This window comes from Xiphophorus maculatus, chromosome 4 (genome assembly GCF_002775205.1).
Source record: "Xiphophorus maculatus strain JP 163 A chromosome 4, X_maculatus-5.0-male, whole genome shotgun sequence".
Lineage (NCBI taxonomy): Eukaryota > Metazoa > Chordata > Actinopteri > Cyprinodontiformes > Poeciliidae > Xiphophorus > Xiphophorus maculatus.
In genome coordinates this window covers 5,881,866-5,950,918 of record NC_036446.1, presented here as the reverse complement: position 1 = coordinate 5,950,918, position 69,053 = coordinate 5,881,866, and the positions used below count along the sequence as shown (strand labels likewise).

The window sequence follows — 69,053 nt, the reverse complement described above, 5'->3', positions numbered from 1 at the left end:
TATTCAAAATGTTTCATGTGGTACAAAGCTAACAACACACACGGAACACTGAAAACTAACAAGCACGGTACAATAAACATATTGGTGGCAGCATCATAGTGCAGGAATGCTTTGTTCAACAGACAGGAACGCCAGACAGAATGGGAGGATGAATGGAACTAAATACAGAGCAAAACTGAAACAAAATCTGTTAGAGGCTGCACAGCACTCGATATAATGGATGAAGTTTCACCTTACAGCAGGAGAATGTCTCTAAACATACAAACAGAGCTGCAATTGAATGATCAAATTACAACAATGTGTTACAATGACTAAGCTCTTGTCAACAATGCTTAAATCCAGTCAAGAATCTTTTTGATGTTTATTTGTGTTCTTCGTCTAATCAGGCTGCGAATGAATTATTTTGCAAAGAATACTGGAAACAAGGTTAAGATGTATAAAGTTGGTAGAGACATAACCCAAAATATTTTTAGCTGTAAATGGAGGAAAAGCAATTCTACAAGGTAATAACTCAGAGCTAAATAGGAGGCACTTTAAACTTCGTAGGTCTTAATTACTTAAGATTTTTAGACCATGTATCTTTTTCCTCCCTCTTTAGAATTCAGCACCATTTTGTGTTGTGTCAGTCACACAAGATCCCAACATCACGCACTGACATTTGTGGCACTCTGTGCATTTCATTAGTCTCATAACTCTTATGACTTACTGAACGCATAATTCTATTTCACTGTAAAAAAAAAAAAAAAAAAGGATGCAGCTGGTGCTGACGATTTGTTTTCCTAGCAGACAGTTTAGCCTGATTAGGCCGATGTTTTTCAGTCCTCCACCTGCAGAATGTGCTCTAATAAATTTCACTCACTTTGAAGTGAGAAGAGTTTCATTTTTTGCCTCACATGTGACAAGCCTCGTCTTCATTTCAGTCTGGAACTTGGTATGGATCACTAGGAAACACCGAGATGGTGATTGCATTTGGCACTTGGCCCTCTGTCTAACTCTACATATGCAGCAGTCGCACTAATTATGCCTTAGGTTGTATTAATTACTGTCAAATGCCAGAATAAATGTACTGTGATATTGCACCCTGTCAGATTTTCCCTTTTGGAAACAAATGTGAAGGCATTTAAGGTAGGCTGCCTTATCTCATTGGAAGAAATGCCAAAATAAGATATTAAAAAATATATTGTTTGATGTTAAACACGTGCAAAGACTAATGAAAATGAAACAAGTTTAAAATAATTTGCACTATTCTTAGCTGTCATCTGATGTTTACACCCATTTACAAAAATATGGGCAGTAAACAGCCTCATTCTGCTTGAGTGTACTTTTTGTTGCACAGTGAGGAACAGACAGCAAAGTGTGTGAAGACTTGAGTGAAAAATCTCCTGGATTACATCAAAGATGTAAAACAATTGAACCATTTCAAGCACAGATTTGAAACACTTCCATCTTCCAGAAAATGTGAGAGGAACAATAGTTTTTTTTTTCTTTTCTTTTTTTTTAGCTGAATTAATTCCTTGAGAATTCTTCCTGTGATGTCTGGCTGCTTTTTTTTTGGCATTCTTCTTTCATCTGCCTCACTGTCTTTGTGAGTCTGAATCACAGGACAGCAGATGTTTAAGCACATGACTGGGTACTGATGTCATCTCTGGCACAAATGTCTCATCTCGTGTATTTGCTCCATGCACAAGGTTACATATTCAGGATACATATTCAGTTCATGTAAATCTCAGCTGTGAACCAATACATTTCACTTATCTTTACTGGGAAATGAAAGAAATGCCAAAAAATGCATCTGTATGCTGTTTGAAAAACTGTTCAAAGCAATAAATGTTGATCTTATAAGGCCTTATTTCTGGAGAGCTGGTGTATTTTATTCAGAAAGGCAAAGAAAGTCATCCCCAAGTGTTAGGGATTTTGACTGAATAAAAGAAACATATCATATAAGGTCATCATGCTTCAAGCCTCCAATCCCACCTTACGTCAGATGTGTTTTATATGACTGGGATCTGGCGCTTTGCAGGCTGCTGGAGAATGCTTTACAAACTATATTTTTTATGAAGTCATTTAGAGAATTTTGGCTTGGACTTGTGAACAAAAATGAGGTAATTCAGCTGCTGCACAGAAAAATTGGTGCTGCTGGCTTCGTGATTTCTGTTTAAAAGCAAATTAAATCTACACATCTGAAATTTAATAAGAGTTTTGTTCTGTACTGTGAGACTATATCACCAAGCTTCCATTATGAAAGAGCTGATGATAGTGCTTATTTTGTAAAAGCAAATTTCCAACATATCAGATTATTTTGTGCATGGTTGTCCCACTCCATTACTGTTTATTCTTTTTCTGCATTAGTCTCCTTGGACATGCAATTTTACATACTTTATAAATTATGGCACAACCTTGCAACAGCTTTCAAGTGACAGAAAATATCCAGGTATAATTTGTTATTTGTTCAAGTTTGTGTTTTTCAGAGGATATTGGACTTTTTTTATGTTTGTTGTCATACTGCATTCTTAAAGATTTTTTAAAAGGATTCTTTTCAGCTCTAGTGGCATTTCTCTGGTAATGATGTGACAGGAAAATGGGTTTTGAGAGAGGGGGAGAACCTGCAGCAAAGGTTAACGGGCTGGAACTCAAACCCTTGATGCCTGAGGACTGAGACCCTCAAATATGGGTCGCACGCTTTACCCCTGTGCCACCGCCGCGCCCCTTCACATTGCATTCTTTATTTTATCTGTGTAGTGTTGTGATTGGCTGCTCCAAATTTGCAGCAACATGTTTTTAAGCTGTTAGAGGAAGCTGAAGTACCTGCAGAGTTTGTATTAAAAGAAGAGTAGTGTTGCCATAAAATAGCATTACTCAGAAGTAAAATGTACAGGAAATAGCAGGATTATGACTCTTAAAAGTAGATTTCTTTCAGAGTTACTGAAGTAAAGGTAAGGAGACTAACCACCCCCTGGCTGAAGCTACTTCAGATTTATATGGTAACTACAGACAACTGAATGAGCATTTTCAGTTATTCTCTCACAAACATAATGTCAGTGTGTAAGAGATGCACCCATAACTTAAAGTTCATAATCAAGTTCGTCATCATCATCATAATCACCATCATTATATACTACTATTGTCTGTAATCACAGGTGAGGGTGCTGGCTGATGCTGACATCTAGTGGTCAGTGGTGCATCAGCTCGTCACATCTTTGCTTCAGGGGAAACCAATTATAGGAATAAATGGGTAGAGACTTCAAACTCCTATGTAGGTATTATATTCACAGTCAGCTGTGGTTTCCATTACTGAGTGGCCGTTTTATTTTAATAACGGTTCCTTCCGGTCATCCTGAAGTAAAATTCAAACGTGTCTGTTGAGTTAAATTGCTTTTATAATGATGTGTTGATGTATTAGATCAATATTAAAAACAAAACTCAGCAGAAACCCAAAGTTCTTCAGTGTTTTGTGTTATTGTTAGGTCAATGTTTGTTTGTTTTTTTTGTCAGTATGATAGACTCCCTTTAAATCACACAGAACATATGAGGATGCAGTTGGCACACAGTTTGGCAAAACTGAATGTAACACAGAGGAAACTCTTTCTTTAGATCATATATTGATTTGTTTCAAACAACAAACTGAAGCATCTGAAAACTACATTTTCAAGTTGTCACTAGTTCAGTATCTAGAATCAGTTTGCCCCAGTTGATGTTACTCAAAATGTTTTAGGTCTTTGTCGCTTTATTTCTATTCACTCATGAAATAAATGAATAGACTTGGATCATTCATTCTAAAAGTAAGTAGCTTATTTTGAGACCCTGAATAGTATATCATTCAAACAGTTCTACTTGTTTCTGACATGGACTGATTAGAAATATTGCACTTTTAGTCTTGGTGAGTAATTTTGAACATGTGTTTACAATCAAAATAAAAATAAAAAACAGAATGAAAGCAGTTTTCCGATTGAGGAGAATCACTTGATTTATTGCTTAGTCCCATAAAAAGCTGTTCTTGATGCATTGGTGATCATAATGATTCTCTGTCATAAATTTTTCTTTCACTGTCCCAAAGGATATAACGTATAACCAATTACTACTGGGTTCTACAGATGGTTTTCAAAAATAGCTGCTGTCACTAAGAGCTTTAAATGATTTATGATTCACAAAGAATATGACAATATGAAGAGCCTTTGTCTTTGTGTGTGTAGTTTTCTTTCCTGCATAACGAATTTCCATCAGTGTCAAAGATCACTTGTTAGGCTGAAAAATATTCATCTTTTCAAACTGGATTTTCTTGCTTTGTCAAATAGAGGTCAGGGTTATTTCCTCAATTAAACACAAACTCTAAACAGAAACTACAGACGTGATCTCAGTTTTTTATTTTTTTGCTTTTATTTTTATTGAAACAAATTAGGAATAACTGCACATTTTGACATGTAATAACGGAATTACATGTCAAAAAGTGTCTTTGAACTTTGCAGCTCTAAGGCATCTTTTAGACACAGTATCTTTATTTTACAGCAGATGTTCCTGCTCTGCTAAACAACTGCGTCTCAGCTCCAGCAGCTACTTAGTTATAAAACTAGGACATCTAGTCCATATTCTAACATGCAACAAAGAGCAAAAACAAGCTTGCAACATGTCCCAATGTAGTACAGTAGCACAAAATACAAAATAAAAGGGGACAATAAACAAAACATAATAGATAATAGAGTTCTAAAAACCCAGAAAAACCTTTAACCTGACAGAAAGTACATCTAACATGCATGGAAGACAAAACAATGACGTGGATGGTTTGAAGAAAGCAACTCGAGCTTTGACCCACTTTCATCGGCTCTTTAAAGAACAAGATATCAGTCAATTGATGATGCCATCCAAGCAGACACAAGCGGCTGCACCTGTCACCCCTTTTTCCCATGCAGTGCTGACGAGAGAAAGCAATTAATATTGACCACAACAGACCAACCATCAATAATTAATCAACTGTTCAGAGTGAACTGCCTACATGATCTGTACTGTTGTGTTTTTACTGAATTATTAATGAGTATGTATATCTCTTCTGGCTTCTTACAGATAAAGTTGTTTTTAAAATACCAACAGCTTCACTTAGATACTGAACTAAAAAGTTAAATGTGGATTTGGAACTACTCTATGCTTTTTATTTATTTATTGGTGCCTTATCTAATACTGTGGTCCAGTCAAGAAGTTGGGATTTCTACTTTTACAAATGGTCCAATGGTCAGGACACATGTACCAAATAAGGAATTACATTTTTTCACCAGTAGGTTTATTGTATCAACTTCTTCTTAACAACCAAAGTACCTATAATTGTCTGTACAAAATTCTGGTCGACAAGAAATAAAATGCAACACATTTCCAAAAATTTTAAACTAATATGTTTACAATATATCTTATTGTAACTGTATGTTTTATTTTGGAAATGTAGAAAAATATCTCAACCTTTGAAACACTGAGAATATTTGAGCCTTCAAAAGATTGTTTTCTAGCAACTTTCTTCAGGGACTACTTGGCGGAGCTTAGGGATGAACTCTGCCAACAAGTAATTGTCTGAGTAATTGTCAGTTCCTTTCAGTAAATTTTATAATGAAAATTTTAATTGTAGTTATTTAAGTCAAAAAATTTAATTAACATACATTTGTTACTAGTGCTTAGATTCTGGATTAACAACTAATACAAATCAAAATTTTAACCTCAGTAGATAATTTAAATATTTCATAAGACTAATAGTTTTTTTTTCAATACAAAAATGTAGCTGGCTGCAGGATTAGGTGTAGAAGAGTGCTGATCTGACAAATGTCCACCTGTCCCTGATATACTTGGTATTTAGGGTAAGCCACAAAAGATTGTTGCTGAAGAAGCTGGCTGTTCACAGAATGCTGCATCCAAACACAATTATGAAAAGGTTAAGTGAAAGGACAAGGTGTAGAAGAGAAAGGTACACCAGGAACAGAGACAAACACATTCTTGGGGAGATTGTGAATTAGAACCAGTCCAACAATTCACTATAAATTCAAAAAGCTGAATTACCTCCTGTGCCTGTCCATTTTGCTGTTTGGCTTGGTCATCAAAGCATTCATTTCATCAAAGTTTGTTGGAGCAGAGACGCATGCAGAATTTACAGAACATGTGGCACTGAAGGACTGGAGTTGCTGATCTCTGCATTAAACATTGCTCTCCCATCTCAGTTTTCTTTTTTGAGAATTTGTGTTGCTAGTGGTCTGGTTTGACAGTAACCAGACAGGAAATGGGGAGGGAAGGGAAGCAAATGACATGCAGCAAAGGTGTCAAGGTCGCGATTCAAACTGCGTTGAGGGCTATTAGCCTTCATTTATGGGGCCGCCACACCGCCTGCCAGCCTGCTATATTAGTTCTTTTCTATTTTTTACCCTTTCAGTTTACATTTCTCTTCCTCTTTTTCTACTTTTTTTTTCCTGAAAGATTTTCCCTTTTTACATATTTTTGCAATAACATTTGTTTTCAAATGTCTGCAAAGAACTTATATTTAATCAACAATATTTTACTTGTTAATTTACAATATGTTTTGAAAAAACAGAGTTTAGGACAAAATGACAAGATAGAGAAAATGCGAATTCAGGGAAGAGAAAGTGCAACAAACTACAAAGGTTGAATGATTCAGTGAGGTATACAGTGAGGAAACTGAGAAAAGTAGCAGCTGGTGATCATAATGGAACTGAATTTGGGATGGTGGATGCTTCTGGTTTCAGGAGAGAGAAAAAAGGAAAAGGGTGGGAATACAAGTTATTATCCACAAAATCCAAGCCACAATATGCTATGTGGCTTGTAGAGGAAACTTGTTTCCTCTACTATATGCTCTATGTCTTTTCTGTTGCACTTAAATGTTTCAGATCATTCATCAAACATTAACTGGGAAACAAAATTTCAGTAATTGCCAAAAGCAGTTTTAAATGAATTTTGTCATTGAGGGAACAAACATGATGCAAACTATTTGAATTTTGAAAAAATAATCACTCCCTCCCCTTTTTTGACAATAAATAACTATATTGGTTTAATTTCCCTTGCCACACTCAGACCTGTAGTATTAATAAATCACCTTAAAAAGAAAATGTCTGAAAATATGAAGTGGGCTAATACATCTGAAAAAGAAACACATCATGCACCAATCTAAAGAAATGAGGAAACAGCTGAGAAACTAAGTCATTGACATCTGCCAGTCTGGAAATAGACTGGCCCCAAATAGAGAAAACATGGAACAGTAGAGAATCATTCCAGGTTTGGCAAGACAACCAAAATTGTTCTGAGTGAATTGAGAAGTCATCTAGGTGGTCACAAAAGAACTTAGATCAACATTAAAAGCATTACAGTCTTCACATGCATTAGTTAAGTTCAATTTTCATAATTCTGATTTGGCAAAAGTGAGTCAAAAGCTAATTTTTTTTTAAAAAGACATAGAAGTGATTTTTTTGGAAGGCTGCATCCCACTACATCTTCAAATTACTCTGACAACATTTCTGTAAAAGATCATACTCTGTCAAACATGGTGGAGGTAGTGTGATGGTCAGGGGGAAGCATATTGCCTAAGGGCCTGGGTAACGAGCCAAGTCCGTTTCCATCCATAAACTCTTAAAATCTAAATGTGATTTCTTCCAAATGCATATTTCACATGACTTCCCCATTAAACAAAGTTTCCTCTGAATATGAATATCAAGAATGTTGCTTGCAAGTATGAAATCCAGAGCATAATCCAGCCCAGTGGGCACCTCCAGTTCCCTTTTTTTAGTGTATTGCATATTGTTGTTTTCCCTGCTTTTCCTGTGCCTGCCACAAAAAGCAACAGACAGTAGAGGTGTTTACTTCCAAAGGCACTGAAAAACTGCGCCCCTGACAGAAAATGTGCAATGCTTCTGTGCACAGCATTACCCAAATAAATCTACCTCATGCAACATTACTCTTTACAATAACAATGATTTGGGACTTCTAACATTTCACATTAACAAGTTAACATTAACATGGCAGCTCATGCAGCAGTAAGTGTCAAGGACCTGTTTTTAGCTGCAAGTCTGGAGATAGTGATGAGACATCCACCATCTGGTCTAGGAGGAGTGTATGAAATGCCAGTGATGCTGAGATTTGTTATTGCTTTTTGGGATTTTTGCCTATTGTACATGGCTCCAGGAAGGAGAATGTACAACAGTGTGTTTCCTTAAGGCACAAAGGAAGCAGTTTGTCCTTCCAAAGAATGGTAAATTAGTAAAAATAAATGGCCTTCTCAACTATTCCTATGAAGCTTTTGTTCCAGAAAAACTCTGTTCACTGCCCCTATTATTTATTGATTCATCATAATTTCTCCATGCAATACTTTTAGAAATGTTGTAATACAGGAGTAAAAAGGCCAATATTAAGAAAATGTCTCATTTTGGGTGCTATGCATGTTGTAGGGGAGGTGTTTGGAGGGTTTTCTCATTTTATTGTGGTATTTCTATTTACGTATTTTCAAGATACAAACTGCCTGTTTGAACAAATCACATAAGGTTTCACTATATTATCAGATATTTCACTATATTGTTTTGATGAAACACTTAGGTATAACTTAAAAGCAAAAACAGAAGTTGCAAAATACCGTAAATACTAATGTATCTGCATGTTGCACTTTATACAAATATTATGCCAGTCACTCTATTTGTATAGACAAAGAATGTATATACTGTATATAATGTTAAAATATTAATGGTATTTGTTTGTCCTTTAGTGTCAAAAAACGTGAATATAAATGAAGCCTCACACACTGAAGTGTTCAAGATGAGAAACAGATTTGTATTTTTGGCTTGGATACAGTGAAGTTCCACTTCTGTGCAGGGAATAACCTTGCTATGGGCCAAATTCAAGTTAAACGATTTACTTATACCTTTAACACTCTGAAAACAGAATCTCTCAACGTTAATAAATCAGGTTATTGTGGTACTCCCTGTGGTGTTCACCTGCCTGCAAGACTGCATTTCACCACCCCCAAAAAGAATAAATATCTCCTCTGAAAAGGGAATCACATCCTAGGCAATTGATTGGGGTTTTTACATTTATTTTTTAGATTCCTATTTTAGAAATATTGAGCTGTCCTTCTTCAGACTTTCAGAATATTACTATGCATTTTTTATTGAGGTCTTGACAATTGAACATAGCAGACCTGTGTTTTTTGATGTTAAAAATAGTAGAGAAATAAAAAGTTATAGGAAACCCTCAAATGGATTCACGATGCTTTCACTGGCTATTCACAATAAAAAGTTAATAAGCTGCCAGTGCAGTTGAGCCTGTGTTTCTCATAAAGGCCACGAAACTGACATGTGTTGGGCTCCAAATAAGAAGGAAGGAAAGCATTCGAGACACTATGAGGTTTAAAAGTAAGGGTTAAACTTTAGAGATATCGCTGCACAGTCAGTCAGCTTTCTCTCCTGCCTTCTGGGGTCTCTGTGGTTTCTGTCAGACATAAACCTGAAGAAGATAATTCAACTCTGACAGTGAAGCATCCTCCCCAGAGCCACAGAAAAGCATCCACTCTCCTACATGCACATACACACATGACTCCAATGCTCTTTGTGAGGTTTTAGAGGGTATCATTATTTCCTTTTGTGAGTTCAAAGCAATGTAACAGTTGGATATGGACTCTAATCAGGCCCAGAGAGAAAGGCATACCATTGGCTTAGTATATAAAAAAAACTAAAGTGTGGCATTGAGATTCTTCCCAAAGCAAAGCAAGATGTCCATTACTTAAAACTATAATGATAGTTGTTGGTAAATCTTGATTGTCAGACTTACTCTGTTGCATGCTGGGCACCTCTAGAGAGAGAGAGGACTGAATTAGTATGCAGGGATGCGGAGGTAGCTGTTACTTCAGTGTCATAGGCGTATGTTGGTAATTAAACTACATGTTGCTACCTCAGATAAATGTGTCGCCTAGAGGCAATTTAGTGCAAAATTTCATTTTCACTAAGTCAGAGTCAAAATCCATTAAAACCTCACGGGGGAAACCACAAAGGATTAGACTTGCTAGAAATTATGCACTTTTTATGATCAACAGAGGAAATAAGTGGGAGCAAACAGTTGTTTTTCCTTTTTTCTTCATTGCTTCTCCAAAGAATTGCAAAGTGTTTCTGTTCACACTAAAACCGAACAAACGTACAGCAGCCAAAGCCTTCAAGAATACAAGGAAGCACTCAATAAATGTAATGTTTAACAGGCACATCTGAGTGCTGTATTTTAGAGGATTTAGTGAAAAGAAGGGACATTATTTAAACTGTACTTATGTTTAAACCAAGATAGTAAGCAAATGAAACTTGGTGTTTCTCAAATTTAAGCAGAAAATACAAGCAATGAGTTCAGATTTTTTCTAATCAGAGTTCTGTAATAGCTTAAAGGATGCTTTAGAGATTCAGATAAGTGCAGGCCCATCATGGCGTTCAGGCTATTATGTCTTCTCTTTAGAGCCATTTTTGTTGCTGGCTCTCTCTGGTAAAGCCAAAGTGGCTTCTCAATAGGCTCATCAATGTTCATATATTTAGCCCTATTTTCTTCTACACCCAGAAATGGCTGGTGATGTTAGACAAGAGGGAATCTTCAAATGTTCAATTAAGAAGTTATATTTCTGGATTCTAACATGATTTTTGTTGATAAATGAGAACACTTTATTGTAATTTGATTTTAAAGCCTGTAAATCTTTGGATTCAGCGAAGCTTGTGTTCCATCATTCTTAAGGGTAGAACAAAAAAAGCATTTATTCCCCTCAGGATGTGACATTTGTAATTTCTCATTCAATAAGTTTGTCATAATGCTACACAAACCTTGATATTTTACATAAAACCTCTTTTTCCAAAGAATCATACAGCATGCATTTCAATGAGGCCATTTAAAATGCTATTTCTGTGAGGAATTTATTCAAAAACACGTATGCACAGAAGCAAGCATGCATGCATGAATAGATGTATTACTATTCAGTGGAACTATAGAGCTTCTGCACAACAGTGATCCATACATATGAATGTTGGACTAAATTAAAAAACAACTAAAGGAGACATTTCCTCTTTTTTACTTGTTCAAGGTTTGCCAATGTATGAGACTCTTTTGTGAATTATTTCATCTACATGGAGACCAACTTGAGGAAACGCCCTGCATTACAGTAGTAATGACTATCAGTTATTCATAAAAAGTATTCTACACATCATTTGTTTTAGTGGAAAAAGTAAAATGAGCTGAAAATTATCCACATGTTGCTGTCTCTAGGGATTATCAAATTAGCTCTGATAGATTACATGCTTTACTCTTTCTGGCAGAAGAATTAAGCTGCTCAAAATTAAGCACTTTTTAGAATAAGAAAAAAATGTATGGCAATGAAGTGATCTATTATAGAAACTGAACTTTCTTTTGTATAACGATCAAAAGTCACTTGTTTAAACTTTTAATAGATTTGTTCCTTGTGTTTTAGCAGAAAAAAAGTCGGATTGTGAATTCTGCTGTTTGGAATTGCTTTGCAACTCAGATTTAGTTGTTATCCGATTTCGGTTGCACTACATTTTGCTTCTAAGAGGCCAAACTGTCTTCTTTTGTTCAAAGCAGAAGTTTTGCATAACTTTTTTGCAGCATATATAAATAGATCCCTTTCTTTCAGAATGGTCTTTTTCACTTGAATATTTATGCTGACATTTTTTGTTTCCTAAAACATTTATTAATACTGATAATCTGCCCAATGCCACATACTGTACTTCCTTTAGTTGCAAACAAAGAAAATACAAAGACAAAAATCAGACAGACATTCCATTCTATGTATGTAATAACTGTGAGATTCCCAAAGATCCTTCAGCAACACCTGCCACATATGAATGTAGTGTGAAGCGTTTGATGTCGACAAGCTTCCTGAGGCCTAAAATGTATCCATGACAGAAGAACAGTACAGTATGTGAAAGTTCTGTCCGAGAGAAACAGAAAAATAAAATAAAATAAAAAACAACAATAACCTGACAGATGAATTGTGAGATGCATTATTCCTCCATCCACTGTATAAGGTTTTAGCCACTAGCTCTTTGGGAATGTGTTTGCTGTTGTTGAACTCCAGTTTTTTTGCCAGTAAACCTGTCTTATCTTTGATATAGTTTGACATTTTTTTGAAATTTAATAAATAGGAAAAAACTGAAGGGGAAGTTAGTGAAAAAAGGCATCTAAAAATACAATAAAAAATTTGTGAATGACACATGTACAGTATATATCACATACAAGTGATAGCATAATATCAACAAAGTGAAAATATTTGGATTCATGTTATTTGTTATATATAAAAATTGTATGTAATACATGAATCCATATAAGAAGAATAAAAAAACCAGCAGAGAAATTACTCAAAATATTTAAAAACAAAAGTTAAAGATGAAAAAACTTTACAAAAACTTAACATTATGACAAGATCCATTTCTGATATTTAAATTTACTGCCCTAACCTTAAATAATTTAGTAATATTTACGTACAATTACCCTGAAACACATTGTTTCAATTAAAATTTCTCATAGGCATTATGAGAATCAAGCTTTTGTGTTCAAGTGTGAAACAGTATTGACATTGCACGACTTTTCTAAACTATAAATTGAAACCAAGACATAAAACCTACTGGTAGGATTTTCTTTCACAGACTTTATATAATCATTTCAATTTCACCTGTGCATTTAAATTGATAATAAAAATTGATTTTGTTCTGTCAACACAGATAAGCTCCTTAAAAATATTTTTGTATTCACAGCTTTGAGAAATGGACAATATTGTGTCTGAACAGAGCGTATGCTTTGGAAGCAATACGCTTCCGAATATTAGAATCTACTTTGCTGAACTTTCATTATTCAAAAGGAAAGTGAGCTGAGAAGAATGACTGCTTTTTCTCTACCTGTCAATACATGATCCTCAAATAATGGTAGTTGTTTTAAACAGTTCAGACACAGAAGACTCTATCAGAAACTGTGTAATCTACTGTGTTAATTTGTTAATTAGCTGTTTTGTAAAAGTGTTTTTCTTGTCATGACTTTAATTTCTCTGTTGTTTTGATTTATTTCTGCCAAAGACAAAGACAGTTGTCATAGTTGTTACACTGGAATGTGGCGATTCATAAATACGCAATGTGTTTGTTATGAAGTTTGTCATAAAGTACCCTCTAGGCTTTTAATGGCTTTCAAATCCTAATGGCTTGAGGCATTAGCTTTTTTACACTCAGTTAAAAATTTAGATGTTTTTCTATTATTCATGCCTCCTATGAGACTACATGATCCCATTAGCTTCAAATTCTGGCAGACCACATAAAGTGCCAACAATCTGTTTGTAAAGAAACTTTGCAAATTCAAGTGCCTGTTTTGAAACTCCTTTATGACACTTTATCAACAGCAGAGCTCTCAACAATGGTGCTTTCAGGGGGTTAAACAACTCATTTGGTTATAGTTACAACACCAAAGCACATGCTTACCAGTATGTATTTATATTCGTATGTATTTCCTGGTTATAAAAATAAGCAGGATACACTGGGACACTGTAGCATTTTTGTTGCTCCCCCAGGATTTTCATCTTGGCATTGTACTCGCTTTAGTCAAATATTTCGGGAACAGATGAAGCATTTAGGCTTATCTGAACCTATCAAGTTACTGAGTTACAGTACTTCTCTTTTGGTGCATCAAAAGGTCTAAAACATCAGCAAAAATCTTGCAAAACTGGAAAACCACTAAACACGCTTACTTCAATCGCAAGGGGGGCAACATTTATTACCAGATGAGGAATTTGTTTTACAGACCATATCAAATGGTGTCAGGGAACGTCAAAGTACTTTTACTATTTTTAAAAACAATAGTTTAACTCTAACCAAATATCTAATTTGATTTTATTTTACAGTCCCTCAATACTTCTCAGCTTGTCCAATAGCGATCCTGTGTTGGTAAAGCTAAATGCATAGAGGCATCATTCTTTTATTACAACCCTGTATATAACACTATATTTATGATAGCAGTACTTACAAAAACATGCAGTTGCAATAGCACTACTGTAGTAGATAGTATTTTATTTCTCGTAATTAAAAGGCGCTCACTGTTTTCTTTGGGGTTTAAGATCTCAGCATGTGCTTTAATGGCAATTAGAGACCAAATATGTAATTGACATGCAAAGAGGCAATGCATGGCTCTCGAAATATAAGGTCCAAATAAATATTGCAAACACGCAGCATTTTGAATTGATATTGACATTGCAATGATGAATGCGATTTATTATATTATGCAGCTCTATTTGTAATTAAATGACAGAAGTATAGTAAACATTTATCATGATACCTGATATTATGCAAAACAGATTAACGTGCTACTGGAATAAATGAACCAGATGGAATTTGGCACTGCACCTCACTGTAAAGCTCACCTTTTCTCACTGGAACAGTAGAAAGAAAAAAAAAGGAACATACTTGACATACTCCACTGGGAAAGTTTGACACAAACTGCAGATGTTAATATGAGCTTATAACCGAAAATAATGGTTCCATTGAGTGGGTTCAGGGTTTTCAGGGTATTGAAATTGTTTTCTAACTTTTAAATTGAAACCTGAACTTCTGGGTTACATTAACAAGAGAGCACAACCACTCCTTGTTCTCAGCTCGGAGCACACCGAGCTTCGAGTGCCACTTCATCCGCCTCACTCTTCTGCTCAAATGAATTCAGCGGCAGCATGACTCACTTGATTGAAGAACGAGACAAAAACAATCCCAGCTCATTTGACGCACGGTACCTGCGAGTTCACAAAGTCACACGTCACATGGCAAAGACTCATATAGAATAAAGACAAAAGGCCTGGATGAAACCTGAGCTTGCCAGGCTCTTCTTTGTTACCATGACGACCAGCTGTCGTCTACAGTCCCCAGGTGAACAGAGAGGAGGCTCAGAGGACAAATGGAAGACGACTCCGCCCACTGTGGGAATTCACAGATCCAGTGTGGCAACTGAAGACTTCTATTAACTTGTACATGACACATGAAATAAATGAGCAAAGAGAAACTAATAAAACCCTGAAAGCCTCTTGTTTTTATTTTTTTATATATATTTTTCCAATCTCTATCCCACTTGGCCTTTCCAAAGAACCAGGTGCAGTACTGGGTGTGTTGGCAGGTGTAAGAACAGGTTGAACAGGCTGTGAATGCCACTCTTTTAGGCCCTCCTCCTCCTTTTACCCACTTCTCTCTCTCAGGACAACTGCTGATTCATTCTTACATCTTGGCAGGTCAGCGGAGACATTTCGGTGCACCTGTTCTCATCTGACACAGCTTAAAAAATAAGGTAAGGATTTACAGAGGATACATTTTTATTTTAGCAACATATATGACACATGGGCTTACATAATCCTAGCAGGCAAGGTGGTGGCTTTACAAAGCTTTAGATTCAGGAAGTTATAGTCCTGAAACCATACCACAAAATTTAACAGGAAGGAAGCATAATAGTTTAGATTATGTACCTAATTGTAAAACCTTAAATAGATACATTAAAGTATGATATAAAAACAAGCCACAAAGGTAAAGATCATTTAGAGCTAATTTTAAAAAAATGTTATTAGACTGACAAATCTTTAATGAGATAGATTGTAAACAGAGTTGTTTATCTGATCATAAGTTTTTTTGTATAAAAAGGAATAGCTGTACTCTTCTTACTGTATGAAAAAGATGTAACATTACTGAACAAATTAGGACTGTATAAACTGAAATGTTACTAATATTAGCATAAATTAAAAGATGACAATAACATAGGAAAATCCTGAGCAGCTTAAATGTCACATAATTAGTCGTATTGGTCTTTGTGTGGTGGCTGAATGGTGTGCAGGGTATAGTGTTACCTTTAGCCACTGTGTGTTCTTTTGTTTATGTGGGACTGGATCTCTGGAAAGCTGAGGCTGACAGGGCTGCTGAGGCGATAGCTGCTACAGACTCTGACAATTCAGCAGAGTGGGAACTCTTTTCAACAGAGGCTCCTCTGAGCGTGACGGGTCAGAGGTAAACACGTCTCCTGCTGTCTCCCCTGACCTCTCAAAGTCTTGTTGGTGTGACGCTCATGGTCAAATATACTCTCAGAGCGGTGCCAAGGGAGGATGTGAGAATAACATGACGGAGAGGAAGTGACAGTGGTTCGGATTAAAACAACCCACATATGTGGGTAGCACAAGCTCAAAATATTGCTAAAGTGTGACTCTGACAGGTCTGAATCATAGCAGGTGACCTGTGGCGTTTCTGAAACCAGTTTTAAAGCTTAAAATAAGGTTCTTGTATAATCAGAATTGTTTCCTGACTGACGTCAAATACATTTCCATGGCCAAAATCCGAACAAGTCAACACCTTCGCTGCGTCACCTGTTTGACTTGTTTTACAGTGGCTGGTTTCATTTACAATCCAGGCCCTGCAGTGTAATCAGACAAATCGAAAGCAGAGAGAAGGCGTTATTATCTATGTGTATAATTATTTTCAGCATTAAAATAATACATATACATTTGATAAAAAATTATTATTTAACCACTTTTTTTTTATATCTTAGCTTCTCATAGTTGAAAAACCATGCTTTTCTGTCACTGAAATTTTTGGTTTTAGCAAACATCTATTATATTATATTATATTATATTATATTATATTATATTATATTATATTATATTATATTATATTATATTATATTATATCCAGTTAATTTTTTTTCTATGTTTTAGATTTTAAACTGCAGGAGATTAAAAACTTTCATTTCAAAAAAAGAAATTGTGAAGAAATTGCTGTTAACTTTCGCACAAACTGGAAACTTTGAAGCCAACCTTAATGCTGCTAGTTGCAGACAGCTAGCCATCTGAAGGGCATGGAAATGATGCTCTCACAAAAATGCTTTAAAGAGAGAGAATTATGTAAAATCAACTTTTTTGAGCTATATGTCATATTATAATGTTACTCCCTCATCAGAAACATGCCTGGAGTTTCGCTTTATTTTATGCATATTTGAGGAATCCCTGAATTCAGGGGTGACTAAGCGCATGCTCCTCCTCAGGGCTGCAGTCTCCAGCCGAGTATCTGCCTCACAGAACTCCCCTTAGCGACGCCTCCCCACTCACTTGCTCCAGACTAACAGCAACAGCAATTTAAAAAAATCTGATGCAACTGCATGTCTGTTGAACTTCATATAAGCAGTGTAAAGAAAGAGAAGGAACTTCTTAAAGAGAGAAAGGCCAATTTAAAAGCATCATATTGCAAAGTCAAATTTCTTGTAACTTATGCTTGATGTACTGTATACATTTTTATAAAAACTGAAGGTAACATAGTTACTGGCTTGTGCTATAAAACATACTGCACTACATGCCTGGAAAATACATAATACCACCCTCTGAAGCGTGATGAAGACCTCCTCAATGTTTTTTTTTTATTAGCTGACTCTCAGTAGAATAGGGCAAGTCAAGAAATACTTTCTTTCATTGTTCAAAATGAGAGTCTTAAACATAGATTCAGAGTGTTGAGCTTCAAGTACTTATCTACAGAGCTCAAAATAATACCTTAAGTTTATTTCACCTGACAAAGTCCCTCAGTTACAGCAACTAGATGCAAAATCCTGACACGGACTTCACTGGGGAGAAATACTGCACCATTTTAATAATGCCATGCAGCACCCTTAGAAAGGATTGCTTGCAGAGTAACAGCAACCTTTTTTCTATTTCGGAGGTACAGATGCGCAAAACCTTGCTTCTCTGCAAGGTTAAAAGTGTCCACGAGTTAAAAACAGAAATAAGGACAGTGGTGGAACAAGTTACATGGCTCCCTTTGAAGAGCATTGTTTTTAGTTTTAAGTGAAAAAAAACAAGACCATTATTTTTTTTATTAACCTGAAGCTGCACTTCAGGTTAATCATAAATTTCCATGCAAAATATTTGCTATATTTTATATTTTTACCTTTTGCACTTACTCTGCAATTTACCACATTGTGTGACAGAAAAGAATGATACAAAGCACACACTGTTCCGAAACACAAACTTGTTTGCCTTTTTTCTTCCTCTTTAAAATAAAATATCAACACTTTCTCCTGGTGACTTAATCTCACTCCATTCTCTCTACCCTAGTGGATTGAAACACTTTTCTAAATGAAAGGCAAATGTGAACAGTTTGATTGATCCAGTATTCACACAGCAAGCAGGCACCGTCATACCACCCACAGCGTTTCCATTTATTTTTCAAAGAGCGGACAAAACCTGGCACATGCTGTGAGGATGACAAACAAGCTGTTGAGAAACTGACCATAGCTCACTGTTTCAAGCTCATTGTTGTTTGTCAATCTATGGCATGACAGAGAAACAATCATTAATTAAGAGAAGATTGTTTTATATCATTTTCCGTTGATTGTGTCCAGATTGCACTGCTGCAACAAACACATGGCATTGTTACAAGAGGCTGAATGAGAAATAAGATCACCTCATTTGCATGTCCTTATTTCCAGGAGGCACCAATTTTACACTCGGTAGATGGATCCTTTCACTGTGGTAGTGAGAAGGAACAAAGCAGTAGATCAACAGAGAAACTCAGAGCAACCATGCCCTTTTGGGAGTTGCTGTCATTTGTATGTAGGAGTCATGCCGAAGGGAGAACACAAAGCTCACAGAGCATTTGTGCCAATTCATCCCTTCAGTAAGTCACATTTTTTCTAAAGATTGTGTTGCGACTCTGTTGAACTGTAGAAACTGCATAGAAATTCGCAGATGAGCTCCCCATGTTGTGGCTCAGGGTGTCATGATCCTGGAGCTGTTAACTATCATCTGAGAGGGTCTCAGGAAGTCGGACAGGGTCGACTGCTCAAGGATTTCTATTATGACTTGTGTCAGTAGTGCTGACCTGCACTATCAAAGCAACAATTTTGTTTTTGAACTTTTGGGAAATTGTTAAAAGCAGAGATGTTTTGCTGCACTCAGTGTGGTTAAGGCTGAGTTTAAATGTGGAAGAAAAACAGCCGTTTAACACACAAAGATTTCTCCTGAAGGCATTTATTCTTGGCAGGTGTGCAAAGAGGAGCTTTAGTCACAGAAAACCAAAATGCAATATCATCATAAACACTTCTAAGATGTTTTAGCTTTTAAAATCTGCATTGTTAAATGTATTTGTATTTATGAAGCATGAAAAAACCACTGGTGCTCAGCAGAATACTGTGCTCTATAGTCATTAAAACAATGTTTGAGTTTGCAGTTTCCCATAGTATAAAATGACTCACCAGATTGCAACTGGGTGACATGTAATTATTAAAATAAAACTACCCCAGTGGATCTGGGTTTTATTAAATGTCACATAAACTGTTATTCTCTTCATTAGGAAGGGAAATATTTAAATATGAAATAACAAGAGCATATTGCCACTCCCTCTCATCGCCGGACTGTTTTTAAACTCAAATGTAATCATGAGTAATAATGACTTCTGCAGCAACAGACTGACAAGAAAATCTAGAAGCCTTGTGACTGCAAATTATTACCAGTCCATCTGAAATGTACAGTACATCTATTGTTACTAGTTGTTAATGCCACATGGCAATTATGGTCATGAAGGAATTTTTAGGAGATCCTTAGAAGGACCTATTTAACTTTTATGGATCAGAAATTGAAGCTGGATAATTGAGCTTATCAGAAATGTCGACAGAGGATGATTATATCCTAATGCCTACATTGCATACTTGCTGTGTGTTTCAGTGGCAAAAGAAGACATGCTGCCTTAGGGAAAGAACACTGTAACATCATCTTCCTACCCATTAGATACTGTAGAATACACAATTTGACACTCAACTAAGGCAAGTCTGCCATTGATTGTTCGCAAGTCAAAACATTCTGTCTTGAGTGTGGCAACTCTGAGAAGCTATTTATACTGTATTCAAATGCAGAATTTACGCAATTGCTAATCTAATGTCGAAGCAATGAGCAAAATAATAATATGAGTTAATGCCATGCGACAGCACCCACTATTGAAAATTCACAGATCTCAGATTAATACTTGACACAGCTCTTACTCTTTGGTTATGCCAGCTATTAGTTATGTGAGCACTTCAGGTCAATAAGCACCCATCCCTACACTGGCACTTCATCCTAAAATGCAAAAGAAAAAGAGACATCATGTTGTCCTGTGAATTCTACACCTTTCCTCCCAGTATACACACACTTTACAAAATGGAGCCACGACAGACATGCTTTGAAGACATGATAGCTTCTCATTTGTTCATTAGAAAGACAATTTTTGACACACTAAAATATCAAGATGTAAAAGCAACTTAAAGTCTGTAAAGATATTCACCTCAAAACTGAAAATATTTCAGGGAATTTTTAACATCTTCATGGACATCCATTTTGTTTTCAATCATTGTAAGGCTGAATAGATGCCAATATTTGCTGATATGGCCTGATGCTGTTTCAAAAGTTCCCTTTGATGCTTTAAAGAAGAATCTTGATACTGCTTGATACTTCTGAAAATCTATGTGACAGTTCTAGTGACAGTGTCAAGGTCTATGCTGTCCCATGAGAAATATGCAAAGATGTTCCCCTCAACACTGTTTTGAAGATACCCTTGATTTGAAACTAGTTACTGGACTAAAAATCCAGTCTATCCACCTCTAAACTCATACATAGACACATGCAAAAGAAGATACAACTGTTATTATATTATATTATTTTTTTATCTTTGTATTTGTAGCTTTAAAGTTTTAACTTTTTAAAAGCTTACATAGACACTAAGCCTACATGTTAGCCTTTGGGCAAAAGGGTGGGAGATATTCTGTTGGTTTGGATTCTGGATATTGTGAACATAGACACTCCTCTATTAAATATTTTATATTACATGGGTAAATTAAATTATAAAGACTTAATGCTAAATATGTTTTGTGCATACTTTAGTATTCACAGTTTCTAGGTTTTAAACAAATCAGTGACAAATAGGTTTAGTTTCTGAGATCTCTGATAATGAAATACTCTATCATGTATCTCAGTCTTATATTTAACATGTAAATACAGCTATCAAAGGAAGGCTTACAAAGTCATATGATGTGTATTCCTAGTTTTTACTTTGTCTGTTTTCTTTTTATGTCTAGAAAAACAACAGGAAAATGAAGCCTTTAAAAATCACAGCAAGCCTCCTCCTGCTTTTTCAAGCGTTTCACCTGGTATGCCTGCAAAATTCAACTGACTCTCCGGGACGCACAATTGATAAGGCCTGGCTCCGTCAGCTGCCCAGAAATGAAGTCCAAAGTGAAAATGCTGCATCTAGCGGAGACGGTGGATTTGATCAGGGAACTGATCAGGTAACAGCATTCAACAATGGCTTGAGCAGCGGAATATCATCTGGCTTCATGGCTGAAGAGGAGGAGAATACGACAAGCCAGGATAAGAGTGCAAATTCAAGTGATTTCAGCACAATCATGCCCCATGCATTTGAAAATGAAACAGCTGAAGAACCAAAATTGCCAGTCGCAGCCATCTCTCCAAGAAATGTGACCACAGAGTCTGCAAACTCAAGCCAAACCAACATGACTTACCCTGAAGAGGAGTTTAACTCAACTATGACAGCAGACAAGACAACTAGCGCTGGAGGCCTCTCCAATAACACTAACTTACAGCCCACAACGACCACGGAAAAACCTGCAACAACAACTACCAAAACACCTGAGGAAGATAAAGGATTGAGAAACTTCACAGAAAATACCAACACATCTGTGACAACCACAGCAGTACCGGAGATAAATAGGTCAACCACTATAACCACAGCAGCACCGGAGATACAGGGGTCAACCACCAAATCTTCAACTACGACTGAGCCACCATCTGAAACCACACAAACAAGGTCTGAAACCACCACCACTGCAGTTTTAGACACACCGGATTCGGCTAACAAGAAAATTGCAATCGGCTCGGATCGGGGTTCTGTGACAGACACAGGTATGGCAGACTCCGAAACATATTTCAGACCTGAAAAATTAATTCTTGTGTATGTGCCTTTCTAGTAACTAGTTTAATACTTAGTCAGGAATGGATAGTTTGGAAGAAAGCAAAAATAATTCCGGAAAATCACATTAAAGATAAAGCTTTAGGTTTTCAGTGTACTTTTGACATACTTAAGTCTTAAACCTGTGGCAAGTAGATTTAGGTTGGATTCCTTAAATAAAATTATAAAAAGAAACTCATTTTGGTGTGATCAACCCTATGATGCTCTTACTGTTTTTTAATAAATCGCAATTGTTTTTAATTTCATGTTGCGGGATAGTTGTTTGCCTGACATAAATCCTGCTTTTTTTCCTCAAAAGAGAGCATTCATATGTACTTAACACATCCTGATTACAAGAGTGACATCTTTTAAACTTTTTATGAGGCAAACACTAATTTGTGAGAGAAACTAGCATGAAATCTTTAATGCATTCTGTGAGATTTGCTCCTTATAAGCACATTTATCACGGTTGCATGTTAACACACTGGGTATTTCCGCCCTTTCCCTGACCCACATTTGGCTCCATCTCTTTTCCCACTGGCAAAGGACAAATGCTCATTCTTTCAAAGGCAAAGGTTGGATTGAGTTTCACGTTTTATCGATGGAGCCTCTAAGGGAGAAAGGGTCTGTTACAGCTCCCCTCTCAGCAGGACAATGAGACCCTGTTTTAGCTGCAAAAACAGCCTGAAAAAAGGCAGCACAGGCCTGAATTTAAAGATGCCTTTCACTTAATGCAGGAGCGTGAGACTAGCTTTGTGGTGTCGACCTCCAGATTTTGAAGATTTGGGAGTGGGAAAGGCTGCATGTCATACACACTTGTGCAATTCAGTCTGAGATTCTGTTGTTTTTTTCTGTTAAACCACCCGGAAAGGTACATGTGGGCAAGCACAGTGAGAACAAAATGGCTGATAGAGTAGGCACAGGGTTGGATTTTAAATAAAACTCGCATCCCATGGACAGATGTGACAGCAAGACATAACACTAACAAATGATGGCAATAAACGGTAGGAAAACAGTTGTGAAACTGTGGGCGAGCCAAAAGCAGAAGAAAAAGAAAAAAAAGAAAAGACTCTCCACAGTTACCATGACAGGCACAGCATGCTCACAGTCAACATACAATGACTCCCACCATGTTCTGGAGATAAACAAAACATATATAAATATGCAGGTAGTATAATACTTTGCTTTCTCTGACCTCAATACATGGAAACACCCACTCAGTCCTTGGTGTTTGATTTCACTTGGCCACAGTGAATATTACAGTGGTTCAGCTGGCTTCAGGATAAATGGTAATGTTAGTTATGACTTACACTTACTTGATTTATACACCTTTAGTGGTCTCACTTTGCTCATTCACTCAGTTTAATCCCCTGTGCTTCACAATATTTTTCAAAAAAGTGTATGCAAGTTTAGATTATTTTATTTTATTTCTAGCCTAGGAAAGCAACATTTGAACTCTGACAAATACATAGTTGTTCAGTGCATTTCATTGTTTAATGTAACAACCATTGCAAACAAAACCTCGGCATATTTCTCGATATAATTGCTCTGACTATTAGATATTAGTAGTTTACAGACCCAAGTTTATGCTGCTAGTATGTAAGGCAAACTTAATTAGATTACTTTTAATTAATAAGCTTGAATGCTTAAAATGTTGGCATTTTAAAGTTTTTACTGAAGAGGATAAAAAATACACACACATCAGTATTTGATCAGCAGATTAAAGGAAAAAATGTTTGATTTTGATCTTTGGCTATTTAACTGCTGCATTCCTACTTCAGTATTGTTGAAAGATAAATGTATTATTTTTTTAAATTTGTCACCATATGGCATTTCAGTGTCAAACAAACAAAATTGTACATATGACCATGCACATAACATTTCCTGATAGAATTGCACTCTTTAAGGAAAAAAATGAATCTCTAATTTTATTGCTGAGTCATATGGTCATATTGAAATATAGAGACCTATATATATCTGCTCTCATTGATACACCAATAAGAAAGAGAAAGGCTCTACAACATAGCTTCCTAAAACTCCTCATGCCAGTATGTTGTTTCTGCTTGATGTTCTGTGCGAGCCATAACTTAAATGGATTCAAATATCTGTGACCCATAGAGACATGAACTGAGAAATGTCATCCAAGTGCTACTCAGGCTCCATAAACCTTATTCAAATGATGAACGCAGCATGGCACCTTAAAGTATTCAAATTAATTCAGAAAATTATCGTGATTTTTGGCATGTTAATTGCATTAATTATCACAGTGTAAATTCTGTAATTCTGCCTAATTAGGATGTGTATCAATGCAGCGTGCCAACACATTTTTCAAAAACACATTTTCAGCCCTAATTATGTGACAATTAGCCCTCAAAGATGGGAGTTGATATAAATCATTTAATTGTTGACAAATTATTTATAACTCTTTCCCACCCACACCCATGCCCCTCTTTTCTCTAATGAAGGTTCAGTAGTGGATCCTTACAGGAGTAAAAGGAATGTGGCTTGGTTGGCTGTGCTGGGAACAGCAGCTGTGACAGCCGTCGTGGGATTGGTGGCCTACATCATTCTGAAAAAGAAACAACAGAAAGCTTTCACTCACAGAAAGCTGGTGGAGGAGTACCCTTCAGATCCAGGTAGGTTAACCCTAAGACACCTGCTGAGAAGATGTTTTCTATGCGGGAGATAAAGCTTTTATTCACTAGAGCCTGCAGGAGAGGTGGGACCCCAAGGAAGATTAAGCAACTATTACAAATACAGCTCCTTTCCAAAGTATTCGTACTTTAAAAAGTTTTCACATTTTGTCCCTTATGGCCACAATTATATTTTATTGGGATTTTATGTAATTGGACATTATGTATTTTTTAAGTAGTAAGTGGTAGTAGTAAATGTACACGTTTAACTTTTTTAAAAGTAAAAATCTGAAGTGCACAATGCCCAAATTATTCAGTGTTATTTTTAAAATTGATTAATGGATTTATTTTGGTGGCTTGCAGCAGACCTGTAAGCCACCTATAAACCCAAAGAGCTGGATCTTCTTGTCATTGAATCCCATTGAGTTTTAGATCTAGACTTTGGCCACTCTATGTTAAAATGCTTCAGTTCAAACAATTTCGCTGCAGCTTTTGCTGTAACGACAGTTTAATTTCTGCCTCTAACAGGCCTCTCCTCCTCAGTGTCGTGGTCAGGCTCATATGTAGTGTCAGCTTACCACAAACCATCCTCTGGCTGGAAAACTTTCTTCATAAGTTTACTGTTTCTTTCAATAATAGCTTTGTTCTTGCTGATCTTCCATAAATGCTACATAGTAGTTATGAACAGATTGTCCTGCTTTGCTATGTATCTCAGCAGATCCTTCAGAGTAACCACAATTACGATGGATTTTATTTAGAGACATCACAATAACAGAAGTTGAATGCAAATGTTTGCATCATTTTTTAGATTTCTATTTAATGGAGAAATTGGAAATAATGTGTTGTTTTGCATCAATTTCAGATCAAAGCTCTACGTTGTTTATCCCCTTCATACATCTGAAATGTGACAGAATGGGGAAAAATTCCATGAGTGTAAATATTTTTGCCCGACACTGTGGATAAATAGATGGATGTCCATCTGGCTTACGGGAGATTGACTTTCAACTTTTGAATATATGTTGAAATAAATTTTTTGCTAGGCCAGATGTCCAAGTTGTTGCTCCTTAATAGTGCACATTTACTTTCCGAGAGTTTTTATGTTCATTCATAAACTAGTTTCCATAAGTTTAACATTGTTGGGAGACATGATACATAGCCAATTAACACCTGTTAATGAGAGAGCTTTGGATGTGCTGGCTGGCAGATTTTATCGCCTCCAGACTGTACTGTAACAGGCTGATGTTTGGAGCTGCATAACTCATCTTGCTTTAATAAGATAACCCCTCCATAATGAGGAAACCTCACCAAGCAAAATAGAGTCACGTAATAGGACAGTGAACAATCTGTCTCATTCTTGTCATAAGCATTGAGATACTAGGTACTTTGTCAGTCACAGTTTCCCCTAAGGATCCTCATATTTAACCTCGCTGTAAAGCTCAGAGCAAAATTAAATGGCACAAGAATGCAGAAAGCATTTTTTTTTTCTTCAACAAGCCCACAAGCATATATTCATACTGTATATAGACATTTTGGTTTGTGGTGACAGGTCATTTTGTCTGTAGTGCACACAGATTACAAAAGTCAACTGGACTTTGAACCATTATAAGTGCAGAATTGTACTGTTCTTTTCACAAGAAACCTTGTTAAGAAAATGTAAAACAAAAGCTTAATTGAAGAGTCATATTAAGAAATAATATCCTCTGTTAATCTGGTACTATATATTGATAATAGCAATCAGTAGATAAATGTACTGCATAAATGTCAATAATGAGTTGCATTTTTCTTATAGATAAAAATATTGTTGATCATATCTCTTGTGGGTTTGAGTTATTTGTTTTTTATATATGTTCATTCACAATATCTAAATATAATGACTTCCTTCTTTCTACAAAGCAAATTATACCAATCTCCACAGAATAACTGTGCCATAACTAAGTATTGGTCCCATACAGATTTCTATTTTTCTCCCTATTTTACAACTAAATATTTCAGATCATGAAGCAGCTTTTGATATCTGACGAAGATAACAAATCAACACAACTTGCAATACTAAAAGTCCTATTTAATTTCTTAGCAAATAAATATTTAGATTTGGTTTGGATTTTCAATTGAAAATGACATTCCGATTCTAAAATAACTAACCTGTGATTTTTCTAATTATCAGTCCTCAGATTAGACAACTGTGAACCTTTGGACCTGAACTACGGCAGTTCAGCTTACTACAACCCAGGACTCCAAGGGGACAGCATTCAAATGACCAACATTCCAGGACGATGCTGAAACCTTAAAGGACTCCCTGGACCAACACATGGATGCATGCCAGAAAGAAATTCAGAAAATTGTCTTTTTTGGGGAAAGAAGAATGTCAAGTGTTGGAAAAAGAACTGTTGTAGAGTGGCGCTTGCTAATGGGAAAAAGGGATCCATTTACAATAAACTAGGTTTCAGATACAAACCATGCATTGTATTTGCTAAGCCAGTCTAAATTACACTGTGACAGCCAAAGTGAACTTTCTGCCATTTAAGTATGTTGCCAAACGGAATCAAATGAAGGCTTTCCAATTTTCAACATTTTAAATTTGCTTTTGATGAAAGATATAAAAGATTGTACAACTGGTTTGAGAGTATTTTGAAGGCAAAAAACACCATATGAAGCTGAGTTGAAGAAAAAAGATTGAGAATTTGGCTCCTGCCAGTGAAAAAAAAATAGAAAAAAAAGACCTGCTGTTTTCCTACTTCTTAAATACGAGATAACACTGTGATCAGCTGAGACATTTAATACAAAATTCAGAAACCCTGATGAGCAATAAATTTTTATTTATCAGTAATCACCTGCTGTTACAACACAACACAGGACATTACAAGTACCATTTAAACTTCCAATTTGAACTATTCGGTAACTGGCAGTCACAGGCTGAGTTTGTGAATTAACCTGACTAAATAAAATGATTTAGTTTGTTTTCTGCACTACTGAAGGAGGCGGAGGAAAGCTGGATGCCGTTTTGTTATTCATGGAATGATTTTATTTCATAAGGGGAGTTGTGTACTTATTTCTAGCACTTTTTAGTTACAACATATTGCACTTTTAAAGTCTTCCAACTTCTAGGTGTCCGAGCAGAGATCTGATATAGCATCAGCATGGACTTTGGAGAATTAAGTAGCATTTACCTGCTTCATAAAGCAGCTATTATTAATCCTTCTTGTTCTTTTTATGCTTCAACATGGACCAGGGGGCCTTTTAAAAGAAAAGCATATCTTTTAATAACATATAGATGCTGTTTTGCCCTTTCACAAATCACATCTTTGTACTTTCATATATACGTAAGTACGTACATACATACATACTGTACATATATAAACGAGATATTTTGAAATGTTATGATTAGCTCCTTTCTATTCCCTTATTTTGCTGTTTTACATCAAAATACATGTTCCATCACAACTGTCAAGAAAAATTACTCTCAAAATACATGTTTTGGCTCCCTCTGTCCTTTCACTCGTCATTACCTGATTGAAATCCACACTCGATCAATATGTACTGTGAATATGATTGATATGTGCCTTGGCTCGCCCTTAACAACCAACAAGTTGGGAAAGTGTGCTGCGATGTTGGTAGATGCAGCTGGCACGGCTGATTTGCTTCCTTCCTCGCCATAATTTCTGACATCAATCAGAGCTGTGGCTTGCTGCTGCCCCTAAAGAATCACCACAATTACTACTGAAATAATAGTGCAGATAGATAGTGGGGAATTTCGCCACCTCTACTTATTAAGATGTTACAGAGCTTGAAAATGCATGCCCAAACAACTAGATGCATAATTTATTTTTTTTTGTTGATTAATAAGATGAATTTAAATACTTACCAAACAGGATTTTTCAATTTCTTAAACAGAACACATAAAAATGTAAGATAACGTTAGCTGTGGGAGATTCAGTGGGTTGTTTCGTTTTGGAGGACCTTTCAAAAATATTCATACTGCTAGAACTTTGTCAAGGTTTGCTACAAAGCTTATTGTAATTTATTTGTTTTGATGCACTTTGGTGAAGTAAGTTGATGCATAAACCACTAATAGGGCTCTGGCTGTATGTTTTCAGTCTTTCTACAGAAGGAACATGAACCCATATCTCAATTAGAAATTATTTGAAACCTCAAACCATTTCCTTCCAGAATTTTACAGTATGTGGCCCAAATGTGGCTAAGACCTGCCATCATGAGTTGCTATCCTGCAACTTTTAGATGCATTCCTTCTGCAGCACACCTGGATCAGTTGAATGTTGAATAAGTTTTAACACCTTAGCAGAGCACTGCAGATGACTAGCAAAAATTCTGAAAACCTTTAAATTCAGTATTCCAATATTAAATCTGAATGTTCCACAGGTTACTCAAATCAATTAACTGATTCCAATCCTGTGATAAAGTGTATAAACACTTCTTTGGGAGGTATAGGCAGGTTAATTTACACTTCCAGCTAAGCAAAATTTATTGAAACAAAATTAAATGATTCCTATCTAAATTGAAGCCATGTTTGCAGTTTATTGGCTACATTTGAATGAATTATTCTCGCGATAACTTGCTTGAAATTAGTTTAACCTACAAGCCAAACCTTTTGTAATACTGAAATCTGTGTCTGTCTATCTAATGAGCCTCTGAAAAACAGTTAAGTGGTCAACAGAGCATCATGCTGGAAGTCTTATTTTTAATTAACATAAGGTCTTGTCCTTGACTTCAAAGGTGGAAAGATGTAATCAAAAACTAGTTTCTCTAAATTGGTTTTTAGATACCCATTGCTGCATATTTCATGTTTTTTTCTTTGTCAGGTGAACAGTTCTGCTCTCAATTTTCTATGCACTTCATAAAGTCACCTAAAAACTGCAGTACTTACTTCCATTTTAAAGTTCAGAGAGACTTTAGCAAGTTAACAAGACCTTCATTTTCTGATTTGACTTCAGTATTCCTGCGATTTGTTCTCACCTTCTGTGACAAAAGAAGACATGTTGGTTTAATTTATTTTCTAAGACGAGCAGCATGCTCACCAGGCAGGTCTCATATCTAAACCTCAACAAGGTTCAGTCGATGAAGCCAATTAGTACAAAAAAGCCTATGCACCATCTACCTCCATCAATGAGAGGCCATTGGGGACGTGTGGGTACGTAAAGGATCGTGACTTACATTCAATTGGGAGAATATGTCTGTTGTGCACAGCACTGTTCTCCTGACACTGCTTTCCAAATGAGTCAAACATAAAAAACTTCAGACCTCCTACTCAGCATGTCGGCAACGCCTTTGAAGCCGTAGGCTTAAAGCAAGAAGCTTTTGCTGATTTGAGTTTCTCGTGGATTCTGATGTCACTCGGTATGACAGCTTTCACAGAAAGCAGCATTAATCTTCTACACTGAAGCTGATATGATTCATCTATTGTTTCATAAAAAACATGTCAAAGCTGATACAAAATATGATCAGACAGATTCTTCTATCAGCCATTTTATGTCCTGTTTCTTTCACTCCTCTAATTAGACTTAGCCAACAGAGTTTTAATGTCGTAAGAGGAAGAGTACATTTCAGTCTGCAGGGGGAAATTTATATTACTGGTGATAAATGTGAGAACTCTCATCTCTCAGCTGCTTTCCTATCCCTTATTTAATATAATAAAAATAAAAATATTTGATGAGTTTGGACAAGTATGTTGCGAGGGAAAAAAAAGAAGACTTTCTTAGTACTGTGAGATGTATAGAGATGTAAATGTTTTCATTAGCATTCACAAAAAAAAAAACATTTTGTTGATTTGGCTGTTTGTTTTGTGAGAAATATGCCAAAATGTTGTGTTGCTGAGTTTTGTGGATATATTGAAAAGAGTGTAAATATGCACAAATCAATCAATGTACTGTATGTAATTTCTCCTAACACCAAAGCAGCATCCCTCCGCTTCAAGCATCAATTCCAGTTGCAGCTCTTTGAATTGCCACAAATCCATGTTATGCAGATAAGAGAAGGTGCAAACAATTCACCAAGTTATTCTTAGACCAAACACTAAGGAGGAAGAGAAAAAAGTTAGACTTTAACAGCAAAATTGGCACTGGCTAATAGCTATGTTGTCCTGTAAAACAGTGGTCCAACCTTTTTCTCACCGCAGACCGGTCAAGGCTTGGCAATTTTACTGCGGCCCGGTAGGAGAGAGGATGTGGGGAGGGTGAACCGTCAGACAGGTTTCTACATGTGCCCGCTAAAGCCTAGTTCACACTGCACAATTTTACATCATCTTAGAACGTTCCGAGTGTGGCTTGCAATAATCTAACCGATCATCCTGCAGTGTGGTGTGTTGCGTAGAATGTCAGGATCACTCCGATTTAAAATTGGGCATTTTCAACATGTTGATTGTCTTGGCCCGACTATCGCAGCGTGTGGAGTTTTCCCTGACTGGGAGCGAGAACGCAACCTGTTGAATTTGACAGGTAGAAAATCAGAAAGCGCGGTGACGTAATCACGGAGGGAATCCCAAACAGCTGACATGGCGCAACAGAGACTCTGGTGGACAAATCCGTTGTCCTGGTTCTTCTCTGGGCCTTTTCCCCTTCTCAAAGAAGTCTTCTAAAGACATCTGATCTGTTTCTTACTCCTTTTGCCGCTTGTTGGCGTGCAAGACGTAACCGAGAGAATCCGGTTAAAGGATTTTCAAAATAAAATAATCCTCCAGACTCAGATAATACATAAAACAGAAATATTTAATTATTTCTTGTGCCCCAGTACCAATTGGTCCATGGACTGGTACCAGGGGTTGGGGAAGACTGCTGTAAATTAGCTTACGATCACTTCATTCAGTGTTATTGTTACAGGTCTCGAGTGTCAGGACTGCTATAACTGTGATGTTGCACAATCTGAAGGATGATAAAATAGAAGTCAGCAATGATGACCGGACCGAAGCGCTGCAGTTAGCATCCAGATTGCGTTTTTCTTTATTTGTTAAACATTTTATAGTGTACAATATTATTGTTTTACATTACCATTGTCTTATAAACCTGGTTTACTTTTCTCACAGGTAATAATTAACTTCACACATTACCCGTTTCACATTTCCATCCTTCACTTAGATCAGGGGTCTCAAACTCCAGTCCTCGAGGATCGCAGTCCTGCAACTTTTACATGTGCTTCTGCTGGACCACACCTGAATAGAATAATTAGGTCATTAGCAAGGCTGGGAGAACTGATCTACACAAACAGGAGGTAATTAAGCCATTTCATTCCAGTGTTTTGTACCTGTGGCACATCTAAAAACTGTAGGACAGCGGCCCTCGAGGCCTGGAGTTTGAGACCCCTGACTTAGATGAAGACAATCACGGTATGTGTATCAAACAGGATAAATCAACTGTTTTCAAGCTTTACTGCATTTAGTTCTTTGTTAACTGGCATAAGCATTAAAATGTACACCAATTTGAACTGAATACTGATCAAAAATAGAATTGCAAGACTTACAAAACAAATACAGAAATTAACTTAGTAATTACTCTTATGCTCTGAGCTACTTTATAAGTCAACAAGTAACTTGAGCTGAATATTATTCAAACAAAAGCAAAATAAAATCCTAAAAGCCGGAGTCGGTAAAATATCACAGCCTTCTGATCACTTTTCCAGCGCAGGCTGGCATACTGCCAACTTTACCCTCGACTGGCAACTGCTGGAAAAATGGTGCACAGAAACTGTAACACAGTGCTATATACTGGTCATCTAATAGGTAAACATCTTACAAAGTAGTTTCGGTATGTTTTCACCGTGTACTGACCTCAAGGATAATAAAATAGAAATCAGCAATGACCGAAGCGCTGCCGTAAGCATCCAGATTGCGTTTGAGGCAAACTGGAACTCCGCCCCGGAAGCAACGACCCCCAAACAAAGGTTCTGCTTCGCCACTACTACTCCCATCCCAACCTCAGGAAAGCACTATATACTGTAGATGCAGGCAGATTAATATGCCGAAATGCAAACAAAATATAATTTGTTCATTTTTGGATAAAATAGAATCAATTTTACATGAAAATATTTAAAAATTATAAAATAACCTACATGTGGTGGCATTTTTAGGTGCACCACATTATGATAAATGAAAAAGGACAACAATCATTGTCAGCTCAATTCCTTTTTGATTTGTAGTCACAATAGACAGAGTTTGTGGGCATGCTGTAAATACCATTGCTCCAGAAGACCTCATGCTGTTTGGTAAGCTCAATCTTCTCTGATATTGTGGCTTCTTCATGTGCCGCAACACTCCCTCATGTGTTCAGACAACTCTATAAACATTCTTTGAAGCGCTTTGCAATATTCTGGCTATACTTCTCCTTCTTGCTATCTTTATGGCAGAAACCCATTATAATGCTGAGTTTGCAGCTGGACTGAAGGTGGAAATGGTCTTTTTCCTTGGTGTATTTTTGTTCAGTATTTTTGAAAACCAGTGCACCAACTGTTTAACTAAATTCAGCAACTTTATTATTAAGTCACTGAGCATCTGTACTCTAATCATGTTCCATAAACACTTGACCATAAACCACAATCTCATTGCCATTGGCTCACCAGCTGTGAAGGTAGCACAGAGAAAAAAAAATACAGAGAATCGGATGTAGTTCGCAGAAGTGTGCCTGATTCTCCACTGCTTTAGATATTCTAGGAAGAAAGCCGCAACCCGATGAAGAGTCTCTTTACACGTCTGAATGTTTTTGAGGAACAAATTACCTCTGGGGATACCATTACAACTTTCCAAGACATGAGTCTGAAGACAACAAAGTTGTCCTGCTGTGTAGTTCTTTGTCCTTCATAATACTCTGAGGAATCCTTCACGACTGCAAAGAAAAATTGTATCCTTAAGGGACTTTGTGTCTCATTTTCACACCTGTGAGTCAGAGGAGGTTGATTATAAATGGGTTGGAAGATGAAATACAGTGTGTGAAGCAGGTATGATTTATGGCACAGCAGCCATAACTACATTTGGGGCTGCAAAACATGGTGGAAGGATGCCACAAACACAAAACCCAAATGTAGATTGGTTTCCATTGCAAACTTTCTACTTGGAAAGTACTTTATCTAAACCTTTTCATTTCACGTACAGAAACTTCGTCCTAATGGAAGCACTAAAGAGAATGTATATTTCCTGAAACAGTTTTTTCACAAAGTAATTCTATCTTGTTTATTTTAGCTTTTCTGCAATTACACATTTAGGTTTACAATTTGTTTTTCCACCAATAAGCTTGTTTTTGATATATTAGAAAAAGAGCATCAGTTTAAAAAAACATTTGTATGTACATTTTATTAAAAATGACCATTCTCACCAATAAAGAAAGAGAATATTTAATGGCATTACAGCAATGACTTCTTTATTATAATTGCTGACCAGCTTTTTGCATATTTCCAACACTGAGACACAGAACAAAAAATCATACACACCAACAACTCCTTTTTATTCACAGCTTAGAGAGAGTAATTTACCGGAGTGGTTTTGGATTGTATGAGGAAGCCTGAAAGCCTAGAAGAAATCCAAACATATCCAAGGAGAACATGTGAGCAACTGAGCCACCCTACAGTTCAAGGTTATTTTAAAACCATGTTATTCATACTGTTATTGTTTCTAATCACTGCATTTAAGCTAAAAAGGCTTTAATCTACTTTTAAGTGTTGGAAAAGTATAAAGAAGTCAGGGCTTCTCCAACTAATGTATATTAAATCAGAAAAGATGACATAAACTCACCGAGATAGTTTCTACAGTCCAAATAATTTGACATTATTACTGTGAAAAAAAGCTATCCAGAAATATTTCTTTTTCTTTCCATCACAACACCCTTGGCAGACTCAAAATGGACAGATTTTTAGAACTTCATACTTCTGAATATTTCTCCCCATTTTTGACTTTTTATTTAACACTTTGAACTATGATAGATGCAAACAAATTTGTTTGGACATCTGTCAAAGATTTAAAAAAGAACTAAATAAATAAATGTTTTGTTCATAGTAGCACAATCTCACATTAACAGTTGCATTCCATAAGCAGGAAGAAACATCCCATATTAAGAAATGTTGTTTCTTTTACAAAATCATAACTGGTGCCTCTGATGATTCCCTCAAAATAGATGTAACTTACGTATTTTTACCATTTCTACTTCACTTTATGCCATGAATTTTCTATATGTAATCTAGAACTTTCTGTTTACCTGAGGCATAACTATCACATGACAGAGAAACCAGTTTTTTAGCCACTGGGCCAGATGAGTGCCTACGGTTATCTTGCCATCTCACACAGGCGGGAGGAAGGTAAGAGAGGTAAAGCATTTTCAAGGCTCACTGTTTCAGAACTGCAGCAAAGATCAACATGCTGGGCTCACAAAATCTCCATGACAACAAGATTTAGACACTACCTGCCAGTCAGTTGTTTAGTACGTAGTTGTGCCTAATAAATGACTTTTCAGTCCTATCATCATGATTGTAAACTGAAGTTTATAAAACTCCACTGGGACTACAAGAATAGTTTAATTGGTCAAATGATTACAAGACATCATCACAATTGGTCAACTAGACACAAAATCAGCCAGTTCTGATATCAAAATCCTAAAACCTCTGGGTTGGGTCAAAAATTAAAGGGAAGACCCAGAACTATAACTTTCTCGAATCTTAAACTTTTCAGTCACCTGACAACAATCGAAGTTGTGACAACACAGAATTAAAACACAATATTTTACAATAATTACCGAAATCTATGCAAAATTAACAGAGTTAAATAACGTGTCACTGTAACAGTCTATTATATTTTATGATTGAAGAGCTGAAGAGCAATTTCAACCTTGGTGAACAATAAAGATTAATCTTATCTAACCTTATCTATTCATTCTGTAGGACATTAACAATGTACATTTGTGCCATAATGTTACTTATAGAAAGAAATCTGTCCTCAATATTCTGAAACAGCATGCTAGTATGTGGTACAAAGCACTCTGATTTCTGATTTTTCAGCTTCATTTGGTAAGTTGGATGACTAAAAACAACCGACATATGGAGGCTGGTGATTCAGCCTGCATTGCCAAGATTGGCGCATGAATCCAAAGAGACAAATACTTCTGAAATAAAGAACAAATTGAGTTTCAGTTTGACAAAAACATTCAAACTGAAAACCCACTACAGTCTGTGCACTCACTGATGTCTTAAAATGATTCTCAAAATGGATAAAAATCACAATGAGGATTAAAAATCAGTCAAAATGTTATATTTTTTAGTTTCATGTTGGTCTGAGAAGAATGACTAATACATTAAAAGTAATTTCTCAGTTTTGGTTTGCTGCCACACTTTTATAGAATTATTTATGCCGTCACATTTTTGTCATATTTCCCAAGAAACTATTTTTTTAGCCTTACATATGACACATTGCAAGATTGCAAATATTCTGGTTTAAATTGATGGAATGGAATATTAAAACAATGTTAAATTTGAATATACTTATTACACTATGAGGCTTTTCTGTGGACTTTACCCATCTATTCATCCATTGTTTTAACCTCCTTATCTTTGCAAGGGCATACATGGTTGGTGGTTGGCAAGAGCAAGACACTTTGACCGCTTTGCCTGCTAGTTGTATAAGAAAAAGCACGCCTGCCATTAGTGTGTGAATGTGTGTAGGAATGGGGTATTGACGAATCGATTTGTAATGTGCTTTGGAGTCCTCAGATTTTGTAAGACTTCAGACTTCATAAAGCGCTATGCAGATGGAGGCAAGTTACCGTTTACCATGTAGCTAGAACCAAAATGAATAAAACTTGCTGTAGAATAAAAATAAAAATTAGGCAAACAGCCATTTGTTTACACTGCTGTCAATGTAGCAATGAATGTTAAAACAAGAGCTGAATGTGAAAATGTCAGCTCTGTCTAGAAAATCCTAGATGCTTAAGTCGAAGGTAATTGGGCTTCTTCTCCTCTTGAAGATGTTATCCAAAAGGCTTCTTCACTTCTAAGCATGGCTGAAAGTAAAAGTCTCACAACATTTAATCAGAATAGATGTTAATAGAATGGTGAATAGAGCCATTGAAGTCAATCATGGAGCAATTATGACACTGAGGAACTCAAGACTCAACTGTTCATTTATATCTCAAGAATAAGGGTGACAAGTTTGAGGACAGTAATGTTCACATGAACTCAGTGGAAGAAGCTATCTATGTTAAACATGGAAAATCAACACGAAACAGCAGGCATATCATCAAATATACACCTACTAGAGAGTCTTAACTCGTTTCCCCAGGAATTTTTGCAGAAACTCACATCTTGGGATGTGAACAAAACAACTTACATGGAAACAAGAGAAGAAATCAAGTTGTCTTCTGCTTAATCTCTAAGGATGAATGCCACAGTTGATCAGACAAAGGAAATATTGCGCAGCCACTGTACATAAAATTACTGAAAGCAACATGGAAATGCATGAACAAGCTTTTGAATGCCAACATATTCAATTTGAGACCACAAGCGTAGCTTCTTGTCATGTTCCTTAAAAATTCTCCAAAACTGAGAGCACTCTGTGCACTGTCAATATCAGATGATTGCTTCCCATAGTGACCTCAGAAAATCTGGCTTAATAAAAGGAAAAATTGTACAGCCTACATCTTTAACATTCTTCCCCTGTCTGTGTCTTGCTGCACAGGTCGGGTGTTCTCAGCTGCTTATACATTACCCATGTGTTTAACAGGGTATTGTCTGTCAGTGATCTTTCCACGCTCGTCACTGTTGCTGTTGGGTCACTGGGGTGGATCTGAAAGGTCAGCCTCCTCCTTTTCAGAGTCTGCTTTGGGATAGATAAACAAGTATGAAAGGTTTCCAAATAGACATCCGGTGGGAAGCAAGATTTGCATGGACAAGTAATGAATACTGAGGAACGGCATATAAAATAAGCTGGGTTTTTGTTTTAGATATGCAAAGTAAAACACCTGTAAACCTGTGGAGCATTGCAGTAATATTCAAAGCATGATACACTCTAGAATAATATACAGTATGCCCTCAAGGCACAGTTGCCAGGTGCAGAAGAAAGTGTTTGACTTTCAGTTACCCTTTACCAAGCCTCACTACCAATAGACTTGCATCGTGCAAATACAGGAACAGCTAGTGTTTACAGAATACTTCTGATAAATTCTGTTCGACACAATACTGAAAGAGATGAGCTTCAAATACATAGCGCAAGTATTTTCACATCACAAACTAGAGATAAGCAGTGTAAATTAAGTTTAATTTATTTTTGAAAAATTAATTTAGTTATAATGAATTCATTCATACAATTGTTCTGAGAAGGGTAAAAAAAATGTAAAAACAAAAAATATTTCAAAGTCAAACAATTGTTAAATTTGCAGAATTAAATTTCAGAAAGCCTCCCACATAAATAGAAACAAAGGGTGCATTCATCTGTTAAGATAAAGTGATACCTTCAGGGCTGATAGTTTCCAAATAGGCTTATAGTCAGCCATGTATCACCAATGTATGTGAACTTTGAGTGAACTCAAAAGAGAAGGATGATTCAGGAAAATGAGGCATGCCCTCATGGTCAGCAGTCACTGCCAGGTGCAGAAGGCAGACTGGGTAATTTAGTGCTCACAAGCCATCTATTTTACCATCTCTCTGTGGTTGTGAAGAATGTACCTGCGAAATGAAGTGTACTGTTTTGAGGGGTGACTGGTTTGCAAGCCAAGGTTTTCCTTCAGGAGTTTTCATTGAGTGCCAACTAATGAGAGAACAAGCCTTGATTCATTTTAGGAAGGTGGGGGGGATTTTTTTTAAATTATATGAATTAAATACACAAAGCCAGTATTTCAGATAACCTGGGAGTGCTTGGATTTGTTCCTGCCAGAACAACTCAGTTCTACGTTATCCATTAGCAGAGACAGTGGAATGGTGCCAGGGCCACAGCTCCCTCTTGTGGCAGTCAGTGAATTTAGCAACTTAACGCTGTAAAAATATGAAAGCTGGTATTAGTGCTGCAGCACAGCTAGCAGTTACAAGAATTTAGAAAGGGACACATTTAAACTTCTGTTTGCTATTGCTACAAATATCAGGCAATGAATCACTGTGTGGCGTTGTCATCTTGATACACAAGACACAAGCATTAAGGGATAATGTATCTGTTATTGACTGTATTCCAGTCATACAAGATATAAATGGAAGGACAGAAGTTCCTCTGGTAATGACTCATGTTTTCAGTCTCTGGCATTTTTGAGATTTTACAGGTGCATTAACTCCACCATCTATTCACATAAAGCACTTTGAATTGCCTTGCTGCTGAAAATGTGCTATATAGATAAAATTACATTACATTACCTATTAAGTCTTAATGTAATTGTTTACTCACCTTTTTTATTTTTGCAAAGCTATATCTAAAATGTAATGAATTTTTAAGCTCATGAGAGGAAAACATTAAAACATATTTAATTGGACTGAAACAAAGCCATTTGTCTTCATCCTAACGGATGGAGTAGAATGGGAAAAAAATTTTCCAGAATGTTGTAAATAGATGCTTCAAATAGACAGAGTAAAATGTGATTGTTACTTGAGAAAGAATGACACAAAGACTTATGGTAGTTCTTAAATTCTTTAAATGACGCGTCAACCCAGGTCTTCTGCTGCTCTTGTTTTTTGAGAGATTGTATGATTTTCACAATCAGACCATCAGATGAAAATGTAGCCTCAGATTTTTGCCTTGTAAACTCACAATTTCTATATTTATAACAACAGTTAACACATTGTCTCAAAGGTTGAAAAACATTAATTCAATCTAATCACAAACAAATTCCAAGTCAGTTACACAAAATCCTATTTGATTCTAGCTATCAAACAGTGCAGTTAAGTTCAGTTTATTATTCAAATTGATAAAATGTGTTCCGTCTAAGGAAACCCAGCAGATTGAATTAAGTCACTGACTTAATTTACTCTTCCAGGATGAGCATATAACAACAGTAAATGGTTAATGACCTGTACTTGATAAAGCACTTTACACCACATTCAGTCATTCACCCATCCACACACACGTTGATGGTGCCAAGCTATTGGATAGTAGCCATAACTCCACACAAGGGAGGCTGCCATGCAGAGGAGGAACTGATCTGGCAATCCACCTAAACTCTTACCATTGTCGCCACCATCATCCCAGTAGACTGTTGCTTGCATTATACTGTTAACTATGCAGCAATCCCTCATACTAAGATCCACTGGTGATTTGAAATGCACACAAAAGATACAGAAGCACGGATCAAGGGGTACTTTCTACATTAATGAAGAGTAAAAGTTATTTTAGAGGCTTCATCTATAGGAGAAAAACAGCTAAGTAAATAAGATCCAAGTCATTGTTCAAGTCCATAGTATGGTAAAAAGTTAATGGCAGTAGTAGTTCTTTTGAGCTTCATCTAGGGCAGTGGTCCCCAACCTTTTTAGTGCCGGGGACCGGTCGAGACTTCGCATATTTGCTGCGGACCGAGGCAGTGGGGAGGCGTCGAGACCACAGACACTGTTGCTGCTGTAAGTTTAAGTACTTCAGCAACTCCCCCTTTTTTAGGAGGGGGAGTTTTTTAGGTGTTACACTTCAAATAATTTGTCACTTACTTGGATTGCCTCCAAGGACATGCTACGGAGGGCAAACAGCCATATTACCAAAATAAAAACAAAACAGAAAATGCCAATTTAAAATTTAAAGAAAGACAAAAAATGTTTCTGATCTGATGTATAGTTAGGTTTCTTGGACTCTGAATATTTTAAAAGCCAACACTGACAAAAACCTTAAACTTCATTTGGTAATAGCTGCAGAAATGCTCTGTATCTTTGCCTGTGTCTCTCTGGCCTAAGGGCGACTGCTCCTGTGTCTCGCTGCTGATATGATGCTGAGTTGGGCGCATCGCTGCTCTGTGGGGGTGCCTGGTGTCTGTCTGCCTGGTGCTTCTGGGGCCTCTGGGAGCCAAGATTACCTGCCCCTTCCTGCTGAAAGTCAACGAGCAATTAGGACACCCATCTCCAGACATCCAACTTTGCAGAGCAAAGCTGCCCTGGCACATGCAGGCAACCAGCTTCTCCATATGGCACACCTGAAATGCCAGGTGATACTTGGAGAGAAAAAAAAAATCTCTGCAGAGCGGCATTGTCAAAGCCTTCCAGCAAAACCAGGAGGGTGAGGTGGAAAAAGTGTTTTTCCTATCCAATAAAGAAGGCCACTGAGTGAGCAAGGTTGGCGGACAAGCAGGAGGGTGGTAGCGACTTTCTAGAAAGAAAACTTACTTATGCTTTGCTTTAAATGTACATTTTATTAATTAGTGGCTAAAAAAGTTTAGGGATTTTGATCTTTGTTCTGTTTAAGAAAACTAATTTAAAGGTTTTATCAAGCCAGGCTTTATGTAACTGGTTCTGATGCTTCTTACACAGTGTGATGCATAGATACAAACCTTGCATTTTCCCCCTGTCTGCTGGAAAGGAAAGAAATAAAACTGTTCAGAGGAAAAAAAAAAATAAATAAATAAAATAAAAAATGCTGAACCCCATTAGAAGTTTGGACAGCTATAGTTTCGTTGCTGTTAAAAGATTTCTCATTAACTGGAGAAGAAAAGAGGCTATCAGATCTTTATTAAATTATTAAATGAAATGGGAGACTGGGCCAGGAGATGGAATCTAAGGAATGGTTTATTGGTAGTCTCTGGCTGCACCCAGAGGAGACTGAAGAAATAAATAAAAAATAAAATGATAATTGGATGAAATTCATCTTCTAGTGAAAAACATGAGATTTGATGAACAGCCTTTGTAGAAAAAGTCTAAATCTTTAGTGAGACTGTTTTGTTTGGTCTTGAACCATTTTAGATGGTAAAAGAAGAAAAAAAAAAACTTTCCTCCACAACTGTTACATCTTGTAGAAAAAGGCATCCACTCATCCTGAAGATATCCCCAACCAAATATTTTACACTTCCAAATGAATCAATGCGAGTTCAATTGTGAGGCTGCAGCTGTCAACTGTGTTGACGTGCTGCTGGCTCAGAGCTTGCTCACTTTTCTTCTTCTTCTATGTCTAATCCTTCTGACATCGTTTGCAGTTTTGGCAGACAAACAACTAGTGGCATACAGAATTAAACAACAGATGGTTTGTGCCATTCAAAGTACCTCTTCAACAGTAAAATGCTATTTCTCAGCTCTCACGCTCTCTTCTTCTCCCTTTGGAGCACGGATGCAGATGCGCATAAACACCAATGTACAATCAAGTGCACACACAGAAAAACAGGCTGACACGAAGAGATCTGAGAAATGAGAACTGCAAGGCAGGCAAAAAATTTGCCTCCGGTCTTCTTCATCTTCTGTCCTCTCTGGAGAAGCACGGCTGAATTTGGAATCTCTCATCTGAGCCAATGAAAAATTGATACTTTTAAATATTTTAAAAAAGTTCTTCCTTCTTCAAACATATCTTCAAAATTGTCCATATTAGCAATATTTTTGATCTTGTAAATCATGTTTTATTCATTGATATACCATCTAACAACACCCTAATTCTTTTGTGGCAAGTATGATTCCATGAATACAATTACATTTAGAGAAAAAAAACAAGTTTACCTGCATTTACAGTCGAGCACTAAAGTCACTCAACAGCTTATAAGCAAAAAAAGATTTGCCTCTGCGAATTTGTCCTGATCAAATGTGACGCATAGAAGGTGTATACCTCAGCATCTTGTTCAACTGCTCAATGAAAAATGTGCTGGAGTGTCGTACAGAGTATGCTCACTTGGGGAAATATAAAGCAAAAGTAATCAATTATCACACCTCCCACCACATTCCCATTGCAGAGGGCCCTTGATTATTTAAGGGAATTAGGTATCGATCAGCTAAGTCAGTGGGACAGCCACAAGCGGGCCAAGCAGCAACAATGCAATTGACTGCATTCCTCCACAGCTCTTCAGTCTGCTGAAACACTTGGCACCTGAGTTAAAATGACTGACGGGATGTGGTGAAATTAACCGACACTAATTATGTATGGAAGGCAGGGTTGCTTAAATCAAGGTCAACAAATGTCGAGGAGGCATAGTAATCTCTAACCATATGCCAGACTGCAGCAGCGAAGTGCACCCTGAGCGCGAGTGTCTGCAAGCTCGCAGTTCATTATCACCATTATCATCTGAGATGTCTGCATTCTCGCCAGGGCATTCAGACACAGGGAGAAGTCATTAAAAATACAATGGGCTTTCCACAAGTGCAGATTTCCTGAACAAATCAACATCAGTGCAACCTTCCATGCATAACACCTGTTGTTCTTTAAAGAGCTCATAATGTGTCTAGCCAAGAGAGCGCCAGTGCAAATTTTATGGATGGTCACTTACTGTGCACTTTTAAAAAGGCAGAAAAGAATGTGAATTGAAATCACTTTGAGGAGACTTTAGTGACCAGACATAAACAGTGAAATAAGGCTACATAAAGCTATATTAATGTTTATGAATACGTTTTATCCAAAGAGGCATATCAGTTACATAAAGAAGAAGGAGAAGATTACTATACATTTCCCAGGATTTCAAATTCATCTATAGTTAACTTAAAGATTAACACACCAATTTAACTTCTATATGGGTTAGATTAAAGACAATTGTGAATGTCTAAAATCAAGAATTTATCCATATTCAACCAATATCTACTCACTACTCCTTTAAAGGGAACAAATTATATATTATATTTATAAGAAAGCCTAGTGACAAATACCCCAAATTAACTCATTAAAAATAAAATAATTGCCAGGAGCTTATGAGGTTATCAGAAGAAAAAAAAAATACATTTTATTGAGCATTTTAATGCTCAACTACAATCCCAAGCGGAAATGTGGAAGCAAGATGTGATCCCGCTATCAGAAACACCTTGGTGGACAACAAACATACACAAGAAGGAATCCACAAATTGCCTTCCTTTAGGTCCAAATTGTGTTGCTTCAGCTCACAAGGAAAGGGATTTCATCTCTGGGGATCTGTAGGTCCAGAAACCTGTCTCCTACTGTGACAGTGGAGTCACAACAGCTATCTGGTTACAAAGATTATTAGATCTATGAATGATCCCATCTTTGGATCACGACGGACTGGTAAAGTAAACCACTGAAAGCAAATTGCTTGGTTACGCTTCTATGGAAACTCTTAGTCTCTGTAGAGAGTGAAAAATTAAATCTTACACAATCTTTGTACTAACCTTTCACAAAAACGTTATACCATGCTAATAAATAGGACATTTAACAAAACGGAATTGGGAGAGCCTTAATCTTATTGCTTGATTTTTCAACTTACAGCATCTTGTAATCTTAAACATGTAATCAGTTTATTTACCAAATAATTCCCATTTAAAGTTTGACAATCAGTAATCAATGTTTAAAAATACAGTTACATATTCTCTCAAAGTTTGCAAAATTTTAAAATTAAATGCCATCCATCCTTATGAAACTCTTTATCTGTCCCATTTAAGATACTTTAAAATACACTTTTAAGCATTTATAAAAATTGAAGAATTAAAAACTAAGCAAGGTCATTCGCTCCAGATGTCTTGAAATCCCACGCAACTGCTAGTATAAATAAAAATTTATATTGACTAAATCTGGTTCTACAAGGTCACTTGGAGTTATCTACAAAAAAGCAACAAACAACCTTCCCAGTTATTTAGATTAAAGTTTAGATTTGAGGTGTGTGCTTTACACAGAAAATATCATGTAGCATGTCTGTCAATAGCATGTCTGTGTATACAAATAACAACATCAACATGTTCTTCACTGACAATTTGGTAAAAAAGAAAAAAAAAGATTCTTATTTATGCATTAATTCACATTTGTTCGTACAACATTCATTTGTTAAATTTAAAGAATAAAATATCAAACTAATAAAACAATTTACTCTTAGGATTCTTTCATTTGATATAGAGCTTTGAATCAGAATGGAGACAGGAAATTAATTTGTGCATCCTTCTATAAAGAAAGACGGTGCTGGAGGCTGAAGGTCATGTAGTGACTAATTATCTTGTCATTGATATGACAAAATGTTCTGTGACAGTCTTGGGAAGAAATTCACAAAGTAGTGCAATCACTGTAAATTTTTGCAAGCACTACACATTGATTTGTTTCTGTAAATGTAATTTTTGCATTAAATGGCAAGTGTTTTTAACTCAGCCACAAAAAAGCAGGAGCAAACGGGAGCAAAATGAACTAAGTGATGCTGCAGACTATGAAAGACCATAGAATATTGCAATATAAAACAAGTTAGAAGGTAAAGTTACAAACAAAAAAAATTCTGTGCTAAAGTGAAATCACATTAGAATAATATTTAAACACTTCTGGTTTCAACTATAAATATACACAACAATGGGTGGTCTTTCCCCTAAATACATATATACTACATACTTTAAATGTGTATGAATTGCATTACTCAATTTGGTAGGTGGTATTTCTTGAAGGCTTGATTTGCCACAATATCTAGTTTCAGGGTTAGAAAGATAGCTTTAAAAAAATAGCTTTTTACATTTGTTCATAAGCTTTAAAAACAGAAATAAAATCCTCACCAGTCTTGTGCTCGGGGCTTTGACCTTCTCTGTTTCTCAAGGGTTTGCATAAATATGATAATTTGCAGGCTCTTGGACAACATGAATGCATTAAGTCATTCATTTTAAATTTCTGTACAAGTACACATGCAGACTCATGAAAATTCTGTGAACAAACCCACTGAAGTGGAAAATGTCCTAAAATTAAGAGAAGTTCAACTAAAATTTCACTTGGCAGGTTGGCGATTTAACTTCCAGAGCCACATTTTGAAGAGAAGGACAGTCTATTGTAAGAGAAAGACATGAAAAAATAGGCCAAAAATATATCATTTGTCTGAGATCTTCTGTGATCCCTCCGCTGCTATTCTCTTGCAAAAGTGCTTGAGACTGGCTGCAGATGACCATCATTTATCATTTTAAAGCTGCAAGCTGGTGTTTTGTAGAGGAAATCCCTGTTGTATGGACGGCACTCTGAGCTGACTGCAAAGCAGCCACTGCAGCAGAACCTGACTCAATGAGACAAGCTTGATGACTCCTTGTGCAGCCAAGTTTCACGAGAGCAGGGACAGATGTATTAGATTTTTGATTGTTTTATTTTGAAAGTCTCACTGCCGTGTCAACTCTATAGAGCTTTAATTTGTAACAATGCCAATCGAGGATGCAATTTGATGTCTGCTGCAGGTGGCCATCAACCACTAAAACGGTTTTCTTTGTAATCATTTGCCCTGCTAGACTGGAAGTAAACACTCACTTTGAGATGCTCATGTGGTTTCAGGTAACACATAGTTAACAATGTTCACACTGTGCCTCTTATTGATAATTTACGTCCCTCATTATTGGCCACTTTCAGTGCCATTAAGAGATGCTTCTGAGTCATTGGGTCGCACTTCTCCTGTGGCGCGTATCATACTGTAGCTGAGGTGAAGAGCTGATTAAAATCTGACACAGACCACTGCACTGATGACACTTATTTGGGGCCTGCAATAAAGATGGTGATATTACTTTTTGAGTTTCTTTTGACTGACCTTGTTTGCTGCTCTGCTACTTCCCTTCTAAGCCCAACTAAATGTATTCATATGTCTGTTAAAAAAAAAAAAAAAAAAAGCAAAATGTCTTTGATGGAGTTCAAAGTGGAAAATAAAGAGACTGAATGCTTCTTTGGAGCGAAATAGTCTTGGGACAGGTATATCTAGAGAAACAGGCTACCACCAGAGGGATATTTCTTGAGACAGTGTGTGATTACATGCTACATTACAATGCAAGTCATTACTGCTTATGGCAAATTAATTGCATGCCTCTCAGCAGAGCTAAATTAAAATGTGGCTACTCGTGATACTCTGAGACTGATGAACAAGGTAGTGTTTGATAGTTCGATGTGCAAAAACCTGGAGACTTGCAAAAAAGCTACAGGATTTCTTTGGTTGTTGCAGAAAAGTTTTACTGCAGTCATATTTATGGGCCGTCTATCAACCAAAGCAACCCTCAAGTTTTTTTCACTGATACAGCAATTTTTTTCACAATGTATTTCTGTTTTATGTCCATTTCAAAACCTTTAGAGCAATAAATTGGCAGCAATGCAATCAATTATTCATAACTGCTGTACACTTTCATTAGTGTTGGGATGGCTGTGGCTCAGAAGATATAGTTTTCATCTATAAGTCATGAGATTACTTGTTCAATAGACTGTTTCAAAAGTCCACATATATTAACAGAAATGGATCATAAAATTGAGATGTATTTCTAAATAGGTGAGATAGCGGGTAAAAAAGTATGTTTTCAGGAAAAAAATAAACACACATGGGTCTTCTGTAGAAAATAGGTGACATCTGAAGGCAATTAGTTGGGCATAATTCAAGGATGCTGAATACAAATGCATGACTCACTTTTAACACATTTCTTAAAAAAAAATTCAACTTCACAATTATACATCTTTTGTGTTTTTACATCACTTAAAATCCCCCAAATTAAAATGCATTGATGTTTGTTGTTTGTAACATGACAAAATACTAGAAGGTTCAGGAGGTGTGAAAATTATGTTAAAAAATTCTGAGAACCTTTATGCAACATCTTTACTAGGTCTTTTTCTTTTGTTCTGTGATTGATTAATCACTTTTTCAAATAAACATATACATTTTCAGGATGCAGATGCAGCAACTGGAAAGTTGCAGTAAAAAAAAACTTGTTTTCCAAGAAGGAAAACTCTATGGAATTCTATGGAATTATTCCATGACAAAAAAAGGAAAAACTGCTAAAAGCTGCATTTGTTTTTATATCTATACTGAAAAACATTAGTTCTTTACCATTTTCAACCATTGAGTCACTGTGCAATTTCCAAAGAAATTCTGTAGCCACAGGAAGCAAAATTGAAATACAAATTTTCTAGAACTACTATGTAATTATTTGTATAGGATACAAACAAAAACACTAGCAAATATCCTGACAAACTTGCCTCCACAAGAAGATTTGAGAATGATTCCCTAAAATTTGCATAGGAAATTATTAGAAAACTTGCTGATGAGAGTTCAGCATGTGTTGAAAATAAGGTAGTCACATACCAAACCAACTTTGGAGCTTGTTAGGATTCCAAAACTGTCCAGTTTTGCTCTATGCTTCCAGTGTTTCCATGTTTCAGTAAATTACTACACGTATTTTCTGTCTTCATGGCTCCACACAAAAAATGAGGGTGACTCAAGAATTTGCACAGTAATGGAAATCAGTTTTCAGGTCACTGTGTGCAGCCAATGGTACTCTGTCAAAGCACAGCCGACTCTTGCTAAATTGTGCGTACTGCATCACAGACCCATGATTTTTTCCCCCCTCTAGTTTTAAACAGGTCATCAGAATATCAGCAGAGTGGATGGGCTTTAAGTCAGCTGCACTCTCAGTAAAGAAAGATCAAGGCAATAAAGGATTGTGTTCTAATTCTATAGGGCTTGTAAAAAAAAAAACCTGTCCGCTTCAATTGTGAACAAAACCCTCAATTACAAAGCAATGCAATGCCTTCCATTTATTGCAAATGTTTTGCATGTGCTATCTGCTTTATTTATGCACAAAGCAAATACACATGCATAGAAACACCAACAGTCCAACCACATTGAGGAGATGGGAGCAATTTGCACCCATTTTTGCATCAGTTTACATCTGCCCTCCCCTCAGCAACAAACTCAGTGGATGCAGATTTTTTTTTTATTATTTAGCACAGACAAAATCTTTTATACATATTTAATAAGAAATATGTGGTCTCACACACTCAAACACATAAAATAATAGTTATACATGAAAATAAATAATAAATGTTAAAAGGACACGTAATATGGCCTAAAATGTGAGTTTTAGTGTGTTGTAATGCTGCGAGAGCAGATTGTTTTTCCTTTTTAACCTTCTGTGCTACAGCTATCATCAGCTTTTAGCAGATAATATTTTTAAGCAATCTGTGTGACACACACATTTCTGATCTTTGGAAATGTGAAATTGCTTGGCTGTATTTTTTTTTTTTGTGTGTGTGTAAATATAAAAAAAAAAATAAACATGATCTCTCAACCTGAAACTGACTTCATTGGAATGTGTTAACTATGTAAATGCAGAGAAATTGTTTGCTTGATAGAAATATTTTTAGAAGTACATTTGCTGTTTACACCAAGCTGTGGAATAATGACACACAAACTCAGGTATGCATTTGGATTTGTGCCCGACAGTCTTTAATCAGGAGAAATAATTTATTCAAAACAACACTACTATTGCAAATAATTGAAAAAAAAATTGCCTCATTTCGAAGCAGAGGGGTGGCACATTAGCAACCAAACCCATTAGTCCAATGTTAGTTTGTGCATTTAAAGCAACTTAGAGTGTTTACAATTTTTTTAATCTAAATTAATTTTTGATGTCCTGAAGCCTGAATAATAAGTTATATTATTCATATTTTCATATGACATGAGGTCAGTCAAGTTGTAATGTTCTAAACAAGGCATTGTTTACAGCTACTTTCTTTCTTACTGTTTTGGTCCTACCAGTGTATATCCAACATCTGTTTGTCCAGAGAGAAACAATGACACATTCAGGAAGCCTGGGCTTTTAATGCTTTTCATTTTATTCGCAAACCTTTAATGAAGCAAGGACAGTCACCTCCCTAACATGAAGCCAGCTTAGTAAGGCAAAAAGTAAAAGGGCATCAGGCAAACTCAGCAAGTGGGAAATCAGAGTGAACCAGTGAACAGAGAGCCAGCAGGATTGGGGAGAACAGATGGCCATGGCTGTCATATTATCATGGAAATATATCCCAATGTGTATTTTATGAATCAAACGCTGCTCTTTCTTTACTGCTGATGTTCAAAAACTCTACATGGCTCTTTTGAGAAGGCATCTCAACCAGGATATGAGTGACAATAGATTCGTGCAGACACCCTCTTCCCACACACAGATTTTTTATTCACAATTGAACGATGTGTCAGAATTTGAGTGGGCTTATGTACTTGATATTTTATTTAAACAATTTTTTCTTTTAAATAGAAATCCTAAGCCAAATAAAAATGTTTTCTTCAAGGTATATCTTGCAAAAATAAATTATTAAAATGTGTTCTGAAGGTTACTTCAAGGGCTGTAATTCACCTTTAACAAGGTCATGCAGCTGAATGCTTCTGTCAGATGACTGCAAAATTATTAATTGTGTTAAAGATTCTTAAACAGATTTAAATGAATACAGTGACTTCAGCATAGATAAATATGGCAGTCATGTTAAAAATGTTTTACAAGTTAAGAGAATGCCCATTCTACTGCTATTACACTTGTTAGTATGTTTGTCAGTATGTTTGTAGTCCACCTAAATGAATGCGTCGCCTCCATTCAGATCCCATTAGTTTATCTTTGCAAGCAGAACATCAAAACAGCAAGACATGCCAGCTGGCTGAGGAAGCCATTTTATTGAGACTTAACCATCTTTGCCCCCCTGGCCTGCATGTGCTGTTGCATTCTTGAGACAGAATCATATAATAATTGCTCCAAGACAAGTTTCAGCCATGCCAGTTCCTGAAAGCATTCTCTGCTTATAATTATTGAAATGTTTTTCTGTCTTGGATGAGGAGGAAGTCCTGAAGGGATGTAAGGTCATGTTTTCTACAGAAATAAAATCAAATTGAGTAGTCTCAAACACCCGCCGTATGGGCAAATCCCCCCTCAGGCATTAACATAAAAATATTAATTTTTAACACACTGGAGACACAGTGCATCAATGCAACAAATTAACAATTTCCTATAAGACCACAAAGTACAGTATGTGCTTCCAGATATTTCACTAGCAGAAATTGCATAAAGGGAGTATGTTTCTTACTCTGATGCAAAGCTTTAAAAATATTTTATAAGCAACTTACTAAGGGTAATGTAACCATGCTAAATAAATGTTTCATGTTTATTTGTAAAAAAGAAAGAAAATTTCACACAATTATCCACTACTTTTGTTTGCAAAATATGGAATATGAATATATATGAAGCTTGTTTGTCAGACTGAACAGACTTGTTTGTCATACACAGCTGAAAAGAATAACCTTTGAGCAAGTATTAGACATACTTTTCATTACGTCCACATTTTTGTATAACTTTATTTTATTTTATTTTTTTACTGATTTCATGTTATATCTTCTAAGAAATAAAATATGTATGTGGAAAGTCATAATAGCCCAGAATTACAGTTAAAAAAAAACAACTGATCAAAATCTGTTTGTGCTTTTAATGCTTTTCATTAAAACCCCAAGATATTGAAACAATAAAGTAGTTTCAATACTTTATTGAAAAGGAAACTAACTTTTCTAAACTAAACTAAACTAACTTTTTTAATAAGGTATTGAAAAGGCAGTATGTACTTATAGCACTGAAAAAGTTGAGGATTTAGAAGTGTTTGGATTGAAATGTAACATTTATAGCGAAAAAAAGTCACAAACCATTTACAAGCTCAACACGAGACACTCTTTAAATTAGCTGTCTGAATTATTTTTCCACAAAGTTTAGTTCAAACAAAGAGGGGAAAGTGTGTATTAAAGCACCTTTACTTCACTCACTACCTCCTACAATGCAGAGGATACCTCAGTGACCTGTTTGAAAGAGGACAAACAGTGAGCCAACAGCTGATAACTGGGAATTGATTAAAATAGCTGAAGTAATGATTTAGTGTTTGTGTTTGCTTAACCTACACACACCTGCAGAGCCAACAGACAATTCATGTGGAGACTGGAAGCAGGCAGCTACGATAAGTTAACGTTGCGTCCACTGAGGTAATGCCTTGCATCTCAAAGTGTATTGTTTCAACTACAACAGAACCAGTCTTTGCTTCTTGAGATTGCTCCATATTCTGCTCCTTCCAAGCTTTTCTCAATTTAGATTTTACAGATTTCAGGGTGATTCTTTTTAATTAGCATGCTTTTTGCAGCTTATTGATTCTGATAGTAGTCTTTCTGCATTGTAAAAAAACAAAACAAAAAAAAACTGGCTGATCTTCAAGCAAATTATTAACTTTATCATCACAGAATTTGCTGTGAATGTCATTGCAACATAAGGTGAGGTATATTGTTCCATTAAACCCTCTGATTTCTTCCAAGACTGATAAATGTACATCAGCCCTAATTGATAATTGTCATATTCCACTGCAGAGAGTTAGGGTAGAATTACCTTTTTGCTTGTTTTAGCCAGTGTACAGTTAGTCAGATATACTGTATTTTACATTAATGCTGACCTCTTTCTAAAACAATCTATGGTGTATAGATTTGTAATTTTTACACCTCGGCTTCAAGGCCTGTGGTTTGCATTGCATTTGCATTTTGTTTGTAAATTTGTAAACGTCAGCCTCCTGACCAACAGAAGTTACTGCAACAACGGAATAATCCATTCTACTTTAAGAAATCTAATGTTTTTAAATGCAAAGTGCTGGTCAGGACTCTAATGCTTACCTGTTTTATATGTTACAGATTTGTTTTTCCGTGTGTGGCATCGTTGTCCTTCTGGAGCACACAATGACATCCACGTTTTTGCTATGAACTTGAGAAGTCTGGTAATCATACTCTGTTTTAGTTTTTCTATCCAGTTTTTGCGGTTGACTGGTTCATCTGGCAGCAAACGTGCCCCTGTACACCGCCATGTTTGATTGTCATTTTAACTCCCAAAGATGTTCTTCCAGTTTATTGTAAACATAAACCATGGCAATTTATAGGTTCGTCTTGAACACCATAATGAATTTCTTTTCATCTGAGGGTGAGAGTTTGGTTCAAATTATTTAAAACTTTGGTGTTTGCAAACATTAATCTTCTGGAATGGTCTTGACTTATATCCTATTGAAAATTTATAGATTGTACTTAAAAGTTAGGTTCAGTTACAGGGAACCAATCAATTTTAATCATTGTTTCACCCTAAAAAAGAAAAAAAGAACCGTACAAAATACCACCTAAATGCATTTTCAAAAAGCCCAAAATGACCATGAAATTTATGCTGGTCATAGGTGTGTGTAGTCTTCTGACTGGGACCATTTGTACAACCAAACATATTATTGTTCATCACATATCTGCTGCATCAAGGCCACTGAACAAAAAAGCAGCAAGACTTTTTAAAAAATCGTGGACTGATTACTCGTGTTAAGCAATATCTTTTTATCTTGGCATTTAACCAGTATATGAATGGAAAAATTAAGATGGATGTTTTAAAGGTGAGAAAATGTGGAATAATTTATAAAACCATTTTCTGTAAAAAAATAAAATGTAAACAGCTATAAAAAATGCTGTTACTTTAAAAGACCATCATAATCCATCCATATATGACAATATTAGAGATAAGCACAATGCCTTATATAGCCTAGATTTCATATGTCACTGCTGACATAAGATTTTGTCTCAGTATAAGACAAACAAGGATGCACTATGAAAAAACGACTTCTTCTGTGCTTACGTTTGAAGAATTATGGAGAAATTTAAAGCTCTCAAGAAAATCCTTGTAAAAATACTAAGTGCTTCTCAATTAATTATTTGAATACAAAATTGGTTGATGCAGAAAACATCTCCAACTCCTCTTGCCCCACAGAATAATCTTATGCCAATCGATTTGAAAAGAATTAGGGATACTTAGTTAGGTTCAGCAATTTTCTCCTCTAAATTCCAACTAGTCCTGTCAACATGAAAAACATCCAGAGGTGGATTCCAAGCGGTAAACAACAAAAAGGCGTTGCAGTTAATGATCCATTGATCACATTCATCTTGCTGGTAAAGATTTTGGCCCATTTAATAATCCTGCAGTGGTTCCACCCATCACAGAGCTGATCCTGCAGTGTGGAAGCATTCTGTTTAAACCATTATCTTAAATCTATTTGGCCCTGACTTGTGATGGACTTCCAAGTAGCAGGCACAGCAGAACGCATTTGCATTTGTCAAATGACAAAACTGGTTCTAGAATTTGCATTAAAATTGCAGTACAAGTGTAGCTATTAAATCCAAGCAAGAAGATAACTTTCTGCTTTCTGAAATCGTAAGGTCACATGCACTTCTGCATTTTTAGTTTTTCAGTTTTTATTTAGTAAATATAGTAAATGAGAAAAAGACTGAATGTTTACAGCTTAGCTAAATGAAATGTTAATATTTCTTTTCCCTAAAGTTTTAAAGCTCCTTCAGCTTAGCAGTTTTATATTGTTATAGTTTGACTTTGATACAGAGAGGCCCACATTTTCTGTAATGTTTAACAACACAAAGACTTTGGTTGTTTCTGAGCTTTTTATATGATAGATAGGCAAAAGTAAAGTGAAAACAATTTACCATCTCAGCTTTGAACTTTAAATGTCATTCTTAATTTGCTGGTGTGTCTAATATTTAATTGACTGATGCCGGATCATTAATATATTTTTTACGTATTCAGTGGGAAACCTATTGTGTTTTCCAAGCTGCAAATGTGTGCATTGGCTGTTTCTTGAGACTGTTTAGTAGCTATAGATTCAATTTCAGAGCAAAACAGTTTTATGTTGATCATTTATGTCAATATCTGTGGACTAAATAAGCCTTCACAGAACAACATAGATCAGCAGCACAGACTTTTCTTGCTGAAAAATAAACACTGGCCTATATAACGTCAGAGCTAATATGTCAAATTTGAAGTTGTTGTTAAAAGGCTGAGCTTTGATGGAAAAGAAAACAGGATATAATGTGTGCCTACAAATATTCTTCTTTTATTTGCAGCTAGAATCAAGGCATATGTTTAGAATTTGATTGCTGAACAGAATCACAATCCGGGGATCCTTTTTAGAGCCATGTTTTCTGTGATTGGACCCCTGCCTAGCTATCCAGTTGATTTCACCCCAGTAATATGTTATTTCTACACAAAAATGGTGGAGATTGTGCAATTTTAAAAGATAAGTCAAGGAGGGTGATTTCTGCTGATCCATTTCCATTACTGCTCTCACAAAAAAATCTTGCTTTCAGCCATTATACAACAAAATATGTTTTTTTTTACTCATGGTTTGATACAGAGATCAGCTAACCCTAACAATTAAGGTTTGGTTAATGTTAAATTAAAACTCATCAACTCTGTAAGTTAACCCAAACTTCATGAGTCTGGAAATATGCACATCTGTTTGAAACAAGTACAAAAATTGAACATTACTATTATTCATCTAAAACGATTCCAACTGTTTTAAATGCTCTTTGAAAAAAATAAGCTAGGATCTTTGGTATTTGAAAAATGAGCTGTACTGTAAAAATGTAAGTTCCTTTTCTATCATTCAACATGTTATGGTTGGGATTGGATTTTAAACAGCCTTTAAAATTGTTTTATAAGGTTACCATGGAAATTAATCTGAACATGTGCAGACAGAATATGAGGTGTGTTGGCGAAGACAATCCCCTCTGAGCGTATATACCTATAGTTTACAATCAATAAATGGCAAGATGTTTATTGGGCAGATATTTTTAACAAGGAAGAGTAATTATTAGTATCTAATTCACAAGTTTTAAAAACTTTATCAGTTGGTTTATTATGCATCAGTTAGTTATATTTAATGGTCTTTCAAGAACATATTCCTCAGTGAATGTCAGATAAGGTGTAAGTCACGGAAGACGGCTACAACACCCTGTGGAGGCACAGCTGGTCAGTTCATGTTTTCATTTTCTAAATGTATTTATCGATTTGGAGGTGGTGATTTCATTGGGATAAGTCTTTCATTTGTGGTTATCTTTAATCTGGAAAATATAACATGCTCCATGGGAGGTTATCTTTTCAGGTTAAGTTGTTATAGTGATGGAAACAAATTAAAAGTTAATGAGTTCTTTATATTAAAAATAATAGATCTATTAAAGACATCCAACAGGCCATTGACCTTCCAACAGCATCCCACTAGTTAAAAAAAAAAAATCAGAAGACTCTGAAAACAGTCACATGAAAGTGGAGTAAAATTATAAAAGATCATGTAAAAAAAGATTTTTATTGCTTGTTTGTTTTAAGGTCAACATTCCAGATACTTACGTCTTGTTCATAGGAATAAAATGTTAATGTGCAGAGCTTTTCTGAAGACAATAACATGAGCAGCATGTTCTCTGTTGCAAAGGTAAAATAATTCTGCTGGGTATAAGTGGGAGTTTTTCCACACGTGGCTGCACATAATTTTGGCCTGTAGGCACTTTCTCCAGTGAGTATGCGTTTTGCCTTGGAGGCTCTCTCATTGAAACAACATAGGACAAAGATCCCGCATTGTAAGGAGATCATAATGAACAGATATTGATGGGGGTGTATCTGTATAAAAGAGAGCTTGTGGCCTCTTTTGGAGATGATTTGCTAACATGCATACCTAAACGAGAAGAAATAACCTTGAAGCAGTCGAGCTCTTGTAAATGTTTACTTTTATTTTCTTTATTAAAGCTTATATACTCAGTATTTTTCCTCAAGTAAACATTACATTCACTCCTTCCACTTATAGCTACCACCTTTATTCATTTATTTTTCATTCTGCTTCTTTGAAAACCAATCACTTAAACAACAAATAGTAGTGTGATTTCCCACTTGCTGAAGCATATTTTATTCTCTATGCACGTGACAAAGCACAGCCCTGGAGAGTCTCTTTTAGAGAGAGAAACTTTCTTGTTATTTCTAGTCATGTGTAGCTCAATATTCTAATCATTAGACATTATGCTGCTCTGCTGTGCAGAGTCAGGATTGCACACAAAGCATGAAGAGCCTAAACCTGCTCTGGGATTAAAAGCAAGCTTTGCATAACTAAACAGTGAGATCCCTCGAAGCTGACAGTCTTTTCAGTGTCCCTGCTCTATGAATCAATTCTAACATCAAATGTGACAGCTATAGATTTAACAACTTCGCCTGGATCTAAGAGAACAAAGTTGATTTCTATGTTGCTGCTGAACTTTCCTCTTTAGTGCCTTAGAGAGACATTATTGACTGTCTTGACTCATGTTGAACTGGAATTGCTATTCTTTCCCAGTACCACATTCTCTGTCACTCTTGTAAATTATCAGCTTCTCTTATACCTGTAGTTCTATTTCTTTGGCACTTTAGTAAAATTATGAGCATGATATCAGTTGGAAATCTCTTTCACATGCTCTCTTTCCCCAAACTACAGTTATGAATTTGCTGTGAGAAAACAGAGTCCAGTGGGAGAAATGGTGGGAAAAAAAAAAGATTGTGAGAGCTGCTTGTAGAATTTTAAAGATCCATTATCTCAAATGGTGCTGATTTAATAACCATGAGGGGACACTGGAGTATTACATCCGTTTCTGGTTTAATGAAAAATTCACCTAAATTATGTCATTTTCAAATGAAAGTCTTCCTCTAATTCCATATGATATACCCTGAATGATTGGAAGAAAATGTATGCTGCAGAAGATAAAGAGATTCTCAGAGAGTGAAATGACTGATTTCCTTTGCTGACTCAGCAGAGTGGGAGCTAAGCTGATATCTTAAGGATTTGTTATTCCATGCGTCAGTGTCAGAAAACGTGGGAAAGATAAAATAATTGCTCCAATCTTTCCAATCTACTATAATCGTCTGTGTGGAAACTTGAAATATTTTCACATCACTGATTAATTGTGCACCTTGTGAACTGTGAAACATATGAATCATACACGTCGACAAGCACTTCCTGGCACATTGAGTCTTCTTTTCTGTTTGTGGCCATTTTCTCTCACCCCACCTCCACATTTCCTATCTGTAGACTTAAACTAATGTGAGTCAATTAGTTTTTTATGTAAAGTTGATTTTAAATATATATTTCATAAGGATTTTATGTTACACTCCATTGTTAAGCCAAGGACAAATTATGACCTATGTGTCATGATGAGTGAACTTGTGGACCCAAAATGCAGACAGGAGCTGGGAGCATAGATCGTGCTGAATGTTTTTAATGACAAAACTGAAAACTTACAAAAATCACAGGGAACGCAGGAAGCCAGAGCAAAACAAAAACCTAAATCCAGGGGAAATACCAGCAAGGAAACACAAGGAGTGAATGAAAGAGGTGTAAATACTAAATACTGGGAGAGTGGACACTGAAACAATAGATCTAGGCTGATTGGCTAACTGACTGCAGGTGTAAGGGGAGAGAGAAAAATGGCATGAGGGTGAGAGAGAATACACTGGGGACTGAGAAATGAATTTAACAAAAATAAATAGGTAAACATAAATAAGCTAGAGTAACTGAGAAAGGACTAGACACAAGAAACAAGCAAATAGAATCACTGAGAAGGAAATTAAGTGATGATAGAAACAAGGCATAATTAACAGATAAGAACTAACAAACTCAAACCCAAGATCCTAGCAGTCCGCTCAAACTAAGTTAACTCCAAGCAATTTCTTACGCTTAAACAATATTTTTTGGAGTCACATAAACACTTTTTTGTCCAGTTAATTGATAACTCATAATTATTTTAAACACCTGTGTACCTGGAAGAAATATTGTGTGAGAAATTGCCTAAGCTACAGTGAAGCCGAAATGGCCAGGACTCATCTGACTTTTAAGTTCAGGCAATTTTTTGGTACAGTTTGCTAGTACCAAATGGGATCAATTTTGAAATAGCAAAGTCATGGAAACATTCATCAGAGATTTCAGTTCATGGTGTGAATGTCCCACTTCATCACATCAAAAAGATATTCTATTTGATTGAAATCTGGTGATTATGGAAGTCATTGCAGTGGAGTAAACTTCTGTTCATTTTCAAGAAACCCTTGAGAGGTTATTGATTATCATGCTGCATTATCCTGCTAGGGAAAGCCATCAGAAGATGGTTGCACTGTGTTTGGAAAGGGATGCTACGCAAAAATACTCAGATATGTTCAAACATTTCAACAATGCTCAGTTGGTATTAAAGTTCCCAAAGTGTGCCAAGATATCCCCCACACCATTAGACCACCAGCTTTCTGACCATCTGAGCAGAAATCCATACGAATAAGGAATCTTTTATTTTCCTTTTTTGTTGAGCCTTCAAGAATCTTATTCTTAGCTGACATGAGTGGGGGAGTTGGTACGTAGTTACTATTTACCAGTAGTTTCTGAACTATTTCAGAAGTTAGTTCCAGTAGTTCTGGACTAGTTCAGAAACTAGTCTTAGAGGACAGAAACAGAAGAGATAACTTGAATTAAACTTTGATGCTGAGCACTTGGCTGAATTCTATCATTATATGTTCATCATCAGGCATTGAGCAGGTTCCTTAGGAACTCAGGCAAGGGATCAAGAAAAGGCTTTCAGATGTGAGAGCAACCAGCTGCCTCGGTAATGACCACCTGTCACCTGAAGCAGAGACAAAACAATGGCACACCCAGCATACCCAACACGCTTGCACTCCAAACCAGGATGTTAAAAGCAGCTAAATAGATGTTCCTAATAAAATGGCCAGTACTGCTTCAAGTCAATTGGGCAGCTTTTTATGTCATCTAAATAAAAAAAATATTGTCAGTAGCTTGTAAAACTGACATAATAAATATGGTGAAATAAAGCCAAAAACCCATTTCACATTGCAAACTTGAACAGTGACATACCTAAGTTTAGCAAATGTGGACTAGTGGAGACAATCATTCTGTGTAAATTTGTTATTGATATACATGAATTTAGATAACACTCCTTTTATTGGCTTCTGTTTCTCAAGTGTATTTTTGTTAAATTTTCAGTGTGTTTGCTAAACACTGAGGAACTACAAGTCTAAGAAAATTTCATTTATTCTGCAAAACACCAACTTTACATTCTTACTCCTTTGCCCATCATTTAACTATCTGACTCTTTGGACAGCATATTATAGTCTGTACAAAGAATAGACAACATATAAAACTGTGTCATTGAAAAGCTAGAAAATGATTTAAGTCTCCTATTGAAAACTAAGCTGATGTTAGCCATAAGATCAACCTCTTTTAAGCAAGACAGTTCTGCCATGTGATGATTTGTACAGAAGCAAAGATCCTCATCTTTAAAAACTGCGAAAGTGTTAAGTTGCAAATCTTTCCTTGTTGACTTTTTTCATCTTTGAAAATTTGGCTTTCACTCAGCGAGATAAGTACAGTTTTTTAGTTTATCAAAATAAACTAAATAAAATATCATTGGAAATCTATGTTTCATGATACAAACACAAATATTCTCTCTACTTCCTATATAATCTCATGCTGATGTTAATGAATCACAATTTCTACATCTTCCTTAACTAACCAGGACTTTTTCGTTTGATATGTTTTATGTCATTATTGGGATGGGTTTAACATACACTTCATTTTGGTTTGACTCTTCACGTTCAATGCTGCTCATCATTATAGTCACTGACTGCCTTGTCAACCAACTGATCTTGACTACCCTGTGCCTACAATCAGTTCTTCAGAAGCATGAAGTTAAAATATTTAAGCCTCAATCTCTCTGGAGAGCTGGACTCAGCCCAGCTGTATGTAGCAGACAGGCCAAAGACATACATGACAATGCATTTGGTCAAGTTTTTGTGTGGTTCGACATTGGGTAATGGCTGATCATTTGGTCACACAAATCAATCACACCCATGTTTTTGTTGTAAATGTCTATAACAATGGGTCACGACACTGTAAAACATAGAATTTAATTTGCTTGCACAGACTACAAAGAGAGCACAAAGAAATGCATATGAATTTCAAAAACATGTGGGTTGAAAAGCAGAGTCTAACATCTACCTCCCTTCTGACATTTAAATCTACACAAAGAATGATGAATCAAAGTTGATGAAAAAATGATGTTAGCTTAACTATTAAGTTCTTTGCTCACTAATTTAATCATGGAGCCTAGATGGTGACAAATTCTGGTGTACATGGCCAGTCTCGATTCTTTGAGTTTGGGACACAAACAAAAAGGCAGAGCAGCCTTTTTGTTAGTGCACATCTGTTGTTCCTCATGTAACATAAAAACATGTCAGTACTGTTGCAATTTAAACATAGAAATACATTTCTTATAGAAAGCAGTTTATTTTTTTATGACTCTTAATTATTTTCTAAATTGACTGGAAGTTGTGCTTGTTGCCTTGTATGGAAAAAAATAACAAATCCACAATTTGTAAATCACAGTAAAAGCCGTGTCACCAAGGGGGCAGCACAGGGAAGAAACAAGCCTCCATAGGCAGAGAGAATGGGATGGACTACAACCTAGATATTTATAAGATTGGTAGGTGATTAGCAATTACAAGCAGGTTTGAGTGATTATCAGAGTGGAAGGAGCTGGGAGGGCAAAAAACACCAGAAATAACTGAGGAAGACCAGTAAGGGAGAATCACAGAAAGAGTCAAGAGAATCCAGAAATCAGGGAAACAATGCTTAGAAGAACACTAAATACAAAGATTAATAGAAATGGTAAAATACTAGCAAGTACTAAATACTCTGTGTCCATCAATCAAAAAACAAGGTAAAAACTTGAAATAGATTTGTATTTTTTTCTTATAGTGTTTCGGTATGATGACGTTAGAATTACCTCTGGATCTGAACCGACATATATTAGGACAGGAAGCACACAGCTGCTTTTAAAATTAACTTAGTACAAGGCTGTTGAACCTTTGATGTGAACTGATTATTCACAGCAGGAAGGTACACAGATTTATTTAACAAAACATCCACTGCCATCCTAAGAGGCTTTAAAGGAACCAAAGCTGCAACATTAAGTATGCTGACAGGAGTAATCCTCCTTTTACATACATAAACATAAATTTTTTTTTTTAAAAATCGATAAATATAAACAAAATCAGTAATTTGACAAGACACGGTTATGAGAAATGCGTATTCTTTCTGGTCAGTTGAAAATGTCTAGCATCATATAGATTGTTGTTGTTTTGGTCCTTTTTGACCAATCCCATCTGTCAAATGTTTGAGAAAGCTTTGCCGAAGTATCATTTACGTAATGACGTGTTTTTTTTCTCTGCCACTGAACCAGTAGACAGATATTCAGTTGCGTCATAGAGGCTTTTGGCATTAACCCAAACTCAAGATAAAGTTGATTTAGATGTGTTACCTTAATTGTTGTTTTGCAATATCTTTAACTGTATAAAACTATAGCTTGCATGACGATTGCATGTGGATTTGTCAGAAAGTTGATTGTGTAGCTTAAATTGAGCCAGCAAATGAAAAGTTGATATTTAAAGTGCTTGAAGTTTTAAAGAAAACATTTGAGGGCATACAGATTCTAAGCACCATGTTGACTTTAAATTATAACATTCAAACAGTAAATAGAAAGCCTGAAATGTTTTCGTCTGTAATCCACATTGAATCTTGGGTCAACTCATGCTCAGAGGAAACGGCTTAGCTGAACTGATTATGTTATCATGCTGTAGGTGTTGAGTCAGAAAGAGAGGCACACACACACCACTCATGTGAGTCAGGTGGGGGGCATAAGATAACTCAATATGAGCCAGAGGCATGAAGTGATACATTCATAAGAAATTACATCTCCACTAATGTAAGTTTAGAGTCTTTCAATGAGTTTTTCTTAGATTTTCATTTGTAAAGCACCAATATGAAAAATTAAACAAAAACAAATGTGGGAAAAATGCCTTAGCAATCATTTTCTGTATATTTGCAATTATATTTGCAATTATTTTATTTTCCCATTGAAAAAGCAAAATAATTGCAATATGTCTTTTTTTTACATCTCCAAACACTCCTAATTCGCAACAGTGTTTTATTTATTTATTGTCACTGTAATTTTGACTTGTATTGTAAAGACGATGTTGGACAAACTAACTTAAAATGAAAGATTTTAAGTACAGCAGAATCCCGAGTGTTGGCAACCAACACTAAAAAACAGAGTAGGTGAAGAAGGGTCCAGAAGTGCAAAGTAAGTGCAGAGTTGACATTTTAGGCTCTTAGAGATGTTAGGAGAGCAGGTGTTCTTTCAAGAGTGGAAGTTGAAGAAGCTCTTACCTCTTCAACCTCTTCAGATAGATTTGGACTATTCCTTTCAAAAAAATAAACAGTCTGGATTGAGACAATCATGGTGAGAGAAGTACATGTTTTTTATGTTATTAATGAGACTCAAAGAAGCTTTTTTAAAGCTAAAGGTTAACTTAAAAGTTAATCTTGGAAAAAGAAAAACAGCCTCAAAATACTTCTAAGTATTGATACTTTTATCTCAATTGATATTAGATTTTGTTTCTGTTTTCCATACAATTTTCTTTAAATGTTTTGCAAAGTTCAGGTTTTACTTTTTCTATCATGTTATTCCAACTATAATACTCCGTTTATTGTTTGCCTTTGCTTTCACACTTGGATGTGTTGCCATCCACCTACTTACAGTCTTTCTGTCACCAGGCTCTCAGTATATGTCTTTTCACTTTTTTGCTCTTTTCCCGATCATTTACTGTGTTTTCCCACAGTATAATTTATATAAAACTTGTCATAACCCACTCTTTAGCACTTTTGTGCTATTTATGAGATATTGGATACTTTCATTTTTCATCATTTATGTCTACTTCACCTTCACGATTTATTTTGTTTATATTTTGTTAAACTGACTGATGTACAGGAACAATAAATACATCTTACATGAGATTGCTAAACTTCCTCTGGCCATGCAGCTCACCTCTTCCCACTCCTTACTGAAGGAAGTCTTCATCTATACCAATAATAAATTCAAGTGAGACGTCTGCTCCAAAGCACTTTATGAAATCTCCTCCAAACTTCAATAACTCATTAACTCCAGCACATGCAGAACTCTGCTGCCCACCTGACTGCTCACGCCCGCTCTTCTGACCACAGCTGCCCTCGAGAACCTTCTTTGGCACCCTGTCCCACAACAGATCCAATTTAGCTCGCTCTCATCACTCACAGTGCCCCCAATAGTCGAACCTCCTCCTACACGTCAACATTTCATGTTTCAACAGCCAAAACTCTTACTGATCCTTGCTTCTTATTTCTTCTCCCAGACTCAGAAACATAACTTGAGATAGCTAGACCCCTTTCTTTGTTTTTCCTCCATTCAGATGACCTCCATTAGCACTGTAAAAGAAGAAAAACTCATTCACTGTCCATGTTTTTTGATGTATTGTAAATGTGTTCTCTGCTTTTACTTCAATTATATTTCTTCTGATGTTTTTTAAATGCTTTGCTTGTATAATATGTGAACATTGTGAAATATGAGTGGGAAGTTAGTGGGAAAAGAAAGCTCATTGCAGAGATTCAACACATTTAGTATGAGTTAAAAAAATGTACGCATTATAGCAAATGATGGTAAATTAATTTTGGATTTTTAAAGGTGCATAGGATTATCTTTCTTCTTATTTTGATTATATAACAAACAACTTCAATCAATTTTGAAGAAATAAAAAAACAACAAAACTTCTGAATGTATTGCTAAATTATTTCATATTATACATCGGTCAGAAAATACATTAATCATTACTTTAATAAAGTCCCCAATTATGTCTAGTTTTTAACCTTTTATCTACTGATCTTGGATGAAGTTTAATTTAGGACTAGTTCTTCTTCACTGAGTGTGATGCTGCCATCACCATGTTTTACATTTGGTACACTGTTCAAACGATTCAAATCATCACATTGATACCCTCAGACATGTCTTTGCATTTTCTCAGAGTAGTTCAGTCTTGTCCCCATTTGACCGTAAAACCATGTAGGCAAATGCAAATTTAGGTCAAACTTGAAAGTGTCTTGGAGCAGCAGCTTCTGTCTGGCTCAATGCCCTGTCAGTCAGTAATGATGTAAATTAACTTTATACTGAACTGTGAGAGTGGTGCTTCTCCAGTTTCAGGTTCATATGAGGTTTAGTTTTTCATGGTCCTTAAATGTCCTCACTAATTTCCTTTCGAAAGTTTTTTTTTTTTTTAAAGTATGTCCTACAACAGCACAATTCCAATTACACAACAAAACAAGCTGCAGATTTAACAAATCTGGCTTCTGGAATGAGCTTCCAAAATATTATCCTATTGAAAATGTGTGGACAGTCTCAGTAGTTTAACCTTTTAAAATAAAAGTTAACAATTCTGTCTGGAAGCAAGGTCAGTCATCCAGCCAGAATTATGTCACAAGTTCTTTGAATGGTACAAAATGCACGAGCTTAAGGTTTAGCTATTTGAGAGACATTTTACCAAATATCCATTGGGGTGTGTTATAATATTTAATCTTGAATTTATCATTTTGACCATGTTTTTCAATCAATTTAAACTTGTACACCTGTTTTTTGTTCCGAATGTATCAGAGATGTTTGCTGTATGATCAACCTGGTAAAAAGATACTCAAAAACATCACAAACGTCCAAAAATTTTATTATGTCAATATCAGGAATAACGTCAACCTATCACTGTATATCACATAGTATACATTTATTGCTGTTCGGGCTTAACTAGACTTAACTAATTTCTAGTATTTACATACTGGAAATGTAAATGAGATTGTGCAATGAGAATCAGATCAAAATGTAAAAGAAAATTTTATTTGTCTAAAAAATACAACAACAAGAAAAACCTGGCTGATTAAAATGATGAAATATGAAAGAAGTAAAACTTTGCATTGTAGGAAAAATAAAGTATCTTCACCTGACAAACAAACACTGAGAAGAAAGCTTAGCATAATTAGCTTTTGGGTTAATTGCCTGAATCTGCTGAAGATTTCTTTGCTTTTCTCCAGGTTCAGTGTGAATTTAATTATAGTGGTAATGAATATTCAAATGGACTGTAAAAAATGCATCAAAAGAAATTTCAGTCTCCTGCGTCTGTAAAGGACACAAACAAGTGTCAGCCACAGAAGAAAATGTTTTTCTTCTCTCCAGAAATATCTGAAATCTAATCAAACACAGCTTGTCATAATAGTGATGGTGGCTGTGACCCACAGTGTGCATAATATCTTTGAGTTTGAAAGAAGAAATGTCTGGAAATTGTAGTTATTAGCTTTGCTCATTAAACATAATCCTCAGGGAAAAGTGATGAAAACAGTTGAGGCTCCTGTTCATCTAGATATACTGTATGTATGACACTTTGCCATCAGTCATTGCCGTTAATGGACTGTTACATAAAGTGACCATAAATCTTTTTATGCGAGCTAAAAAACAAATCATTAAATGTTACTTTCTGAAGTTACTAAACACACTTAAAGAAGCTCTAATCAGTTAAATCCCATCTTCGTTCAAACATTTACACAGTTTGATCCAGTTATTAATGCAGTGCCAACTGGCAACAAAATCTCCGGTCACTTAACATACCCAGAAACGCAGCAACTCCCTCAAAAGAATAAACAACGTTTTTTTTTCACATTAGATGTTAGTATCTTTGGGTATTTGCATAATTTCTCTATCAGTTTCCTTAAGCCAACTGAAACATGCCTACAAGTCAAAATTTAATCTGAAGTAATATGTTGGCCCATCCACTGTAGAAATGCACACTCCAAAGAGCAATGTTGGCTAACATTGGGTTGGTAAAGCCATGCCGTTAGCGGAATTGAAAAAGATAATGTGACCTGTATATACAGATGCTTGCTAGCTGATTACACTTACAGAATCCTTGCAGTGTTCAGAAGACATGCTTTAAGTGTTGGGTAAGACTAGAAAAACATCATGTTAATGCAGTTTTTTTTCTCTTTTTTTTTCCACATTTCAACACCAAATGTTTTGTCAATGATGGACTCTCCTGAAGACCATTCACATTTAGTAATTTGATATTATAATATTATATTGGAAGACATTTACAAAACATTTACCAAACAATTCTGTGTGCTTCACATGTCCAGGCCTCATGAGAATGTGTAGTGGTGTGTTTTCCTTTTCACAAACAATGCTGCGCAGTCAGTTAAGGACTGTTGTGCCTGCAATGTTGTTTTCATTTTCAAAGCCAAGCCAAGAGGGTCTCTACACTTCACATTTTTAATAGAGCTATGAGCAGCTGATTGTGGTAGTCAATGGTGGCAAACCTCAAAAACAGGTGATTTCCCCCCTCCATAAAATACAATTAGAATTCAACATTTGTTTGAATGTGTCATGACTTTATACATGTACTAAATAATAGTATATCTAAGTACCATTGTTTAACCCATTTTTCTCTTTGTTCACCATTATGCCAACACCACACACTTAATAAGTGACAATAAAACTGACAGTAGAGAATTTTTTAACCATATATTCCTTAATTGTTCTAAATGGCAAATAAAAAGGCAGAGTTTTTCTATTGCAAATATGTTTGCAATGATGTTGTTCCTAAGAAGTATTCCCGTCTGTTTTATCTTGGTGCGTCAAATTAGAATTTTTAGAAACACTTGTTTTGAGTAAATGTTCACAAATATAAGCATAGAGCAATCAATTTTTTTTTCTCCCCTCCAGGGGAGGGGGTCTTTTTGTGGGCTCTAGTATATGCTCTAGATTTATATGAAAGTAGGCTGACAGGAAAGGAGGAAGACATGCGTCCAAACGTGGGTCGTGCTATCCCCTATGCCACCACAGCACGCCCGAGCAATCTAATTTTGAATTATTATAGTTAATATTTAAAAGTCAGTGGAGCCTATCTTTATCAAATTTTTAGTTTAACCTAATTTTAAAGACTGTATAACCTAAACTCTACAGTGTAATTATTCTTCAATTAAAATATAGAAGTTTCAATATTTTCAGTTTTAATAGTAATCCACTGTTTTCTTCCCAGTGTGCTATTGGAAATTATGTTTACTAATATTAGTCTTGTTTCCACGTAGTCAACCCTAATGTGCATGCAGAGGATCTTAATAATTTGCAATTGGATAATGTTTAACACTTTCTCAAATTAACTGTTTACAGTTCATTATGTGCACACTTCATGTGCTTTTAATTTAATGAATTTTAGCACGGTTTATTTCCCAAGCACCCAATCACTGTTCAGATCATTATCTGATCAGTTCTGATGATCACAGTTTGGAGAAAACTACATAATCACTGTTGTAAAAATTTAATTTTGTTGTCTCTGATCACATGTGGAGGATTTTCTGAGGAGGATTTTTCTTCACTAGTATAAACAAGAAAATTGGTCTTCTCCCCAGAATGACTTTCCAGATCACAAGATGATGGGCTCGGTTTCATCTGTGATTATGTGTTTTTTGGGGCCTGCCATGCAAAGCAATGGCAGGAACCTATTGCTATTCTCCCAAGAAAAGTTTCTTTATTGGGGCCTGCCATGCAAAGCAATGGCAGGAACCTATTACTATTGTCGGAGAGAAGCGTCTCTTTAATATTATTATTATTATTATAGAACTTTATTTTTCTTCCGTAACCGTTAATGCGGCTCGTACCGCTGGGTGCACACCTACAAATGAGGTATCAAATCGTGCAGAAAATTCACGCCATTGGAGCTATTACTTCTGGTGGGATTTGGGGTAAACGTGGCGACATAATTCGCAAAAAACTACGAAAAAACCCCCATTATAACTCAATGGGAAAAATCCTAGAAATACCCTATTTTTGAGGATTTGCTGTGTCGTCACAAATTCACCTAGAAATGCCATTCAAATTTCATTTTGTAGATACGTCTGTGATCTCTTCGAAAGTGAAGACGGCTCGTCGATACCAGTTATGGTTTGTCCACAATTTGCCTCTAAGCGACCCAAAGTTTCTCATTTTTGCTCATATTAGAGTGACAGCCGACCTCGGATCAGATATGGGCACAACATTTCTTTCTCTCATCACTGTAAATGCTCTGAGTGAGGTACAGATATGAATCTCGGGACTATCGCAGAAGACACATTGAACTGTCATACGCTTAAAACGCTTTTCGAATATGTATTACGGTTCCCGAACAAGAAGGATTTGTTTCCAATGCTTTTTTTCAGTAAAGTGTGTTTGCTCAAACACACTTGTGTGTTTGAGAGCTCACAGCTCAGAGCTCACACCTGCTGAGACCATTATTTGCCATAGCAACGGAACTCAAGAGGCTATTGGCTGCTGTTTAGGACTACGAATACGCATCGCTGTAGTTCTATCTATCCTCAGTTGAAACAGATCAGGACTGAGAACTGGCCTTTAGAACTACTGCTGCTATGGGCTGTATATAACTGATTTAACTCAGTAACTGTTACACATGGGATTAGTTTGGAACTTTAAAATGGAGCATAATAATAATTTCAAAATAAAAGCCTTGAATATTTTTACATCAGGTAATTGCTGTTTTTGGCTTTATTTGACGTTTTCATCCAAAGCACTGTTACACATGGTATTAGTTTGGCCCTTTAAAATGAAGCTTAACAAAAATTTCAAAATAAAAGCCTTGAATATTTTTACATCAGCTACTTGTGTTTTGAGCATTATATAACTATTTTAACCGAAGGACTATTACGCATGGTATTAGTTTGGCCCTTTGAAATGAAGCATCCTGCAAATTTCAAAATAAAAGCCTTGAATATTTTTACATGACGTAATTGCTCTTTTTGGCTTTATTTGACTTTTTCATCAAAAGCACTGTTACACATGGTATTAGTTTGGCCCTTTGAAATGAATATTAACAAAAATTT

At 35.9% G+C, this 69,053-nt stretch overlaps 1 protein-coding gene across 2 annotated transcripts; it reads left to right on the top strand.

Moving 5' to 3' along the window:
* The first annotated feature begins 15,225 nt into the window (after positions 1–15,225).
* muc15 (mucin 15, cell surface associated) lies at positions 15,226–28,107 on the top strand. 2 transcript variants are annotated; one of them, XM_023331862.1, is made up of 5 exons: positions 15,243–15,312; positions 15,914–16,019; positions 21,100–21,943; positions 24,455–24,625; positions 26,787–28,107. In XM_023331862.1, exons 3-5 carry the CDS (start codon positions 21,115–21,117, stop codon positions 26,900–26,902), a joined length of 1,116 nt encoding a protein of 371 aa, XP_023187630.1. In that variant the 5' UTR covers positions 15,243–15,312; positions 15,914–16,019; positions 21,100–21,114; the 3' UTR covers positions 26,903–28,107. The 2 variants fall into 2 exon arrangements, with proteins under 2 accessions (XP_005805609.1, XP_023187630.1); XM_005805552.2 differs by lacking the exon at positions 15,914–16,019 and having other exon boundaries at positions 15,226–15,312.
* Positions 28,108–69,053: the final 40,946 nt, after the last annotated feature.

Bases quoted from the DNA above. Each gene is read 5' to 3' on its own strand.
- muc15 (XM_005805552.2), top strand. From the start codon at position 21,115: ATGAAGCCTTTAAAAATCACAGCAAGCCTCCTCCTGCTTTTTCAAGCG. The intron at 21,944-24,454 runs GTATGGCAGACT...TCTCTAATGAAG, and splicing joins GGGTTCTGTGACAGACACAG to GTTCAGTAGTGGATCCTTAC. The intron at 24,626-26,786 runs GTAGGTTAACCC...TCTAATTATCAG, and splicing joins GGAGTACCCTTCAGATCCAG to TCCTCAGATTAGACAACTGT.